The sequence below is a fragment of the Amphibalanus amphitrite genome, unplaced genomic scaffold (genome assembly GCF_019059575.1).
Source record: "Amphibalanus amphitrite isolate SeventyFive unplaced genomic scaffold, NRLGWU_Aamphi_draft 001568F_arrow, whole genome shotgun sequence".
Taxonomy (NCBI): Eukaryota; Metazoa; Arthropoda; class Thecostraca; order Balanomorpha; family Balanidae; genus Amphibalanus; species Amphibalanus amphitrite.
In genome coordinates, this window is record NW_024883061.1 from 1 (window position 1) to 60,464 (window position 60,464).

Here is a 60,464-nt window from a genome sequence, read left to right on the forward strand (position 1 = left end):
GAATTGGCCATTTGGGTCATGACATGACCTAAAAAACAAGGTCATATCTCCGAAACCAAAAATCACAGAAACTTGAAATTTTCAGTGAACATCACGAAAGGATAGACGAGCAGCTATACGAAAAATCAGCCTTCTAGCTCTAAAAATGTTGAGTGCAGAGCAGAAAGACTGCCTGGGGGGGGGGGGTGGCAACCCCCCCCCCCCATGTGCGGGCGAGGGTTAACACGCGCAGTGGAAGGGTTGCCAGTACTACGCCCAGTGGAAGGGGGGGGGGGATGTCGCCCCCCCCCTAAGATCTCAGCTCCCACTGGAGCTAGAAAGACGAAATTTGGAGGGTAGGTGGGGGCCATGGGGAACTCTGTTGTGTGTGAATTTCATGACCCTAGGTCAATATCTTCAAGGTCAAATGAGGTCAAATGTGGTCAAATCTGCCATATGAGCGACTTTTTTGCGTTTACACGCCGATAACTCAAAAAGTTACCGGCCGATTTTCTTTTTCTTTCACTATACGAAAGACCCAACATTTGTGAGTAAGGTGAATTTCTAGTTAATCAAACAATAAATATGGCAGTTAGAAGCCTGCTAAGGGTAAGATGTCGCCGGCTGAAGCGGCATCGGCCGACGCGGGAAACGCGGCAATCACAATTTTGTGTTTACACACTCATAACTCAAGTTGTTACCGGCCGATTTTCAATATTCTTTGACCATATGATTCCCTGTACATTTCTCAGTCTTCTCACCAAATTTGACGCGAATCTAATATAATCAGCGGTAAGGAGCGCGATGTAAAGACGGAACCGTCCCGCCCCGGCACAGTCTACAATTCAGGCGGCGCTACGGCTAGCGCCGGCCGCCGCGCCGCCGCGGCGGCAGGATGTTTGACTTTACATCGCTCTTACTAGAAAAGTTGTGAACCGATTTTCTTATTTCTTGCACGAGAAGATCTGCAATTCAATTTTGGGCAGGTAGCCGAAACTTCACATTAATATTTTGTTTGTGGCGCGAGTTATTGGCGAAAAATAGGAGGGGTGGGCGAAATCCGCCCCCCCCCCTTCCACTGCGCGTGTTAATTAGAAGCCATAGCTCACGATGAACGTGCCCGCTGCCTGGTCACCCGGTCCTACTCAATTACCGTTTGTCGATAATTACTCCGTTACCATGGAGACGACTTGCGCAATTACTGACTTACAGACATGAGCGAGGTCGTCATGCCTAGAATATGCTGGAGTGCTGTCCTTTCGAAGGTGATGCATCAAGGAAAAGACTAAGACTCATTTTTATCCAAGGTGTAGTTGACTTTCAGAATGACACAGTCTATCTTTGAAATACCTCAGCGTATTAACAATAAGGTACGCGGTGTTCAGAAGGTCATAAAAACGACTGCCGCCAGGGTACCTAAGGGCTAAGGCATACTTTAGGTCATGTCAAAGGCCATGCATGGTCAAAGGCCATGTATGCATGTCACTGCTGGTGACATGCATGTCACCAAAGGTCACCAAAGCTGCACTTTCTTCTGACTTTGACATTCTTAGACAGATTAGCTCGTACCTCATGAACCAATACAGCCATGGAAAATATTCGGCGGCTATTGTGTAGGTCTTTGCTGAAGTGCCCCCAGATTTCACACAATAACAGTAGTTTGTCCAGCGATGAGACCAGACATCAGAATATAAATTTTCGCTCAATAACTTTTTCTTCTGAAACAAACTTCGGCACAGGACTCATAGCATACTTTCAGGTCCATTGAAAATTTTTGATCTAAGGTGACGAAGTAACTGGGCGGTACCATCGTTTGATATGGATGTAACTTGTAAGTCTATTTATATTGTTATCTGAACGCAATAAATGTGTTTGCATTGATCCACCTCGTCTCTTAGAAAAAGTCAATTAAAAGGAAACTTTTGGTGACTTTTCATGACCTAATAAGATCTAAGAGCTATGTGTGGGGTCAGTGTTCATTTAGGTGCTCAGCGAAAACCTATTTATTGTGCTAAAATTTTGTTCAGACTTTAATGCGAAAGATGCGCACTCGCAGTCATTTTCTCCAAGTCACTAATAATGAAGAGGTTGCAAACTCTACCTTTATTAGCGGATAAAAAAAAATCAAGGTTTACGTGGCATGCATCATGTTACACTTATCAATCGCTGAAAGGTTGAAGCCAATTGATCAGTAGGTGGAGCTGGGGTGAATATTTACCGTTTTAAGAGGTGAGGTCATTTGGCTTGACATGATAACCTGACCGGGACTAAAATTGTCATTACATGGGCGAAAGTGTATCATAGGTGAGAGGATCAGTCGTGCTAGGCACCGTTATTTTAATAGATATTTCCGAAATGATTTTGGGGGGGGGGGAGCGCCAAAGCATTGTCGCTCGCTACCACGCTCGTTCGCTTCGGCTATTTTGTGCTCAGCTGCCGCGGAAATCCGGGTGAAGCGTCCGAATTAAATTGGAATTGGCAGCCTAATTAGCCCGGCGAAAACAACGCCCTCACATCGGACCGGTATAAGTTTCCAGTAGGAGCGGCGGTGGCGGCGCTCCTGTAACGGAGCCACAGCGGCGGCGGCGGCCGGGCGGTCGGCGGCGGCGGCGCAGTGTCGGGTACAGAGTCGGGTGCGGGTTGCACGGTGCCAGTGCGGGCAGAGCGCCGGAGCGGCGGGGCAGAGCGCCGGAGCGGCGCCGGCGACTATTGACCGTGGGTACGGCCGGCCTCGGTGCTGAGCCGCCCTAGGATATGACGGTCGCCGGCGCCGCACCCGAGAGACGGGGCGGCGGCGGCGGTCGGGCGGCGCCGGCCTTAGCGGCCCGCCGGGACACCGCGCCGTCCGCGGCTCTCCCCGGACCGACAGGTCACCGTCCTCACCCGCCGCGCGGGCCGTCCTCTGCAGACTGACCGGCCCCCGCACACCGCCCAGCCGTCCCGGAATGCGGGGTAATGGACTGTGAGAGTGGCTACACCGCCACAGCAAGCCTGGATGGGCGCACTTATCAGCGCATAACAGCAGCCTTAGAGATTTTACTCATCGTTGCAGTTTTTTACAGGGACTGTAGATCACTTTCGCCTGAATAGCTGTAATAACGCTAATGGTATCGATTTTGAGTGCGTGACTCAAAAGAAAATAAAAAACAAAATATCACCTAAAAACGGCTGACACACACAAAAAACATTAACCCTCGCCGGCCGAGGGGGGGGCGGGTGCCGCCCCCCCCATAGGGTTTTTTCGCGATAGCTCCGAACACGCTGGCGATAGAGAGCTGAAACTTGGCATACCTGACCTTTGATCCAAGCCGGATCTTTTGACACCAACCGCATTTTTGGGTCAGGTCAGGTCACTGACCTATGACGTCATAAGTGAACCTCTGCACGGTCTTCAGATGTCTCAACTTCGCAACGCCCTCACTGCCAGAGGAGATGTCACAGGGAAATGAAACTTGCAGGATCTAGTATCCATTATGAGTCCCACAACTTGTATATCTCGGATTTTTCCTAAAGGTCATATGAGGTCAGGTCATTTTCGTGACCTCACCATTATAAGTCAATGGGGAAAAATTCAAACTGCTATTCTGGCGCCGGGAACGATCTCCAACTATCTCAAGCACACAGAATCGTGATTTGATGCACTCCTTGCAAGGTTAGATGCGTCACTTTTGCAATGTTGACCTTGCGTGACGTCATTTATGACGTCATCAAGGTCATATTAGTTTTTCGTCAATAACTCTTGATCAAATTGAGCTAGCGAGTCGGGAAAGCCACCAATGGACTCAGGAAGACCTGCCGAATCGAACGATATGCGACATGACCTCTTTCGACCAACTTCGTGACCTGGGGGTGCTGACCTGACCTTGACCTGAGGTCAACACCCCAAGTTGACCTGACCCGGACAAAAAGTATATCATTCGACGCGCCTGAGCGAGACGAACACGATGCTGCCAAAATCGGCGCTCTGCGGCCGTTTTTGCGAAGTTATTCACCAAAAACTGAACCGTACCTTGGGGCACTTGACCTGACCTCAGAGGTCACCGGTTGACCTAGGACCTTAAAATCGGGTACCAATCTCTGCGTCTCGTAACGGCGCACACGCTCGTTTTTTCCGCGACGCGCTAGCTCCACCAGGGGCGAAACGGCGAGGGGGGGGGTCGTACCCGCCCCCCCCTCGGCCGGCGCGTATGTAGAAAACCAATAGGTCCGGCGAGGGTTAAAAAACGCTCGTGTGTCGTGCCGCTGAGTGCGGGCCGAGCACGCCGCTGTCAGCAGAGTTCCTGGCCCAAGCTGACTGAGCAATTCGGTAATGGCGGCCCGCCCCCGCCCCGCCTCGTCCGCCCTCTCCTTCCGCTGTGCCCCCCCCCCCCCCCCCGATGCACATCACGATACGGGTCGGGGCCGGGTGGGGAGGGGGGGGTCGGCAGCACGCGACGGAGGCTCGTGTGTTTACCGCGCTCGTCGTCTGTGACCGTCAGCCTGCTGTGACCAGACAGGTGTGCCCCGAACCGACTGCCGGTCCATGGGGAGGGGAGGGGAGGGGAGACCGGGCGGCACGCGGCGGCCGCCCCGAGTCTAGGTCACATGTTGATGTCATTGTGCATGAACACGAGCTGATTGTGAACCGATGTTTTTATATGAGTAATTACAAATAAACGATTTGCGCAGTTTGTTGAAAGCTATAGAGAGATTCATCCTGTGAAATGGGGAAAGTCCTAAGCTTAAAGGTACAGCTACCTATGTTAGGTTTATTTCATTGTTCACATAGTTCCTGTAAATAGAAAAAAGGAGTAAATAAAAGGTGGAAAATATAAATTCATTAAAAAAAGTGTGTCACTATCGTTGGAGTATGAACCCAAAAGCTTAAATTTAGCTTATCTTTTCTAATAAAGTTGAGGTTTTCTTACATGATTTACTCAATCAAAGTAAACTAGAGAGAAAGGTCATCAATCAGCAACTTGATTTATGTTTCTGGAGCCAGCGCTAGCAACTAATTAAGAGTTCGACACGCGATGAGACTAGATCCCCAATTTCTAGCGGGCCAGGTCGTCACAAGAACCAGGGCTTATTCTCTGAAAGTTGCTGCTTATGTTTTCGAAATCCGTTCCCCAAAATACACTTTCCATTTCTGGAAAAGAATAAATATGTGTAGTTTTTTTTCAATTCTATTTACATATCCACACTGGGGGGTTACTGGGGTCCCTGATGCCCTGCTGAGCAGACATCCAGGGATTGTTGCGGATGACATCAAGGGCCCACCGCCTCTTGCTCAAAGGTTTACGCTCTGTTCGCCAGTGGTCAGTGCTGATTGGAACCGATATTCTAGTTAGCTATGGTAATCCAATTATTTTCCCGATATTTGCAAATTACAGCCAGGCCTCGATGGAATGAAAACGTATGATGCAGCTAATACTAATAATGGAGTTAACAGTTCGAAAGTTGAAAGTCTGAGGAAGGCTGACCAACTTCGCAATTTTTCCTGTCGGCGACGAACGTCCTCTTCGCACCGCACCGCTCCATGCTTCCAGACCTGGAAGGTAGTCTGTGCCGCACAGCGCTCCTGCGCCGCGGCACAGCCTACCTGCCAGTCGCTATTGCGTTCAGCAGGCGTGGGAGCGGTGTATTGGTGCCAATCAGAACTTGGAACTTCGAAATTTCGATTCTGTACAATGTTCAAATCGATATTTGGTTGGACAAAGGCAGCAGGTCATGGACAACATTGGGAAATCACTTGCTACACCTCAGCATTTTTATGAGGTAATCGCATATATGTACTAACATTGATTGGCAAATAGGAAGCTCAGCTCTCGATATGTGAAACACTTTGGGCTGGTAAAAGTACATTAAAAGCAAATTAAAAACCAGTGTTGAGTGTCAATACATTCATAATTTTCGGATATCTTTGGAGGATATCTGGCCGTTTTATTGAAAACTAGTATGCGGACTCAACACATTTATGCCTTAGTAACCACGTCTATACAGGCAAACCATTCTCCTTCGCGGCACTTTACATCCCAACCTAAGAAGCCAGATTTGGCAATCCAAAATGGTTCACGAGGGACAATGTGGCAAAGGAAGTGGGTCCGGATGCTGGCTCTCTGCCTCTCCTTTCGCGAGGCAGCCGCGGACGGCAGACAAAAGAGTCACTTGGCAGCGGGCGGGAGCGGGCGCCGCGGCGCGGCCAGAGCGGCAGGGCGATCGGCGCGGGGGACGGGCGCAGCGTGACGTATGACAGGATATACTGGCAAGGCCATAGATTGCGATAGGGACGGAGTTGGCGGAGACATTGAAGAATGTTGCCTGTTCAGTGGTCTGCCAGGCGGCGATTCTGTTGGTTCTGGAATATCAGCAAATTTATGTATTTGTTCGATCAGCTATGCAATCTGAATGTCTTGAGCTTGATTTGTTTTATGATCTATGCATAGATGACGGCATCGCTGAAGATTTACGTATGGCTGAAATATTTAATTTTTTGAAAATCTTTGTGGCGAATCTCATTCATATCAACACAAGTACTATAGGTACATTTAGATGACGTTTTTTGGTTTGTAACTCTTGTGTATATTTGTATATATTGTTATTCGTAACTCTGAAAAAATGTATCACTGAAGGCATATTTATTTACAATAGTAGAAATGTTATTATATGGTAGTAGAAAAAGGACAAAAGACACCAGTGCCAGTGCTTCACCATCTCAAATGCCGACGAAGCTATCCATAGACCACAACATATGTGTGGCAGGTAGTGGTCTATGCTCTAGCCATCTATCCCTCTGGCCATTAAACGCCAATTGCTTCGGGCGCATTCAAGTCCATCGTATCTCGACCTTCTCCAATAATTTCTGAAAGAATGTGAAACATTCCTACAACAAGAATCGTTAGCTTGTTTCTCTGCCTCTCCAATCAGACAGAGTGCTTTGTTTCCTGGCCTGTACTTGATAACCATCTGGCCAGAGAACACTGGTAACATGGCTGACTGGACGCCGGCCATGGGCCGCATCTCACAAAGCGAGGCCATTCGCCGCGACTTTGACACATAGTTCTGGGGCTGAATATACACAGATCAGGGTCTCATCCAGACCGATTGGGAGCCGAAAATAGCGCGACACGTCAGCAGCTGGCTGGTTTCAAAATGACGGAACACTTGCCAGTCGAAAAGACAGTGGATAGCCTTCTGCTTTACATAGCACTTAAGCCATGGTTGGAGATACTGGAAACAAACCAACAACGAAGATTGGAAAAAACTAGATTCGCTATCATACGGAACAGCGAATGTTTCCTTAACTCTATTATGACCAGTTAAAAATTGGTGAATTTTGTATTGTCTCGCATACGCAATATTGCCGGCCAGGGCACTTCGACATGAATCTGAGAATGGTCATTTCACGATGGAACCGTGCAAATTATATTGGCGGGAAGTTGCGCCATCCCTAGTTACCTCCTACCTCCGCCAGCGCCAGGTCGTGCCTCATCACGGGCAGGCAGTGCCACCTTGGTGCGCCGGGGAGAACTACAGGTCGCATAGTGCCACCAGATGTCGCGCACACACGACAGGCGCAGATATATGGATTTAAAACGTGGGTGATATATTGTAACAGCGTTGATTTCTACCATGAATGTATTTTAGCAACTCACAGCGTGGGCGCAGGCACTGGAACCACAACGGCTACCACAACTGCATGTAAGTGGGTAAGTCCGACATACGACTTATGTTGGACTCGAGGCAACGCTGCCCAAGCGACCTTTTCCGTTAGGACGCCGAGCGACGGAGTGCGCGCAGCGATTTTTTTTTGTCTCCCCCTGTTCTTTCTAGGGCGTCTTTCAGAAGAGCCCAGGAAGGGGTCAGGGGTCGAGGCCAGCCAATGCCAAAACACCGAACGGCGTGGCTAGCTTAGCCCGGACTCACTTAGCAACCTTAACGCTAATGTTTCCGTTGCGGCAGGCAACATCTCCAGGACCACCGTCGACAGCACGACTTTTTTAACGCTATCCTTTAAGCTGCACATTGAGCCGGAGCTGGGCTGAATTAATTCAACATTTTCCACGGAAATGCATGCCTGAGCAGATTTTGGGGAGTTTGTTCGTTTTCACCAGTTTTTAAAGCACCTCTGATCTAGTAAAAACATCGCGCGCCAATTCAATCTTCCGGCGCCCTTCGCAGAAGGAATGGACGGTCATTTTTCTGGGCTTTGTCTATGTTTTGCAGCGGCGTCAGTTGAGACAAACGATGCTGGCGAACTGCACATTCTGCAGAACTGCCGCCGCTCGGTGTGTGCGTGCGGATGGATTGGGCACAGAATCTCGCCATCTCCTCAGCTATGATGGCTTATGCAGGCGAATAAAAGACGAGAACATTGAAAGCGGTTTATGTGATATATGTGTGGCATTCTGCAGTGGCTGGGTCGGCGCCAGCAGCTCCCGGCGCCTCCCGACCCGCCCTGTTTTCTCCCGGTCAGCCGCCGCGCTCTGCTCCCTCCGCTCTGGTCGGCCCGAGACGCCGCCCGGCGGCTGTTTTCGGGTTTCTAGGCCAGCGCCATTCGGGGCGACTGCAGTGCACAATGACGAGCCGTCTCGGCCGGCTGGAGATTTACGGCCGCCGACCGCAGATAACACTGGGATCACGGCCGCCCCATCCAGGCCGGCACGCCAGCAAATTTCCGTCAACAATCACGGCTATCTATCGTGGCAGGAGCACTTTTGCGGGCTAGCACAGGCCACCAGAGGTGAGCGATGGTTCCAGTTAGCCGCCATCTCGAGTCTCAAAGCCGACTTCTATCTGCTGACTCTGCCCTCTATTAGGGCCATCCAGAGATGAGGAATATCCTATTCCAGGGATGATCACAAGCTGATCAAAAGCGAAAGTCACTTACATTTGTTAATTATGCTGATATAATCTATGCTATTTTATTGAAAGTAATAAAAAGAATGTAAAATCGTGATATCGCTTTTTTTCTTAGTGCTATAAATCGACAGTACCTACCATGAACTGACTTATGTGCTCCTCATGAGCTGCTTTTAGTTCCCATGCTTACTGTAAGGACGAATATCACTTGAGCGATTCTGCAACGTATGAGGAACATTCTTTTTGTTTGGACATTAGTGTGCCACAAGGAAAAGCGATCAATGGCCGTGTCCGTGGCCCCATTCGGTGATTCATTGAGAGGAGAGCTATCGGAACGGGACAGTGGGCCACGTCTGAGACATCCAATCCACGCAAACTAGGTCACACCAGATGGATGGTCACCACTGCAGCGTATTCCACCGGCGGCGGGTCCCAAGAACATCGTTATGCCGGGCCTCCCATTGCATTTGAGCGCCACGGACCATTCACAAATCACACTCTTCACCTTCCCATGCCAAACTATTTTTATATTTATTTCATTTTATCATTCGACAACAGATGCTGCTGGAATTGATGGCTTTCATTCGATAGAAAAATGTTTTTTTTTTTTCGGCAGATATATCCCATTCATACCAATGCACCGGATACAAGCGCCGAGCATGAGTGATTGATTGTCAAATTTGCATTGTTTTTCCTGGAAATTGTATTGCATTCTACGAATAAAATTCATTCTTTGGAAAGCTACCTACAGTTAACAATGCCTAGTGTCTGATAACCGACAAACCCCGTTAACGGGAAAATATTCTGCAGCTGTATGCTTCTGAATATGTTGACACGGTTCTTTACCAGTTAATTCTCTTTCAGGCCTCATTTTGCTCCATGGCAATCAAGACGCTGATTTCAGTGTCGACGTTCGTGGTGCTGGGGCTCATCTGCGCCTACCACGCTCTGGAGGTGCAGGTAGGTGCTGGTGTTGGGGCTGCTTTGGTGCTGGTGTTGGTGGTGCTGGTGTTGGTGGTGCTGGGTTAGTGCTGGGGCTCATCTGCGCCTACCACGCTCTGGAGGTGCAGGTAGGTGGCACTGGGGCTGTGTGGTGCTGCTGCTGGTGCTGGGGCTGCGTGGTGGTGCTGGGGCTGCGTGGTGGTGCTGGGGCTGCGTGGTGATGCTGGGCCGTGTGGTGGTGGTGCTGGTCGTGCTAGGCTAGTGCCGGGGCTCTCTGCGCGTACCACGCTCTGGAGGTCCAGGTAGGTGCTAGTGGTGCGGGCGCTGGGAATTGGTGCTGGCGCTGGTTTCGTGGTGCCTGAGCTGTGCAATCGTGACAGAAGGTGATGGTATTAGTGCTTGGACCGAAAACGTGTCTATTGTTTGAGCGCAAGGCCGGCTCCCATAGTCTTCTCAGCTCGTCTTGTATGTATGTATAAGTAAATTGTTCGTGCATTTCTTGCTCACCACTCCAGACTCAACGCATCGAGACTGCTCGCTTACCACAACCAGATCACCATATATTTCAGCCGTACACTTATAGAACAAGCTTTGTACGTTCTAATTCAATGTATCCACCTTCGAAGTTTCCGCGCATCGTTCATTCCAGCATCTCAGGTTTTGATTTTTTAATTGTTTTAGGCATTTATTGTGTGTGTGTCTCATGCACCAAATGTTTTCATAACCCTTTAATTCATTGTCGTACGTTTCGCGTTTTCACAGTCACTTATTCCATGTATCGTAAATACGCTCCCTTTGTCGTACGACCGTGCATTGTGCATTACGTGCATCGCACGGTCGTGTATTGTACATTACGTGCATCGCACGGTCGTGTATTGTACATTACGTGTATGGCCCGGCCGTATATCCAGCGTGAGAGCGGGTTGGCCGCCGGCCGCCGGCCGTGAGCTACCTGTGAGCTCATTGGAGGCCGATCAATACGAGGCAGCGGGCTGACACAGCGGCGGCGCTCCCGGCGGACGGGCAGCGCGGCCCACCTGCTGCACGGCACAGCACAGCACAACGGCCCAACAGCACAGTACAGCACAGCACAGCATAGCACAGCACAGCACAGCGCAACACAGCACGGCACAACATAGCACAGCACAGTATATACAGCACAGCACAGCTCAGCAAAGCGGTCGACGCTCCCGGCGGACGGGCAGGGCGGCACACCTGCCGCACAGCACAGCACAGCACAGCACAGCACAGTACAATAGAGCACAACACAACACAGCGGCCTATACACAGCAGCGCAGTACAGCAAAACACAGCACAACACAGCACAACACAGCACACCACACCACAGCATAGCACAGCACAACACAGCCCGCGACGGCAAATGCTCTATTCCAAGTCAGGGTGTTACCTCTCAAGCAACAACGATGCGGACGACAATGGGTAAATAATTGATTGACAATCAGCAAAGTCAAGAATCTTAGCGAAATGAATATATTCACAATAACTAGACGCAATGACTGGATATTGGATAAGAGCGGCCTGTGTAAGACGGGTTTTGATGCGAGGCAATTAACTGTAAAACTACACAGTGCCATGGTCCAGCCGACTATGTGGCGTGGGCAGATGACACAGTGCTGATGCCAATGAGCATCTGTGATGAGTAGCTAGTCTACATTGGCTGCAAGCAGCATTTAACCAGTAAATCGCTCAAACCAGTTCAAATTCCACCTGTCCGGCAGTTAAATGTGATTTGTTGGAAGGGAGAGCAGAATGGGCAGTTCAACTGGTCGGATTGAGCTATTCAGCGAACAGGTTGCCCAGTGGATGGATCCGGTCCTGCCCATACTCCCATCGATTGGACTGCCAGGAGCGGCCATTTCGTGCGCTAGTTTCAACTGCCGTCACTGACTTTCTGCGCACGCCATCTTGACAGCCGCCCACACCCGCACACAGCTGCTGACTCCATCTTTTCGTCCATCCATATGGGTGTCTCGGCGGCTGTCCCAGCACAGCGCCGCGGCCGGCCGTTTACATGGCTCCCGCGGCTCGGCCCGGTGACATTTCTACATCGATTTCTGGGCCCTGACACGGGCCGGGCAGCTCAAACATCCTTCAATGAGTCCCGAGAACGGCGCTGGTGCGCGTCATAATCGCTCCGACACGACCTCATAGCACGTGGCTCGGGATCACCGGCGACCATCGCAGCCAAATATTGGTCGGCGCGGTGGGCGCGCGGCGGCTGAATCGACCCCGGGCGACAGGCGCCGGACGACCTCCGTGACCTCGGCGGCGGGCCGGCCGGACCGGGCGCGCCGCGCTGAATATGCAGCCGCCAGAGCACCGGATGGCCTCTGTTGTCATGTGCGAGATTAGAGCGCCCGAAAGAAAGGGAGTTGTCCCCGGGGGCCGCCGGCCGTGCCCGGGAACAGGACCAGCGGCCGTGGCGTCACCGGCCGCGGCTGACGTCACGGCGCTGAGCGGTGGCCGATTCCCGGTCAGTGCTGGACTCCCAAGAGCGGCGAGTTGGAGCCACTGAACGGGCGGCGGGGTGGACCACCGGCCACCATCCGTGCTAATGTTTTGGGCGAGGCGAACCTGGATGATACGCTCCCGGGCCTGGGAATCGGAGCGTGTTTTTGTGACACTGTGCGTCGGTGAAATGTCCTGGTGACACGCTTGTGAGTCGTTCCGTTGGCGTGTCCCGTTGACACGTATCGGTGGTGAATCACCTAAAGTGTCACGCGATTGGTCAATCTATCGGTCATTCTCGTCATTAATTAGCTTATCCATCGTCGGTCGTTTTTGCCATTCGGTTGTCAGTGGGCGATGACGTATGCTGGACGCAGATGCTAGAATAACAGCGCATATCCATTGCGCAATGTTGTTATGGGATGAACGCCGCCTCTGGGCAGCAGCTTATCGCTCCGATAAGGACTCCCCCAGGTCACTATCAACGCATTACGCGTGCGTGAGTAGGCCGCAGGCCCGGTTAGCGCCGTTCCTGTATTCATTGTTTTGTGCAGCTGTCGCGCACAGCCTGGTTCGGCGCCACTCGGCCCAACAATAATACTGCGTACGTGTGCGCGCACGTTGATGAGGTGGATGGCGAGGCCGACCGACGGGCCGACGGTGTGTGTATGTGTGTGCGCTCGTTTATAATCGGTGGGCGGTGTGTCGCCAGTGACGCCGTTTGCCCTGGGTACGACTGTTCAATACGAGCGGCAGACAGTCGGCGCCGCGGTGCCGCCGACGGCGTATGGACGGCCCGCAGTCATTTCCCAGCGCTATCGGCTTCTCACGGCAATGGATGTGATCAGAACCACATCGGGTACGGGTCACCGGGTCACCAGGTCACCGGGTCGCCTGGGTCAGATGGGACGGCGGGGTCGGCTCAGAGTCGACCCTTCGACCCAGGGTCGAGAACGGAGCGAGCCGGGAGGGTGGAGGGACGCGGCAGTCTGCCTGTCTGCTGCGGCCGGGATACATCAGCCTGCCTGTCTGCCAAGGCTGCGCAGTCGGAGTTGGAGTCGGAGTCGGAGCCGGAGTTGGTCGGAGTCGACAGTTCTGCCCAGAGTCGGAGTCGAAGTCGGAGTTGGTTTTTTGAAGTCGGATTCGGAGTCGGAGTCGGAGTCGAAGTCGCAGAAAATCCATCGACTCGGCAACCCTGCTGTGTGCTATAACTAGGACACGGCAGTCTGGCTGTCGGCTGAGGCCGGGACACGCAACCTGTCTGCAGCGGGAGTCTGCGGTGGGAGCCGGGTGCGCCAGCCTGGCTGTCTGCAGCAGGAGCCGGGTACGCCAGCCTGCCCGTCTGTGGCGGGAGCACGGCAGCCTGGCTGTCTGCGGCGGGAGCCGGGTGCGCCAGCCTGGCTGTCTGTCTGTGGCAGGAGCCAGGTGCGCCAGCCCGCCTGTCTGCGGCGGGAGCCTGTCTGCGGCGGGAGCCGGGTGCGCCAGCCTGTCTGTCTGCCGCGGGAGCCAGGTGCGCCAGCCTGTCTGTCTGCAGTAGGAGCCGGGTGCGCCAGCCTGTCTGTCTGCAGTAGGAGCCGGGTGCGCCAGCCTGCCTGTCTGTGGCGGGAGCACGGCAGCCTGGCTGTCTGCGGCGGGAGCCGGGTGCGCCAGCCCGCCTGTCTGCGGCAGGATCGGAACGCCAGCCTGCCTGTCTGCGGCAGGAGCCGGGTGCGCCAGCCTGTCTCTGTCTGCGGCGGGACCGGGTGCGCCAGCCCGTCTGTCTGTGGCGGGAGCCCGCCTGTCTGCGGCGGGAGCCGGGTGCGCCAGCCTGTCTCTGTCTGCGGCGGGAGCCGGGTGCGCCAGCCCGTCTGTCTGCGGCGGGAGCCTGCCTGTCTGTGGCGGGAGCCGGGTACGCCAGCCTGCCCGTCTGTGGCGGGAGCCGGGTGCGCCAGCCCGCCTGTCTGCGGCGATAGCCTGGCTGTCTGCGGCGGGAGCCGGGTGCGCCAGCCTGCCTGTCTGCGGCGGGAGCACGGCAGCCTGGCTGTCTGCGGCGGGAGCCCGCCTGTCTGCGGAGGTAGCCCGCCTGTCTGCGGCGGGAGCCGGGCCGGCCACCATCGACCTGCGCCGATCTCGGTTGTTTATGTGACTTTCAGTCGATCAATCCAAGTGAACCGGTGCGCTGCATTATTGAAGCGCGCCGCTCGGGCCGAACCTTGGAAGAATGGTGGAGCGTGGCCGTCAAGGTCGGCCCGCCTACTCTACCCACGCAGCCCAGAGGCGAACGGACCACTTCTGAATCCACAGCACGGGACTCAGGAGGAAACAAAATGTTATTTAGTCACCAATTCCTTTCCAATCTGGAAACGTCTTTTGTTGGCAACGGAAGGCTCACGAAAAATTGTTTTGCTATGTTGTCATGTGTTCGCAAATGCTGTCATTCTTTGTCACGACTTATGCCCCGTTGAGCTCCGATTTATCTTCCATGGACTCCGTTCTGTATACAGGTCTGTCGGGGTGCCTTTTTGTGCCGTCTACGGTCTAATGTGACGGAAGCCACTCGCTCTTTTCTCTCGGCCTAATGTGACGGAAGTGTCGGTTTCTCTCTCGCTGGACGGCTCCCTTACCCGTCAGCGTCACCATTGACCACTGCCTCGCTCTGTGGCTGGACCGGATGTACTCTTCCTCTATATGTCTCTCTAGTCTCTCTCCCTCTCTCCATCTCTCTCTCTCACTCACTCTCTCTCTCTCTCTCTCTCTCTCTCTCTCTCTCTCTCTCTCTCTCTCTCTCTCTCTCTCTCTCTCTCTCTCTCCCTATATCTCTCATTCTCTTTTTTCTATCTCTGGCTCTCCTTCTCTTTCTTTCTTATCTACCAATACATGTATGTCTCTCTTTCCGTCTCTCTCCTCCGTCCATTTCTCATTCTGGCCCCTTCCCCGTGCGCAGCTGTGCAAAAACGACTCCGACTGGGCCGTTGTCTGTGGCGATTCCTACCGGTGATCGTCGACACAAACAACTCGGAGAGCCTTTCTCCTCAGCGGACCGGCGTGGCGCGGTCTGACGTTTCTCTCCCTCCCTCCCTCTCTCTCTCTCTCTCTCTCTCTCTCTCTCTCTCTCTTTCTCTCTCTATCTCTCTCTCCTCTCTCTCTCTCTCTCTCTCTCTCTCTCTCTCTCTCTCTCTCTCTCTCCCTCTCTCTTTCCCTGCTCCGAGTGCACCTCCCGTGATCCGGTGACGCTGTCACCGCCACCATCCCTCTCCCCTCTCCCTTCCTCCCCTCCCAGCCTCCCATCCTCCCCTCCCAGCCTTCCATCCTTCCTCTCTCTCTCTCTCTCTCCCAGCCCTTCCTCCGCCGCCACCGCCGCCGCGCTGGGAGCCAGGGTCGACGCCACGGCCGCTGTCGGCGGCGACGGCGGCTTCTGATGACATTGCTCGATGTGGAGGCAGTCTGTCGCTATCGACGACCTCCCTCGCGGGACCGGGGCGCCGAAATTCGACGACGACGAGTGTTGGAGCAGGCCGTCGACGCCGACTCCTCAGCCTCCCCGGCCGTCGCCGCCGTCACCAATTCCTTGTCTTGACAGTTGTGTGTGTCTTACCCGGTCCAGTTGGAAATAACTCGGTTGAAACGTGACGCAACGAGGAGTTGGTATCGAACTGACGTGACTGGTAGCCACAAGCAATCAGATGATGAGAGCTGTTTTAGTGGACATTGAAGCCGCCCATAAAATAAACGGTCGTGGAGTATGGCCAATGACTGATGAATTCACAGTAATTAACTCGTCACTCGAGTCTAGTTTTTTCGATAAATCCCCGCAACCGAGGAATCCGTTAATAGTGATCCAGGCTCAGCACGTCAGCATTACCAGTGAGCCCACAGGCCCACTCCACAAAGACCGCTGATTTTTCTGACTTTTTCCCAGCACTTTGATCGAGCCGAATAACACCCTTTGTTGAATTTCACATGTGTCTGTTTTGCCCGGGCAGGCTGGGGATTGCCGGCCCTCTGACAGTGGTTATGCCTGGTGGTTATGCCTTTCAACAAATCTTCAACAACCGTGCTTGGAGTTTGGACTGAAATCACTTCTCTGGTGTTATGTTTACAGCATGCGAATTGTGCATTTTGGTGTGTGTAAAACTGAATTTATGAAGTTTCGCATGCATCGAAGCAAGGCCTCAGAAACACAAGATACCAAACTACGTTGAAGTTTGAATGAACGCTGATGCAAGCGCTAGTTAGAGTTCCGCGATGCGAGGCATTCTTGGCACTGGTGAAACTTCTGCACAAAAGCCAACTAATAGTTCGTGTCCATTGTTCAATTTCTTTGTTATAACTTTGGGAAAGTAGTTGATGCATTGTGTTTTTATCCGAAGCGATGCCTCCTTCGAATTCCTATCACAGACCTCCAATGTGTTGCAGCATTCAACCATGTGAAAATGTGATTTATTTTATGACTTTTTGTGTCATCGGCTTCCAATAGACCAGTCCATAGCGTACCTTGTACAATCCCTGCTCCCCAGTGACGTGCGCCACAGTCAGCCGTCGTCATCACCTGCGCCCTGCACCCCACCCCGTGTCCAGAACCGCTGAACCCGTCGGGACACTCACCCGGCGCCTGACACCGTGCCCTCCTTGTCTCCGCAGCTGTTCATGATCGACAACTGCGCCGACGACTGGCGAATCGCCATGACGTGGCAGCGCAACGTTCAGATCTTCATCGAGCTGCTCATATGCGCCATCCACCCGATCCCGGGCGAGTACTACTTCATTTGGACCACCAAGCTGTCCAACAACGGCAACAGCGGCCGCACGCTCAGCCGCAAGGTGCCCGTCGACGTGACGCTCTCGCTGCCCATGTTCCTGAGGCTGTACCTCATCTGCCGCGTGATGCTGCTGCACTCCAAGCTGTTCACGGACGCGTCATCGCGCAGCATCGGCGCGCTGAACCGGATCAACTTCAACACGCGCTTTGTGCTGAAAACTCTGATGACGATATGCCCGGGCACGGTTCTGCTTGTGTTCATGGTGTCGCTGTGGATCATCGCCAGCTGGACGCTGCGCCAGTGCGAACGGTAAGAGGGCCGCCGGGCCCGGCCGGGCGGTCTGCTGCTGGTGGCGAGGGCCTCGTACCGGGAGCGGGAGGGGGCAGAGGTCAGGGAGGGAGAACGGGAATCGGGGAGTGCGGTGAGGGAAAATGGGACTGGAAATCTAACTCGTGGGACTGCTGGGCTGCAATAGAGGGTTCAGAATCAGTCGGGGAATATCAATTTGGGATTTCTCTGTATTGTGCTTAGAAGTCATTTGTTCGGCCGTGCCTGAGACAATGGGTCGGTTATGATGTGAATGTGTTTATTTCTGATGGCCAAATTCAGTTCGATCTCGGTGTGTCCTTTGTTAGAAAATGTCTAGAGTCTGCTTGAGCGATGGTTAGAATAGTGGCTATAATTTTTGCTTGGTGCAGAACTATGTGTCTCATTGCCGTGTTGGGGATGGATCAAAATCCCATCATTGGCCGAGTCATGGTGAGTGAGGGGCGCTTACACACTCTCTCAGTTGTACAATCTGTTGGAGCCCTGCAGTCGGCCGGGCAGCGGCACCTCTGGACACCGTCCCGAGTGCCAGCCGCCGCTCCGCCGGTCCGCCGGCCGCCGCCCCCTAAACCGGCGCCGGCCCGAGCCGCGGCACAGTAAGCGCCCCTCACCGAGAAATGCTCCGGCCCCGGGCCGCTCAGCTCCAGCCATGGTCATGGCACACGGAACCAATACGCCCAATTCGCCGCCCGGTCACCGGCCAAAACCCGACAGACCCCGCCACCTCGCGATCTCTCGGCTTCATGACTCCCGATGATGGCGAATTTTGAGCCAGCCCGCGCGCCCGCATCCTTTATGGCGTCTCACTTATTGCACGCGCTGACATACCCTTTAGCTTGCTTCCGCCCGCGCCTCTTTTTCTTTCTTTCTCTCTATCTAAACGTTGTCACGACAGCCGTCTCGCCACGGCTTAAACCGTTCTCTTTCCTGCCCTCCACACTTTCCGTCTAGATGTACAAAATCTGCTAGCTGGCGCATGTTGGTGTAGTGCAGCTGGACATTTCAAGCGTAATGCTGACAGTCGGTAGCGTAGCTGTCGTTTGACTTCCCTGACTTGGGCGTATTTGTCTCCAGGTACCATGACCATGACCACGTCAACCTACTCAACTCGATGTGGCTGATAGCGGTTACTATTTTGTGTGTGGGCTATGGAGACATAGTACCCAACACCTACTGTGGCCGGAGCATTTCCGTGGTCTGTGGAATGATGGTAAGTTGGTGCGCGGACTGTCGGCTGACCCGATGTGTAAGTGGCTCCGCCTGTGTTCGACAGATACCACGACGATGATCACGCCAATCTCCTGAATGCCATGTGGCTGATCGCCATTACTTTTCTCTCGGTTGGATACGGGGATATTGTGCCTAATACCTACTGTGGACGCGGCATAGCGGTCACGACTGGTATCATGGTGAGTGGAGACGGCCGGGCCGGCCGGGTCGGCGTGTGCGCACCGCAGCTTGCAGCACCGCGCGTCCCCCAGCGTCACTGAAAGGATGGCCGCTGTCCGTGACTCCCAGCGTCACTGCCCGGCCGGGCTGTCTGTGACTCGAGTCTGACAGTCCGTGACTCGGGTCTGAACGGCCCGTGACTCGGTTTTATAATCCCAACCTACCCGTAATCCAGACCTATCGGTGTCATGAGACAGTGCGTATTGACAAAGACCACCGTGGAATTCCCAAACAGAGTGCACGGCCCCCATATATTATATCATACACTATTCAATTATTCACTTCTTCTTTGGATTGACAAGCTTCGGATCGATTCACGCAAATGGCTGGTCAGGCGCCGTCTGACGCTACACGACTCTCTCTCTCTCTCTCTCTCTCTCTCTCTCTCTCTCTCTCTCTCTCTCTCTCTCTCTCTCTCTCTCTCTCTCTCTCTCTCTCTCTCTTCTCTCTCCCTCTCTCTATCTTCCCATTTCTGTGGCCTGTTTGGATCTCCGGCAAGCCTGCAGCAGCTCATCCGTCCGCTTAACTGGTAGCAAGCTTTTCTGTTCTGAGCTTTTTGCCAGCGCCTCTAACCCATTCGTTTCATCTCTTCCGCCCTTTTTCTATTTTGAAGTTTGTGGTGCGTGCAATCTAATCCCACTCAAAGTGGCTCGTTTAAAATTCTGCCTCGGTGGTTCTGATGACAGCGGTTGACGTGTAATTTGGCAGACGATTTTGCCCGTTTCGGGCTGTCCGGTATGTCCTGAATAAGCTAAATAGGCCTTCAAAGTAAAATCAACAGGCTGGCGACGACGGCCGTGCGTTAGGCATGTAAATCCCTGGATGGAGGAAAAGTGGTAGCAGACTGGCGCCAATCATTTGCAAAGTTTGGCTTAGAAGCTAAAAACAGGTATAAATGAGCTTGTAATTAAAAGAGACAATCAGTATGTACAAATATACATACAAATTCATTAGTGAGCGTTCAAAGTTAAAAGAAAACAATGGTGAATCAACATATTATTTTGCACAACATTAGGTAAAGATAAGGCAGCAAAGTTTATATTTATGCTAATTGTTATTACCAACCGGTTCAGAAATGTGTAAGTGCTGACCATACGTGCTGACAAACAAGCGTTGTTAAGCTGAACCCAGGGATTGTCGCTTGACGTGTCAGAGGCAGGTATTCAAGTAATAAATGGTACAGGCATCGACAGATAGTACCTAAATAAGGAGAGTGCATTGCAAACGCACCTATCGACCGACGACAGTGTCACAAAAACTGCCGGAAAAACATTTATGGACATTTTCAAGTTGGCTAAATGGCTAGGTCTGAAATATTCAGGTCTACATCGAAAAGGCCACATACGAGTACGTACTGTACAGGGTGTTCACTAAAAATTGAGACAAAGTTTAGCAGGCTGTATCTTCGGTAAAAATGTACCGATTTAAACAAACGAGGCATTGTTGTAATGCACATTGCATCTGCTGCAAACCGTAGAGCGTCAACAGATTTGCCTGATTCCCGTAGGTCATTTTTCGGACATTTTCTTGTAAGTGTTTTCACAAGGTCTGGCACCAGTGGACCGTGAATTTGGCCAATTCGTGGCGGTAATGAGCAGCCAGTTGATATTTTGTATCAAATTTAAAGACACCAATATACGTAATAGCCTTCGGCAAATCACATTAGATACTCATTTGTTAATTTCAGTCGTGGCAAATGGCTTATCGGGCCTTGTTTCAATCATGCAATTTTTACATCGGCCGAAGCCCCCAAGGCGCCCCTTGATTAGTGTGCTGGCGCGAGGTCGGACCAGAAGATCACCTTCTGGTTACCTATGTTGTTCTGCATGAACCTCTAGTGCTAAATAATACACTTGACTCAGAAAGTATCATATTGTAAAGGACCGGCCTGGAAGAATAAAGTCGAACTGATGATATGCTCTGAAATAACACACGTACCACGGCATCCAGCGTTAGCTTGGATGCTAAATGGACGTTAGCTCTTGTATCATTGATAACATCACTACAGAACACTCCATTGTCTAGTTAATTGTCGCCCTTTGACAAAAACATGATTTTTCTTCCTTAAATAGATCGGTCTTTTTCTGCAATTTGTGGCCCTTGCTTGACCATTGTTTATTTACTTCTCTTGCCTTATGTATTGTATTGTATTTGTATTTACATTTAAGAGCGATCCACATACAAAGTGCGTGGCGATTACTGCTCAGAATCCGTATCCGCGGTTGCTAATCTAATCATTCAAAACAGTTGCACATTCACTCACGTCAAAACTAGGACAAAACACTCTCAGGACAGCCTCATCGCTTTTACCCACCCCTATCCTATTGGTCAGCGACGATGTGCTGATTCATCGTCCACGATTGCGGCTTTAACAGCGCGGGCGAAGCGGGCGGGAGGCAGCTGCGACAGGTGAGGTGGCAGGCTGTTCAGCAGAGCTGCAGCTCGATAGCCAAACCGCCGCTTGCCCGTTTCCAGCCGTGGACGGGGAAGATGGAAGAAGTGATCTTGTCTGGATGGTCTCTCGCGGATAGCGCTATTAGCGACGAACAGGGCTGCTAGTTGCTCAGGTTCACGGCGCTGTATGACCTTGTGTGCGATGACAAGGGTGTGGAAATCGGACATACCGCGCGGGGACAACCACCCGAGTTTTGTTCGCAGGTCGGAGACATGGTCAAATTTACGGCGGCCGAAAATAACTCTAGCGGCGAAGTTAAGAATTTTTTGGAGTCGATCGAAATTTTTTTGGGACCCATTACCATAAACTGAAAGGCAGTACTGGATACGCGATACAACGAGTGCCGTCACGAGCGTTCGAATGATGCCATCTGGGAGACAGTGGCGCGCATGTGAAAGACCAATCAACAGTCCCGTACACCGGCGGCAGAGTTCAGAGACGTGTGCGTCCCATGACATAGTGCTGTCAAAAGTGACGCCAAGGTTCCCGACTTGTGCGCACGGTTGCAACGCTGCGTTGCGGAATGGTACTCTAAAGTCTGGTAATTTACGAAGATTTTGACGAGTGCCAAATACAATAAGCTGTGTTTTACTTGCGTTCACTTTGAGGGCGTTAGCGCAAAACCAGTCGTTGAGAGACGCGAGCGAGTCCTCCATGCGCGAGATGAGAACTTCGAGGTCCCGAGCTGGACCGCTAACCAATACTTGAGTGTCATCGGCATACTGAAACACTTTTGCGTCGCCTGCGTATAGCGATAAGTTGTTAGAGAAAATGGTGAAAAGAAGCGGCCCTAACGCAGAGCCCTGGAAGACACCCATGGCATTAGAAAGAGGCCTAGACAGCACTCTACGTCCGGATACATCTTTCAAAGACACGCTCTGAGTGTGTCCATGTAGATAGGCGGCGAACCAGGAAATTTCAATGCCGTGTAACATCAGTTTTTGCATCAGAAGATCGTGGTCAATCACGTCGAAACATTTACTGAGATCGAGAAGGCATAGCATTGACAAATCCCCCCTATCAGTGGCGGCCAGGATGTGTTCAGTGACAGACAGCAACGCGGTTTCCGTGGAGTGCCGGGGGCGGAAGCCGTGCTGGGAGGATGCCAGAAGGTGATTATGGGAGAGGTAGGCGTAGAGCTGCTGATGGACAATGCGTTCAACTACTTTCATGATTACAGGAACTAGGGAAATGGGTCGGAAGTTTGCGGGGTCTGAAGGGTTACCAGACTTGAACAGAGGGTGAACTGTGGAATGTTTCCATGAATCGGGGATGTCAGATTGGATTAAGCAGGTATTGATAATATGCAGGATGACAGCACCAATAGCGGGGAATCCGAATTTCAGCATGCGGACACACACGTTATCGGAGCCGCAGGCACTCGAGTTACGCATGCTGAAAATAATCTGCTCGAGCTCCCCCAGTGTTATCTCACGAAGTTGAAAACTGCATGCGCCGACACGGGTGAGACGCACATCCAAATCGGTGGGAGTGTTTTGGGCTCGGATCTCGTCAGCGACACGAGGACCGACAGATACAAAAAATGAATTTAAATCATCGGCAGATAGATCGGGCTGGATGTCTGGGCCGTCCTTCTTCGCGGCTACCACTGACCTGATGCACTGCCAAACTTTGTTGGGGCCCCGCTCCCCAATTTCCCTCCGTATCTCTATTCGCCTGTCTCGACGCACTGCCGCCCGGACTGAGCGGTTTAGGTCTCTGTATTCGCTCGAGTTGCGGCCTAGATGGCGAAGCGCAGCGCGACGTTGAGACATGAGGTTACGGGTGGCGGCGGAGACGGGAGGAGCGGTCGGGTTACGGATAGACACACGCTTGATTGGGGCATGGGCATCAAAAACAGGTACGAAGAACGACAAGAAAGCATGCCACTTGTCACTGACAGTTTCGGCAGAGAAGACATAATCCCAGTCGACATCGAGTAAGTCGTGATACAGTGCAGGGTGATCTAGGCGCTTAAAAGAGCGAGATGAGATAACGGCGGGCTTTTGACGCACTTTCGGCACATTGACAATCACGTCGATGATTTTATGGGGACTGAAGTGACAATAATTAACGCTGGTGTCACACACAAGTTCGCGTTTGTTAACAATACATACATCCAATAGAGAGCCGGAGGTAAAAGTTGGATTTGTTACTAGTTGATCTAAAGAATAATTCGATAAGAAGCTGATCAGATGTTGAGACGCGCGGAAATTCGGCCCCTTCAATAGGTCACAGTTGAGGTCCCCGCAGAGAACGAACGGAACTCTGGGGTAATCGATGAGGACCCGCTGCAGCTGGGCCTCGAGGTCCGTGAAGTCGGCGAGCAGGGCAGCCTCAGAGTGTCGGGGTGGCCGATAAAGGGAGCAGATGATTATCTGTTGGCCCTTGTCCAGCTTCAGCAGCGCCCACTGCGACTCCAGCTTGCTTTCGGAGCTCCCGCTGCCGGGGATCTTCAGTGTCATTGACGTCAAACTGTTTTTAGTGATGATGGCTACGCCGCCATAACCGCTGCCATCTGGGCGGTCCACACGACTGAGCGAGTAGCCCGGAATGACCAGGAGGCGTTTCGGGGTAGACGGACGTAGCCAGGTCTCGGAAAGCACCATTACGTCGTAGTTGCGGCGAGCGAGTTCGCAGGTCAGCTCTTGAAGTTTGGGTTTGATACTTTGTTCCCAGTCGCTTCGAGAAATCATTTACGCCGGTTGTAACTCATCCTAGCCTCAGGTGTGATATATGTTCTTCGCTTAGGCACAGTTAATACCTTACTGATCGGCAGCATTGCATCGTGAGGTGCCAAAAAGCCCCTCCACGTGCATTTTCGGGGCCCCGACCTTTCCTTTGGTCAGTATCTTCACATTTGCACCACTTCAGATTTCCTGACTCTCACGCCCACTAGAAATTTCGTCCCACCATACGGTATGTAACTAATTTCGACATTTTAAGCTTTCATTAGGTATTTGTACGTGCCAGACTCTCCCATTGACGTACTATTTTGGGAAAGCGTGCCAATTGGCTTTCGGTGGTCCTTATTTAAAACGACCTCCAACGCAACTGTTTTCATTACACCCATGAAATTTTATGCTCGGTATGATACAAAAATGTCCCTTTTATCTCCATGCTAAGTTGCATCGTAATAGCTTGCTTCACTTTTGATGTGCAGTCATTCAAAGTTTGTGTCAATTTTTAGTGAACACCCTATATTTGGTGCTTTAGTACGGTTCACACCGACCGCTCAGCCGCCTAGTCCAATGTCCGGCCAGTGCAGTGGACAGACAGTCCGGCGAGGCCGAACCGTGTTGAGGAGCCCCGGACAGCGGCCGGACAGCGGTCGTACAGCGGTCGGACAGCGCCGGACAGCGCCGGACAGAGGCCGGACAGCGGCCGGTCAGCGGCCGGACAGAGGCCGGACAGCGCTGGACAGCGGTCGGACAGCGCCGGACAGCGGCCAGACTGCAGCAGCCCGCTGACGCCGTGTTGAGGAGCCCCGGACAGCTGCCGGACAGCTGCCGGACAGCGGTCGGACTGCAGCGGGCGCGGACGCCGTGTTGAGGAGCGGTGGACAGCGCAGCGGCCAGCGGACGTTTGCCGAAGGCTTCTCTGACCGCAAAAACTGGCCTCCGCTGACGGCAACCGGAGCACGGCGATCGATTGCCCTCGTCCGCGGGGCAAAGGCCGAACTGACGCCGATAAAGAGTGTTCCGATCGTTTGAGCAATGCCAGTCAAATTGTCCAAGTGACTGGCGACGAAATCGACCGTCGCCGGCTCATCGGGGACATCTATTATGAACCGGGCCGCCGGCGACTGAGCGGTGGTCTCCGATCGCGGCCTTTGTGGCCGACGCTGTTCACCCATTCACTGCGAGCTCTCGTATATTCGGCGGCCGGGCGCGTCACGTCCCCTGGCCGCGTTATTTCTGCAGGGGCTCAGAGAGGCGCGTGCCGCCGCCGCCCCTCCGGCACTCACGGGATCCATCAGCTGCGCCCAGCCGGCCGGCGCGCCCGCCCGGCTCCGACGAATAAAATCACTGGCCACTTTTCCAGCGCCGCGCGCGCCTCCTTGAGATGCAGAGAGAAGAAAATGGCGCTGCCAGTCTGGGTTTTGTCGCCCGGGACTGTGTCGGCCCATTGTTTTACAGCGCCAAGTTGGGCCGTTGGCGCGATTTCGGTGAATGGGCGCGCGCGGCTGCAGTTTTACCGTCCGGGTGACGGCCGTCGTCGGGGCTGTCGCCGCCGGTCCCAGGAAGCCGGTCAGCGGCGGCCGACTGGCAGGGCCGGCCCCCGACAGCGCTGACGCCGAGACCGAGCGCTGACGCTGAGCGCTGAGCGCATTGCTGCGGTCCTCTGTCAGCTCAACTCACTCAGCTCTCTCTGAAGGAGTGAGTCCTGTGGCACCGGGTGCCGCCCGAAAGCTGCTCAAAACTCAGCCTGAATAACTGCGGTGGTTAGTTCAAAAAGGGCACTCTTTTGAGTATATAAGACGAGTTATGGAAAATGCGCTTACAAGTAATTCTTTTTCAAAAGTGGTTTGGCTTCAAGTTTATTGTCTAAGCTTCATGTGAATTCCGACAACTTTTGAAGCTGGACCAAGCATAAATCGTATCGTAATAATTAATTCAAGCACGATCAACTTACAACATATAAGTTTATGCAGCGTTGCTTCAAACAAAATTAAACTGTAAAATGTAAAAAATAAAATTCAACTCTTTTACTATTATATCTATGATTTTACTCCATCCACACAAAACCTATCACTTATATCGTTCAGTGCACAAAAGGATTAGAACTTCGTTAATATGCGTCATTCTGGCAATACTGTGGTAGTGAAGAGCCTGTTTCGACTTTTTCTCATGACATGATCATAATCATCATCATACATTCGTATGGCGTCCACAAATAGGTACACAACATTCAGCTCAAGAGTCATTTCATGAACTCTTTGTCCTTTCAGGTTAAAAAGAATGCAAAAAATGTTTTGCAATGCACAGGCGTAACCAGTAAAAATAAAACCCAAACAACACAAAAACTTGCCTTAAAAAGAGGCAAACCTTCTGGCACAGTTCATCGCAACTAATTATGGCCAGCTACAGAAGATAAGGTTTGTTTTTGCAGGTATTCAAAAAATCCTTCAAGTTTCAACACATTTTCATATCCCTAATTATTTTAGGTCTCTAAGCTGGCTTATAGTGATGACGATGCCTAGGCCTCAAATATTTTAATCAACGCATACTGCTACAACCAGCGTCAAGCTATCTTATATAAGAGATACTGTGTCTTCTTGATAACCCTCAAAAACTGTTGTTTCTTAACCCTCGCCGGCCGAGGGGGGGGCGGGTGCCGCCCCCCCCCCATAGGGTTTTTTCGCGATAGCTCCGAACACGCTGGCGATAGAGAGCTGAAACTTGGCACACCTGACCTTTGATCCAAGCCGCATCTTTTGACACCAACCGCATTTTTGGGTCAGGTCAGGTCACTGACCTATGACGTCATAAGTGAACCTCTGCACGGTCTTCAGATGTCGCAACTTCGCAACGCCCTCACTGCCAGAGGAGATGTCACAGGGAAATGAAACTTGCAGGATCTAGTATCCATTATGAGTCCCACAACTTGTATATCTCGGATTTTTCCTAAAGGTCATATGAGGTCAGGTCATTTTCGTGACCTCACCATTATAAGTCAATGGGGAAAAATGAAAACTGCTATTCTGGCGCCGGGAACGATCTCCAACTATCTCAAGCACACAGAATCGTGATTTTATGCACTCCTTGCAAGGTTAGATGCGTCACTTTTGCAATGTTGACCTTGCGTGACGTCATTTATGACGTCATCAAGGTCATATTAGTTTTTCGTCAATAACTCTTGATCAAATTGAGCTAGCGAGTCGGGAAAGCCACCAATGGACTCAGGAAGACCTGCCGAATCGAATGATATGCGACATGACCTCTTTCGACCAACTTCGTGGCCTGGGGGTGCTGACCTGACCTTGACCTGAGGTCAACACCCCAAGTTGACCTGACCCGGACAAAAAGTATATCATTCGACGCGCCTGAGCGAGACGAACACGATGCTGCCAAAATCGGCGCTCTGCGGCCGTTTTTTTGCGAAGTTATTCACCAAAAACTGAACCGTACCTTGGGGCACTTGACCTGACCTCAGAGGTCACCGGTTGACCTAGGACCTTAAAATCGGGTACCAATCTCTGCGTCTCGTAACGGCGCACACGCTCGTTTTTTCCGCGACGCGCTAGCTCCACCAGGGGCGAAACGGCGAGGGGGGGGTCGTACCCGCCCCCCCCCCTCGGCCGGCGCGTATGTAGAAAACCAATAGGTCCGGCGAGGGTTAATCCTTGGACCTTGCGCACCATTTGCATCGTTCGTTTTGGCTGCATATAGCTCAAATATTTTAATTACGTAGCACTGCTTTTTGGAGAGCGAGGAAATTAAGCTGATGTACGAAATGTTATATGCACCGTAACTTACTGACGCAGCCTAAAATAACCAGCAAACGCAGATAGTCGGCTTTTCTTGGCACGTACGTATTAAACGGCCTAATCCGTCGGCGGTGGGGTCCTAAAATCTAATTAGGCTCTGCTGGCCGCGGAGAAGAAATGAGCCTGTTATCGTCCAAATGAATTTAATGCTGAATGCATATGCAAAGCTATATAAATATCGGATCGCTTATGTAGGAAACGCAGAAAATTTGAAATATTCTTTCCCTTTTGCCGCGAAATGAGTCGCTTTGATATTTCTATATTGACCTAGGTACAACTGGTAAGTCTCGTGACTGACCCACGTGTGGAAAGTTCTTATAGTTCAAGAAAAAGACGATGAAGATTGGTTGAAGGTCATCGTAAATTTCCGACCACTGCTGTTGTTTTATTTCAAGGAAACAATTCAGCCATACTTCATATTTGCACTTCATAGGTTTATACATTCATTGATAGTGTGAGCCGTATGGTATGGCCACGGTATGGCTATGAGGGCTGTCATCTCTACCCCTATTTCAGCAGAGACATATGGCAGAACGTGCGGCTGTCGGTACCCATTGCAATTCAACGATCGATGGCAATCGGGCCCAATGTAAAACACGAGCCATTGGCGATCTGTTTGCCGGCCAGTTCGACGACCGCCTGGCACCGTGACGTCACGCGTGGCTCCAGCCAATCAGCGTCCGTTGCCGGGAGGCCCCGTCGGGAACGGTGTGAGATACGCCCGGGTGATATTGGAACATGACACTTCAATGTGATTTTTCAGTCACTTGAAATTTAGGTTTTGATTCAAGTTAGCAGCTAGGACATGTTTGTATCTATGAAAGCAATTTATCATATCTATATTTCAAAATAAAATGGCACACATCGGCATCGCCGTAGAAAATCAATCCAATAATTTGACTTTTTGTTTTATGTCGCCATAATGTACCTATCATCTTTCTTTATAGCGCCTGCCTATGTGTTTATGCCATTGAAAAAAGAAAGGGTGCTATTTGCATCAACAATTTATAACTACCGTCAGCTCGAATGCATCTAACTATACAGACAGTTTGCAATTTCGCCTGTCGACGCGGCATGACAGGCTGAGCCCTATGACGTCATAGGCCTAACATATGTCAGAGTTGCCAGATTAATCTCAGTTCTCAGTCCCATCATCTTTACCAGGTGATCTTCGCCGGAAGGTTCAGGGTGTGCTTTCTCATGCATAAATTATTTTGCTGTTACATGCCTACTCTGGATAATAGAAACAGATCGATTTGTGTATAACAGAAGCCCTCACAAGACTAGAAATGAAAAGCATCGGAGTACTGCAAAGCGAAGTACGGCGATCACCATCGAATGTTCCGTCGCGTTTCTATTCATTGCTGCTCCTCCCCAGCACCGATCATCATAATTTTGATGAGTTCATTCCTGCTACTATTGGCTGGTCATTAGCGAAAGGTCAAGTCGGTCCGAGGGTGGCGGTGGTGGCGACTGCAGCGAGGTGGCGGCGGAGGCCGCGGCCAAACACTCGCTCTCTGAGGAGCCGCAAATGGCGTCCGCGCTGAATAGGAAATGCTAATGCCAAAACTGGGGCCGTTTCGGTGCGCGTCAACGCACAGGCAAATTAGGTCAGCAATAATGCATCAGCGCACGGTGAAGTCGGCCTGCTCCGATCAATACGAGACGCTGCAGTGGCGAAATTCGGCGTGAATGGGGCACTAATTCCCCGTTTGCAGTTTCTCTTTCCATTCAGCACCAATGTGACGACATGACCAGCGCCTACGACGAATACCGTGTGAGGAAGCGCAAAGTGCGCAGCAAAAATGCCGCCTTGCCTGTCTTTCCTCCACAGCAAAAAGGAGTCCCCATTTCGCTACTCTGCCTCCCATGTGGGAAAAGCTTCTTATCCAGCGTGGTCAGTGCTGCTCAGCTGGTCAGCACCCGACACCGCACAGCTCTGCGGCGTCCACTGTCCAGTGCCGCTGTGCCAGCAGTGTGTCCAGCGCTGGCCCTCCGGCTGGCCCTCCGGCTCTGCCCTCGCCGACACCTGAGCCCCGCTGCCCGCTCCCCGCTGGGCGCCGCTGGGCGCTCATCACGGATGGGGTGTCGGTGTGCGCCGCCATTGCTCATGATGCGCCATCGTTGGGCGCCGACCGTCGCCGGCACCGATTAATCACCGGACCAGGGCTGGCCGGACCGCTCTGGCCAGCCCGCCTCCGCGGGAGGTGACCGCGGCACCCCCCCCCCCCCCCCTAGCCACCCTGGGAGATGACCGAGGCCGGGTCAGTCTCCCCGGGAGGCGACCAAAGCTGAGTCAGACTCCCCGGGAGCTGACCGAGAGTGACTGAGTCAGAATCCCCGGGAGGCGATCGAGACTGAGACAGGCTCCACGGGAGGTGGCCGAGACTGAGACAGCCTCCCCGGGTCCGCCGGCCAGTCGGCCTCCCGAGACGTTCGCTGCCGACCCAGCCTCCCCATGTTCGTCGCACCGGCCAGCGTCCGCGGGAGGCGCCTGCGGACTGAGCCGGCCTCCCATAGAGGCGCCCGCCGTCGTTGGACCAAGCCTGACGAATGATGCGGCGGGGCGGGGCCGCATGGAGATAGCAGAGACGGATACTAAAGCGGCGCAGACAGCGGGAAAGTGGCACAGAGACAGCAGACAATAGGGAGAAAAGGCGGCACTGAGGCGGAGACTCAAGCGGTGCATGGGCGGCTGAGACGGATACTTTAAGCGGCGCAGAGACGGCTGAGACGGAGCCATGGCTATTTGGCAGCAAACACAAGGCAGCGACAGTAAAGACAAATATTCATGGAAAGAGATAGAAAGAGAAAAGAGGCACGGGTTGAAACGGTGCTATTAAAATATAGGAGCTGAATCGCAGGAGCTCATGGTCATGACTGGCGAGAAACGCAGCCGTGGCCCAGGGATGTTTTTCTTTCCGATTTAGATTTTGAGTATTCATTCCTCACTCAAGCGTGGACACTTTTCTTTAGTCTAGAACTTTAGTACGAAGGTGAAGATTTCAACGTGTTTTGAGGTGTTCTATGGCTGCTATTGTACTGTAATAAAGCATTAGCATACCGCCTTCTTACTGGTGGACTCTGTTCGGCCGATGTGAAACTTGGCAACCAGAGCTGCGAGCTGCCAAGGCCCTATATACCCGAGCTGCGTCAACTGGCCAAACTCACTCAAAAGGTCAAAGACAGCGGCATTAGCCATGCAGGGGCATCGGACGGGGGGCGGCGCCTCGCGCGGCCCGGGACGGGTGGACGGAGAGATTCGCCGAACCGGAATTCAGCCAGTCCCGGCAGTCGTGAATGAAATGACAGCGAGCTATGAGCGTTTCCGACAAGGCACTTCCTCGTCGGGTGAGAACGCTGTCGACGTCCGGCTGCATGTGACCTCGAGACCGTGCACTATTCGACACCGCGCCGTGGAAACCAAACAAGTCAGGGTGTTTGATTGAAGATGGTTCGGTTTTTGGCCGATTGAACTACTTATTTCTCTAAGTGACTTGACAACATTATCAAATGTTGAAGGAAACATTACGGATAACATCCTATTCGAGTGCTGTTAGCTCTGGTTTCATTTATCGTAAAGAAACTTTCCTCGAATTTGTTAGTTTTTCATTTTCTTGTCCAATATATCTGAGTGTATCATGTTGAGTCTCTGGAAGGCTGAACATACCATTTAGTGTACTCTGGCATGCAGAGCAGACACGCTCGCGTTATTTAATGGCGCGCAAGTATGGCCGTTATTCTCGGCGGGGCGCGGGGTGTCTGACCTCCAGGCGGAACCGGCGGCGGAAGCGGCCGCGCTGGAACACCGCCACCAGTTCGGCGACGGATTGTTACCGAGACGGCGGCGGTTCCGGAGCGAACGGTTCCGAGTACGGCGACCGCGCCGCGCCGCGCTAAAGGTCCCTAATCACACCGGCCTGCCAACGCGCGCCGCGCCGGCAGCCGCGCCTCTTCCGCTCGCCGGCCGGACGGATACAGCCGCCGTGTCGTGCATTTTTCATGAGTTTGTAACCGGCCGTTCCCGGTATTAATGAGATTTTAGGAAAATGCCGGCGAAATCCACAGGGCATTCGTGTACATATTTGTGAATGTGACATCCAAGTCATGGCATAACGGGTAGATGTTTAATTATTTATGCGTGTTACCGCGGACTGCGCCCCGGACGCAATGGCTCGTCTTTTTATCATGTGCGGAATTGTCTGAGGATTGATCGTCGCGGCCTGATGGACGGCTCTCGTTATAGGCAAAGTCTTCACGCCCTTGGCGAGGTCCATTTGACTGCAGGCAAATGATGTAGACTAGTTTGCCAATTACCCTTCATTCTATCCGCCATTTCTGGACGAGTTAAATGTTCATTCTGATAAGCAGTGCATTAGAAGTATAAGTTCATGCATTACATTATGATTTCATCTACTATGGACGTCAAACCCCTTGAGACCCCACTTTTTTGCGATAATTTTTAAATGCGTCAACTCTCATTGACAATATTCTGGCAATGTGTGTTTTAGAACCTGCCGAAACTTTTATTACTAAGGTATTTTGACGGCAAACGATTATGAAAGGTACTTCTCATTCACTCGTAATGTTAAATTTCACGGAACGAATCTGCTCTTTGGGTAGAGGCTACGCGCTCATGGGGCGGAGCCACGCAATGACGTCAGCGCTAAGCTCCGCCCTACCCCTCCGGCGCTCCTTGCCCGGCGACCGGTCACTCGCGTCTCTCGCTCCATTCAGGCTTGATGGTGGGCGGTAGCTGATAGCGGTAGCGGGCGCTGGTAGATGGCATTTAGAGCAGATGGCGCTGGTGGCGGGGCTCGAGTGTGGCCGAGCGCAAGCCTCTGCCCGGGCCTGAATTGACCTTAGCATTACGAGTGAATGAGAAGTACCTTCCATAATCGTTTGGCGTCAAAATACCTTAGTAATAAAAGTTTCGGCATGTTCTGAAACATACATTGCCAGAATATTGTCAACGAAAGTTGACGCATTTAAAAATTATCGCAAAAAAGTGGGGTCTCAAGGGGTTTGACGTTCATAGTAGGTATGTATTTATGCGCTATCAGTCTATCTGAATAGACAGTTACTTTTTCTCAAAGTCAATGATATTTCACACAGGTATAGCATAATGCTGCCTCGAGATCATAGGTGGAACTTCGTGCCGAGCTGGGAGGGCCCGAGCTCTCCAAATTCGACGCCGGCTTGGCTTTGGAGCCGCAACAGACCGCGGAGGTCAAGGTCACCGCTAGGGCAGCGGCCGATTTGCTGCGCCCGGGCCCTCCCAGCTCCGCATAAAGCTCCGCCCGGCTCGAGATTTACACTAAAAACGTACCTGCCTGTTTTTTTTTTGGGGGGGGCGCCATATGTAGGTACCTACCTACAGGATAGACCAAACCAATTTTATTGCGGAAGCTTTCGCTGTCAAGTGTAAATATACTGATCAGCCTCCCAGAAATAGCGCTATATCCTCATCAGACACTAAATTATTACCAATGTCCTGATACCACTGGTCCCAATAAAACGATCCGAAGCAAATATTTTATCATCAAGTTTTGACCTTATAAAGCACAGCCACAGACAAGTGCCATTTTGGTTTCGTGATGTGATTTAGATCGTCTGGCTTTTGTATGATACTGTGCGAAAAAAGGCAGTTTGTTGCTGTTATATTATGATCCTGCAGATGTCTGCAGCATTGCCACATAGCAAGCAGTGGTTCCACACAGTTACACCTTCTGTAACTCTCAGATCGTCCTCCGGCGCACCGTGTATTGAACGCCAGAGCGACTCGAAGCCGGTCTGTGAACCCGGCAGTACGACTGATTTCGCCAAATGGACTCCAATTTCTCACAGAACAAATGAAACTCCTTTTCGTTTGACAAAACTTTGGCCACACGTTGGATAGTTGTACCATATTTTTCAGACGCTGACAAACGGCAGGTTGTGCGCTGAGTTTAACAATTTCAGGGAAACACTTCTCATTGTCTCGAGAATGGCCCTTGACGTCTCGAATAAAGGCACTTTGGCGCAATGATTTTGACTGAAACGGCCCAATAAGTGCCGACTGACGCCGTGCTATGGAGCTCCGGTCCGGCCGGCGCGCCTATGATCCAGTGACGTCAGCTAGGGCTCCCCGTGGTCCAGTGACGTCAGGCTGTGCTGCCCGGTGGTCTGCAGTGACGTTAGACCGGACTGTTCCGTTGCCCTGCGGTGTCACTCCGGTCCCGGTGTCGCCGGAGACGGACGGTGCGGACAGTTCCATCCATCTCGTCCCGTCTCGGTGGACGGTGACACCGCGCCGGACCCGCCTCTGACCGCCGACAGCCGGAGCGGCGCGACCCGCACAGATCCGGAATCCGTCACTGTCCGCCCAGAGAGCCGCCCATAGATCCGCCCGGAGATCCACCCATAGATCCGCCCGGAGATCCGCCCACACGGCGCGCGGCGGTCCGGCACAGATGCGCCTCCCCCTCCCCCTCAGTCCGGGACTGTCTCAAAGGTCCGCGGCTCGAAACTTTCCAATTTGGCGCTGCCGGTGTGGGCCCAACTGTCCCTGGCGGCGGGCTGCCAGCTGGAGCCAGCCGTTTGTATCAGATGCTGCAGACCCGTGGCGGGCAACTTATCTGCGCGCCAGCCTCTCATAATGCTGCTAGAAAATATATCTAGAATTTCTAAATGTCCCATTGGGGAATTTTCATGGCCATATTGAAATGTGATTGCCTCTTTTCTATAGCAATCGTTTGGCGCTCAATTAATAACAGTTTGCCATCAAAGAGTTTGCTGTGGAATAAAAAAGCAAGGCCATATATAAGAAAACATTCATAACAACGGTTTATCAGAGTAGTTTGTGATGCTAATATTGAAAGTCCTGTCCTTCTGGAGATGTGTTAGATATTGACTATAAAAAAGATATCTTCCTATTGACTTATAGGAAGATATCGCCTTAAAAGAAAGTTTTCGTCCCTACCTGGTTGATGAGTTGACCAGATGACTAAATAAACACTCATGCCTCAAACTCAGAAAATTCGCACTTTTATGCTAGGCATTCTCGCTTATACTTATTTGGCTTTGACTAACCAGTAAGCGGGTGAAACAGCGCTGAGTTGATCCGTGCATTAGTATTCCTGTAACCTGGTCTATAAGCACACACATGGGTGGATGAATCAATCAAGACGCTCGATTCCATCCCAGTAATTGGGGCAGGCATTAGAGGATTGAGCTGTAGCGCGGTGCACCTCGCCACGACCGCGTGTTCGGCCCCAGAACCGGGCCGTTGCCGTAATCCAATCACCATAGGGCGGCCACCCACCCCATCCAAAATTCAGCTCTTCATCAACGCCGAGCATGCCGCTCAGCATGAAAGCCACACGAAATGAGCACGGAGTCTGTGTCTCAATGTGGGCCTCAAGATCAAAGGCGAAACAACGGCACTCATCGGTCGAATACAGGGTAATTCGCCCCAGTTTGGGGGATGAACTTTTATGGGACTGTCTCTGTAAATTTTTTGAATAAAATGTACGGACGATATAAATAAAGATGCTTCCTATGCTTTATAGGATGCTTTATATCATGATAAAGATGCTTCCTATGACAGATCTTTCTCCACTGCTATGCAAAAGCTTGTGAAATGATGTGAGTGACCGCAAACCATTCATGCATTAAACATGATTTTTGTGCACGTTTTCCAACCATCACCTACATATTCACTGAAGCGCCCACCAATTTTGCTGGATTACCGTGGCTGAATGTCTTTATCAACCACATGTATTTTATCACGGATATGCATAAAATGCAAAACGCATTTACAGTCACCTGCTGGTTTGCCTGTGCCATTGTCGTGCTCTCGCACAATCGCCAACGTTGTTGGTCGGAAACTGCGTGAACCGTGATTGTTTTGTAAAACATTACTCGTTCTCACCCTTAAACGTTCTCTGATTGATAAGTCATCTTGAACTCAGGTGCTTCATATTCAATTGTGTTGATACGGGCGTTTTTTTCACAATTTAAGTCCCAACCTTCGGATCCGCAGTGCTGTTCTATTCGATTGTGTTGCTAATGTGTGCCTTCCTTGCATTGTGTCGTTGCCCTGATTCGTGTTGTGCTAGCCGTGTCCTGGGGTCCGTGTGCCAGCGGATCCGGTCTGTGACCATGCTCGGGTGCGTTTTCAGGGCGCCGGTTGTACCGCTCTCCTAGTGGCCGTCGTCTCCAGAAAGCTGGAGCTCACGCGCGCAGAGAAACACGTCCATAACTTCATGATGGACACGCAGCTCACAAAAAGGGTGAGTCCGTAAAGTTCTGTTAGAATCTAGCACTGCCCATTTAGTAAATTTTGAACGTATAGTAGCGCGTCGGAATGTAGTGCAGTGATATTTTATCATTATGGCCTCATATCAAATGTGAGTTACCGCAGCACTCTTTGATAAGAGAAAGGTTACGCCCCGATATCGGAAGGCTTGCAAGATCAGTGTGTAGTGTTCCAATGAAATGCAGCGTCATCTTTCGTTTTGTCTTTTCCACTGGAGGCGAACATCGGAAAGATTCCTTAAAGGGACCCTCCCACCTTCAAAAAAGTTAATGAATTGGCATAAAAGTGATGTAGCGTGAATCACAAAGAGCGAAAATGAACATCTACCAAATTTTACCGGAAAATATTCACCCGTTTTCGAGATATAAGACTTTTATTTTTGTTTACTTTTTGGGAACTCCGCTGTTTCTATGACGTCACATAAAGGTTTTCTTTACGTCGGCATTTGGAAGCAATAATTTGGTATCAAAGTGCGACAAATATTGCGCGAATGATGCGTTTATCTTATCAAGGTCAATATATGATGGCCAATGAAGGATTCCAGGACAATTCTTCCTATGGCATTTCTTCGTATCGCAATTCTTCGTCTGCAAATCTTCGTCAGGGCATTTATTCGTATCGCATTACTTTGTCTCGCATCAGGGTATATGAAAATCGGCTCGCATTTCTTCTTCAACGCAAATATATGCAAGAGTAAGCATTGAGGGACAAATAAATGCACCGACGAAGATTTGTAGACGAAGAAATGCGGACGAAAAATTGTGCTACGAAGAAATGTCATGCGAGGATTTGTTCGGGTACCATGACATTTATGTGATTTCAAAGTCAAGGTTCACAGCTGATTTGCTAAATCAAGCCAAGAATCCAAACTATCAAAAAACTATAAATATTTGTTTGTCACAGAGGTCTCAAGCAATATAAGGTTTACATATGTTGAATCAAAAATCTACTGCCACAACTCACATCTCCTGCCTTAGTTTATCATTGTTGTTTTAACTTGCTTTCAAGAGAAACGGAAGCCAGTATCTGATATCACTTCAGATGATTGTTTCAAGATCTGAGTTCAAATGGAAATAAAAGCAAGATCAAGATGAAACAGGGATTATTGCTGTTAAAGTAGTTTGGCCATGATACAACAAGCACATAAATCATTAGCCAAATCAAATACTGGTTGGTTTGTCAAGATGTTTGTTGTCTGTCGTCTGTCGAGCTGCTATGAACACTGAACGCTCTCACTCTTACTTTGAAGAGAGTAGTTTAAGTTGAATGGTAGTGAGCTGTAATTAGACAAAGCAGCTATTCAGTGCTCACATCAAGCCAGGCTAGGAAATGGCATCAACTGTGGTGGGAGGAAGCAGGTTCGGCAGCCCTATATGTTGTAAACTTCTGTTGTGTCTTGTGTTTGATCAACTGATGTTTTCTGCTGTTTTGTGCAGTGATAGTAGCAGGTAACTGCATGCTTGTCAAATTATGTGAATAAACGAATTCATAACATTGCATTTTTCTCTCCATGCAAGGAACAAGTAAGATGTTGTAGAAAATGTAATAGAGGGCTGCATTGCTGATTTTGCACTTTATCAGAGCTTTATTTAGAATTGCTTTCCTGAAAGCTACACACAGGCCACAGTACTGAAATTCACAATGTCATAGCTTTTGGCAGAAAAAAGAAAAGACTTACCTAGGTAAAATTGGCTGAAAGTATGGCAGAGCAGGTCTTGATGCGTATGCCCATCCGTGTGCTTGCCGAAGCCGAACTGACTGCAACACATTAACTCTGACCCACCATGGTGGCTGGCATATCCTGAACTTTCACCACTCTAAACAAGACAACTTTCAGCCCTCAGCATTGTATTAAAACACTGTACATGACACTCAAAATTTGTTTCAGTGCCATCCACGGACATCAGTCGCCATTCATCAGGCCAGTAAAAACAGAATAGATAATAGCTTCAAACCCATGTAGTCAGAGTTACTAGGTCTCCACCTCAAAACAAAATCCAGGTGACATTCACCACGCCAGTAAAAAACAGGTACTTAGGTAACGTAACAGCTTCAAATCTGGTAACATGTTGGTCGGACTTTACACTACCATATTTACATGGAATAATATGATACCAAACAATAGTGCAACCATTCTGGATAACAAAAGTGTATGATAAAATTAATTTAGAAAACTTTGGCAGCATGATTTACGAGCACAGGCAGGTGTTACCTACCAGCCTTCTCAATGCTCGTAAAACCAACATTGTGGTTTTGATTTTACCTTACATGATAACACACTTGGCTGCAATGGCACATTTAATTTTATACTGTGAAAAGACCAGTTATAACCACTTCACAAGCACAATTGCACCTCATGCCGACATCTTTTACCAAAGACAGTCAGCAGCGTCTTTCGTCAAAACTGGATGATTAATCCCCTTTCAACTGTTAACATCAAAAATATTTCTTCATTGTGTGATCTCCATATGGAAACCTTGCAGGAAAAGAATTAATGTCAATTGTCAGCTCTTCAAAATTTCTTTGGACTTTAACTTGGAGTACCATATCCAGTTTGCTTTGATATTTTGTTTTTTATTCCATGTTGAAGTTGAACACCAAGCTCCAGATATAGCAGGCAGCTTGATCATCTTCGGCCTTGGTATAATATCAGTCCAAGTTCCAGTGGTGGGTATCTTCTAATATTCAAATTAAAATGAAAAGCAATAGTGATAGGCTTTCTCAGCGCCGACGACGGATTTCACGTTGATAACAAAGGGAGCTCAAGGTCAGCAAAACTCGGGTTCAAGGAATGGCGGGCGTTGAAATGACTGCTGACGTCATCAAGAAACCGCTAATGGTTAAGAGATAGGGACTAAGCTGCAGAGCTGGGCAAGTGCGTTCCTTTAGTGCGTTCCTGCGTTCTTCCGTACGTACGCACCGCCCTTTTTAGGAACGCAAGAACGCAGGAACGGAAAGTTTTTCAAAGGAACGCAAGTAAGAGGAACGCACCACCCGAAATTTTGAAGCGTTCCTGCGTTCTTGCGGAACCACCCGAAAAATTATACTCGTATTGCTGCCAATGACCTCTGTGTCAAATGTTTGAATCTCGAGTACGTGTGTTTGCCGGTAGAGGCGCCACTTGTGGGTCGAATCGAGGAAGGCTTGCTTAGATTTAGTGCTGATGTTTACTATTCGATTAGGTTTCAGGCATTAAATCATAAATGTGTAAATATTTTTAGAGGTGATGTTTACTATTCGATTCAGTTTCAGGCATTAAATGTGTAAAGTAAATATGATAACTTTTACTAAGATACATCTTTTAACTTAACTATTGTTTTTAAGCAGGTCGTATTTTTGTTGAAAACCCTACGGATGATATTGGTAAAACGTATTTCAGATATTCGATTCGGAAAAGAGCTGTCGAGCTGCTTTTCGGCCCCACGTCGCCATTCTGGGTATTCTGTGATCGATTCGCCCCGTGTTTGGTTGGGCCCGCGCCGCGTGGTTCGGCGGTATTTTTGAGGGAGGAACGCAGGAACGCAGGAACGCTAACGCACCGAGCGAAAAAAAAAATGAGGAACGCTATTCCAGGAACGCACTAACCGCGGCCGGAGGAACGCAGGAACGCTAACGCACTACCGAAAATCGAGGAACGCGCCCAGCTCTGCTAAGCTGGTCCCACCCTGCAAGTAAAGGGAAGAAATTTCTTGAACACCATAAAGCTGCGGGGGTTGCGACCAGGATAAATGGTGGTTTCTGAGCCTGGCCGCAAACTTGGCTATCTCAACTCAAAACTAATGTTAAGGTGGGATGGTCCCTTTAATTCTTTGTGTTATAGAAAGAATACGGCTCGTAGATCAGTTCGTAGGTCGAAGTCGAAACGTCGAAACGTCGAACTTCGTCGATAACATCCAAAACACTTACCAATTAACGTGTAAACCACGTGTCGATTATGCGTAAGCAACGTGCCGATTGCGTGCAAACCATCCCGATGATTACGTGCAAACCACGTACCGATTACGGTCAAACCACGTACCGATTACGGTCAAACCACGTGTTGATTACCTGCAAAATACCTGCCGATTTCGTGCAAACCACGTGTCGAAAGCTTTAGAGAACGTGCGGCGCTTATGCGTACAAAGCACGTCATGTGTTGCGTAAAACAGGTTGCACTCAGTTGTCGGCCAATCTGATGGTATCGTCATGAGGCGCCGTCAGGCGTAGGTACTGGGAGGGGTCACGTGACTTCACCGTCTGTCCTTGGCCACGGTCAGGGGTGGTCTCCTGACTCATCACGTGACCACACCGTCCGTGCCGCTCCATCTCGCCGCGCTGACCTGCTGAGCTGTCCCAGTCGGCGACACTACTAGACACTGACTGCCGCGGTCCGCAGAAAAAAACTCAGCAGCGTCGCGCGCCGGCCATTGGCATTCCGCCCTCGGACGGAGAGGCTATAGCAATTGGCGAGAACGGCCGGCCCGCTCTGCGGCGCTTTGTAGCGAGCCCACCGATTGACCGCAGCGGCCGGCCGCAATCAATCCGCGACCGCCGCGCGCCGCCGGCCCCCACAAATGAATGGCCCACCGGCCACCGCCAAATGAAACATTTGTTTCGCAAAACTTGTACCGCTGTAATGGCTCTCCTGGGGCTAGGAACATAATTGAAAATCGTTAGACGTTGGCGTTAAAATGTTTTACGACTTCCTACGCTTACCAATAAGGCCCGTCGCATTTTGTATGGCTGTTGAGCAAAGGTCGCTTTTTATTGCTGCTCCAATAAGGAGCGGAAAGTCAATAGCATGTTTCTTTCTTACAGTTATGTGAGTTTCTGCTTACTCGGGAAATTTAAGGATAGATTGGACCAACAGCTGCTACCAGCCTGGTGCATTTCCACACCAGTTAACTGCGTTAGTTACAATTTGATGCCGCCTATGCGTGCCAAATAAAGCGTCTACTTGTCGTTGTTGGGCCCCTCTGGTCCTGTTGAGCCTTAGGACACGACACTCATAAGCTCTGCCGAGCATCTGGCTGGATCTCACCTTGAGCGAAATTTGCATCACCAGCTAGGACCTGCCGCGCAGCGCCAATAGACTCCGCCGCGTCGGCCTGCGGCTCGGGACGAACAAACGACCTACCCCTAATGAGCTGCGCCGGTAGTCAAAGCAAACGGGCGCTGTCGGGCCGCCTCCGTGACCGGCCGACTCGACCGCCGCGTGACGCGCCCGCTCGTTCATAGGGCCAATTACGCTAATTGGCCGCGGCAGCGCACGAGATGGGGCCAGTCAACAGGCGCCGGTCGCGGCCGGCGCGGCGGTCCGAGCGGCGGTCCGAGCGGGGCGGCGGGCGGCGCCGGGCTTCGTTTAGTTCGGGCCGCTCTGTCAATATTGAGTCGGCGGCTGTTTGTGTATCCCGATGGCGCCGTCAGTCAGCGGAATTGGCCGGTGAGCTGCTCTAACACCGCGGCAGAGCGGCTGGCCGTGGGAGATCTCCCGGCCCGGCCTTTGTGCCCAGTGCGTGGACGGTACACGTGCGCCCGGACAGGGGCGGATCGATAGGACGGCCTGGGAGCTGTGGGCGGCTGATAGCACCGAGCCAGCTTCTCAGAGGGACGCGGAGGGACTCCTCAGAGGGACGCGGAGGTACTCCTCAGAGGGACGCGGAGGTACTCCTCAGAGGGACTCCTCACGTGCACAGAGGGACTCCTCAGAGGGACGCGTCTCCTCATAGGGACGCAGAGGATGGTTCAACACTGCCGAAACGCACTGGAGGCGTAACGATGCTGAGACGATAAGTACGAGTGTATAAAAGGATACACAAGAATAATTAGCTGCTCGCGTGCACTAAGCCCCATGTTTCTGATACACTAAATTAATTTGCAGGGAGCGTTGTGTCAGATGAATATCAGATAACTCAGTGTGTCCAGTGAGGGAGTTTCTCCAGCGAAATTGAGTTTGATAAGCATGAGATATGTGAGGCATACTGTTGCCAGCTATTAAGTCTGAAGGCAGCTCGGTTTCTGGTCTCATGGCGGCTCAGATAATTATGAAATGAGATAGCTAACTATCTTAGTATATGGAGGACGGGGGCATGTTGCCCGCTGCTGCGGCGAAATGTGGAGTTCTTATTAATGAACTATTATAAAACAATTCAAACCTTTCAAACGCTGGGCCAGGCCAGAAAGCGTTGGAGACCGCTCATTTGCTGCTATAGTCAGCAGTCCGCGGAGTTTCGTCGCCACACGGCCTTCGCTTTTTGCCTCTTTGAGGCTTTTTCTCTGAGGTGAGCGTGTTTTTCGTGAAGTTCGACTCCGACGGAGGACACTGTTTCAGCTCGCAATCGGGAATCTCCCAGGGTTTTCGGCATCAAAAGAAAGGTCATAGGGTTGTTTTGGAAAGACGATGTGGCTCTAGTCTGATCGAAGCCCTGTCGGACCGGCTTTCGCTGAGACGGTGCGAATGGTGACGGAAGGCTTCTGCCACGGACGGTGCCTCCATTTTGCCCCCGTTTTTGTGGTGCCGGCTCCTGCTACCCGTTCCCTTCGCCTCCGTTGGCGCCGTGCTAGGTGGACGGTGACACAGAATGAGCATTAGGCGCGGCCATCAATTCGGATAGAGCTTCATTAGGCTTACAGAGCATTCCGGCAGGCCGTTGTGGCCCGGTGTGTTAATTGACGGCAGCGTCGGGCCGCCGCGCCGTGCCACCAATGCCGGCTGTGGCCGCCGCTCCGCCATTGTGTAGGACTTCATGTGACTCTGTGGAGTGTGCAGAGCATTGTTAAAGGCGGCCGACGAGGCCCTTCGTTAAAGTTCATTCAGTACCTTTATTCTTCTGCGTCAATGTAGCGCTGTTCATCATTTCGCCGCACACAATGATGACGGTGCTGCGACTGGGAATGGCTGCCGTTTGGAGACTGTCGCAGACCGCTGACTGACTCTGACGTTCGTTCCAGTTGAAAAACTCAGCAGCCAACGTGCTCAGGGAGACGTGGCTCATCTACAAGTACACCAAACTGGTGAAACGGGTCAACCCGGGAAGAGTGAGGACGCACCAGCGCAAGTTTCTTCTCGCCATATACTCGTGAGTTTCTGGAAAACGTAGCAGTCCCAGCTGTGCATTCCTTGGCTTCCTTGTACCTGCTGTGCAGCCATACAAGCGTCTTTAAGAAAACGCGCATCGAACAAAGAAAGAATGTCAATTAAGTTGCAAGAGTACTTATCTTTTGATATTTGAATTAGCATCAAATGCTCGATACCGCTAGAAATCATACCCTTAAGTTAGAAATAGCATACTTTGGAGAAATGAATGATGCTGCATCTATTGATTATCCTATTTCTAATTAGCATTGCGCTAGCTATAAGCCATTGTTTAACAATCACATGACTTAATTGGCTGTTGCATTTAGTTCAGGCTGAACAAACGTCAGATTTTGTAGTCTGTAACTTATTTTGTAATCTGACCGTTCAAGCTTTCCTAAGTTACGCTTCTGTGATGTTTTATAATGCATTGTTTCGATTTGCTGTTTTCAGATTACGAAAAGTGAAAATGGATCAGCGCAAACTTATGGACAATGCGAGTACGATCACAGACATGGCAAAGGTAGGTTACCTGTGTGTTGGAGCTGTGCACGCGGCTGAGACAACATACGTAACAAGTGCTGTCAATCAAGTGGCCTGGGTGATGGGTATTAACTTTGAGGAGTTGAAAACAATGCGTTTTCTCTAAGCATAAAATAATATCGGGTGGTATCTGAATACCAGTATAACGCCTTTTGGGGCGACTAACGGAGCGAGCGAGGGGGTGAGTCTTGCACGTGCGAAATTTCGAGGGGGTACCTCCAACTGACTTGTGCACGGCACCCTAGGTACTGACCGGTTTCTAGCGATGTGCCAAATTTGAGCACAATCGGCCCAGCCGTTCTCGAGATCTGAGAGCGGCACCCTGCACGTGCGCACGTGCAAAATGGGTCCCAACTGACTTGTGCACGGCACCCTACTAACTGGTCCCTAACCGTGTACCAAATTTGAGCGCCATCGGTCCAGCCGTTCTCGAGATCTGGAAACGACCCCTGCACGTGCGCACGTGCAGCAGCACCCCAACTCTGGCACATGGATATGCAGTGCCTAGTGGGTGCCTACCTACATGCGCAATCGGCCAAGTAGTTACCGAGATATTGCAACAATTACAAAAGTGACACCTCTTCGTTTTGCACGTGGCACGTGCATAAGGGGTCACCCACATGCATCGGGAATAGTCCAATACTTAGGTAGAAGGAATGAAGCTACCCTACAAAAATTACCGCGTGTAAATCGGTCAAGTGGTTGCTGAGATATAAGCCTCGCAAAAGCGTCCGCACGGCCGGCCGGCCGGCCGCTCATACTCAGAAATTTCCGTTAATCTAAGAAAAGACTACGCTCGCTTCGCTCGCTCCGTAATAAGTGATAAACTTAACCAGTAAAACGCCTTTTGGGCGACCAACGGAGCGAGCGAGAGGATGGGCCTTGCACGTGCGAAATTGCGAGGGGGTACCTCCAACTAACTTGTGCACTGCACCCTACTAACCGGTCTTTAGCGATGTGCCAAATTTCAGTGCAATCGGCCTAGCCGTTCTCGAGATCTGGAAGCGGCACACTGCACGTGCGCACGTGCAAGCGGGGTCCAAACTGACTTTTGCACGGCACCCTACTAACTGGTCCCCAACCGTGTACCAAATTTGAGCGCAATCGGCCCAGCCGTTCTCCAGATCTGGGAGCGCCCCCTGCACGTGCGCACGTGCTGTAGCACCCCAACCTTAACACATGCAGATGAATTATCTGATGGAGACCTAACTGTGTACCGAGTTTCAATTCAATCGGCCCAACCGTTGTGCCGTTATTAAGGTTGCAATTTTGGGGGTTCTTAAAAAATGTCCAACTTTACCACGCGCCACGTGCGGTGTTTGGCAAGAACGCATGGTGGCCATCACACCACAGAACTTTTACGTCCAAGTGACATTCAGTAAAGAAGACCGCTTGTCAATCGGATGTCCCGTTCCTAAGATATTAGCTTTTGAAGAGCGTCCCCACGGCCGGCCGGCCGGCCGGCCGCTCATACTCAGAATTTTCCCTTAATTCAGTATGAGACTCCGCTCGCTTCGCTCGCTCCGTAATAAGGATTGCTCTTTGTGACTTTGGCAAAACAAAGTCAAGTAATTGCCATTCCAACTCATTAGGCCTTTCATTCGAATTGACAGCTTTTATTCATGGATCAATCAAAAAACAAAATAGGGTCGACCTTTTAGACGGTTTTAACTTTAAGGCGGCTGCACTTGTAAACAAAATTGAGGTACATTTTTTGTCACGCTTTCTCTCGAAAATTAACAAAAGCAACTAAAGTGATACTTTTTAATTTGATTGAACGTCATTTTGGGAATCGAATAAACTTGTTTCAAAATGATCTTAAAAATAAGATGAACGTACAAAATAGCTTCTGGCTTACGCTTATTTTCGTATTAATTTTTTGCCAGCGTGCAAAGAAAACTGACAAATAACAACGCAGCACAATTTCCTTCTTCACTCTATTGGGAGCGAGGAGCCGTGGATGAATGGCTGAGTGGGTCTGACGAGGCAGAGTTAGCAGTGAACCAGCTCTGAAAGCAGCTTAGAAGGGCCCTTGTTATTCGATTGGTCGTCAATAAGATTACAGCGGGCCGACTAGCTTAGTTAGAATCAGTTCTCGACAGCCGGCCTCGCCAAGCCTGATGAAGACAGATGCAGCGCGAATTCCATTATATGGAACGCTGCTATTGAAAGCATATCGACAGGATCAAACTGCTGCATAGTTGAGCTGTCAAGCGTGAAAGTAACTCGACTACATAGATTAATTAGCTTGCCAAGTAGGGAGCAGGATATGCTTCTGAATCTCATACACTTCAGCATTATTGCTAAAAAAAAATATGCTGGGAAATGCCACCGAATTTACTACCAAGATCGTTGTAAAATGCATTTTTCATGACATTGCAGTAGGTACTGCAATGCCAATGCAAAACGAAATATTTTCTCATCTTGGATACGACAACCTCAAAGACAGGACCAGAGAACAACAAGCTTGTTTACGCTGTAACGCAACGCACGATGACACTACGAATGACACTGACGCTACTTTGGAATGAGTTTCAGTCATTTAACCCGCGCGGGGCTGGGGGGGTAAATTTTACCCCCCCCCCTCGCGAATTTTTGCGATATCTTAAAAACGGCGGCGCGCAGCGCCGCCAAACTTTCAGTACCTTTTCTTACATCAATTTGACACGTTCCCTGAAAATTTGAGCGAAATCCGTCGGAAAATTTTTGAAAAATTGACGTTTTAGTGACGTCATGTTCGCCATTTTCGCCTAAAAAACGGCAAAAGTTCAAACGCCGCTAACATCTTCATTTTTAAAGGAATCAAGACGTAACAAAAAAGGTTATGCGTAATTTTACTTTGTCTATCAAATGGCTATCTCGGTTTTTTGAAAATTTTGGATTTTGGCCTAAATTTTTTCAAAAAACTGACTTTTTTGGGAAAATCATTATAAAATCCAAAATTTTGAGTCTATCGAAAAAAACGGAATATATGTCAGAGAAGTGGTCTATGTGCACCTATATACCAAATTTTAGAAGAATCGGTTCAAAAATGTGGGAGTTATTCAAAATTTTATGACGTCACGACACACAAAATTTTTGAAAAATGACTTTTTTGGAAGTTCTAGACCTCGTACGGAAACAAAAATAGCACCATTCGATTCGCCGTGAAAAACTGCATCAGATAGACACCTTTTTAGGCCTTAACAACCAACTTCAAAATTTGACCTCACTTGACCTGACCTTGACCTGACCTCGACCTGAAATTCATCCAGAGGTGGTCCATATCACTTATTGAGTGTGCCTATTGAATTCTATGAGTAAAATGACCCATAAAACATGTGTCGCACATGCCCTTTTCTATATTTTGTTTTTTGGTGACCTGACCTGACCTGACCTGACCTTGACCTTGACCTCTGAATGATATTGTATGCAACGAATATTGTCTTGGTAGCCTAAGAACACGTTTTGGGCGATCAGTCTCAGTCCATGACTCCATTCTTCGGCAACTACGGCGCAAGGCCGATACTGTAGAAACTTGCAATTTGTACCCTTGACCTGACCTTGACCTTGACCTCAAACTTTAAATTAAGTACATGTTTTTAGTAGTTCGTGATGAGAGCTTTCGATTGGCGTTTGAATTTTCCAAATCGGACCATTAGTTCGGGAGATAACAGGGGGGTAAAATTTACCCCCCCCCCCCAGCCCCGCGCGTTCGGCTGGAGACCCCAGCCCCGCGCGGGTTAAGATCGCAAGTTTTGCTAGCTGTGTGACTGGATTCCGGGGCCAATGTGTTTACCGCAACTGCAGCCGTCCGGTCTGCTGAGTTAATGTGATAAGTTGCCGCAATCAGAGTCGTAATCAGATGCAGTTAGTCACTTGCCACAGTTGTTAGTTTTGTGTGACAAGTGTAAGACCAGCGTTAAAGCTGCAAACGATCGTGATGGATAATGCAGTCTCGGCAGAACGTCTCAACCAACGAATTTAGTCGTACAGCGTAATTCGTAACGCATTTTTAAACCTTTTCATTAGCACGACTTTTGAACGGTGCTTGACCCTGCGCCGCCATTGTCAGTTACCCCTAGCTCATAGCTTCCCTTTCTCCCTTGTAATGAGGCTGCAAAAAGCATTGTGATTCGTAAAATCGTAGATTGACAGACTATGGTATGCTGCTTTGATACCGTTTAAAGATGTCTCTCATCACTACCACTAAAGGCTGAAACAGACTCTTTCCGCGTTCAGGAAATCGCATGCGAGAGCCTATTCAAATACATTGTAATTCTTCTCGCATCAATCGCTTGCGGGAGGTGCGTGCGATTAATGCGAGCGTGCTTCCATGTATTTGAATAGGCTCTCGCATGCGATTTCCTGACTGCGGAAAGAGTCTGTTTCAGGCATTAAAGTCGTTTTAATCGTAATGAAGAAAAGTCCGCCGCTGAAGGCCGTTTTAATCATGAAGGGGAGAAGTCCTCCGTTCGAAGTCCGTCGACCGCCAAACGTCCTCGCACTTCACTGAAGATCTCTGCCTGTCCGGTGTCCGCCGGTCCGCCGGTCTACTGATGGTCTCCGCCTATCCCTTCTGGTCCGCACGGTCCGCTGATGGCCTCTGCTGGTCCGGCAGTCCGCTCTGTCCACCGATCAGGGTCCGCTGGTCCCTGCTGGTCCGCCCGGTCCGCCGGAGACGACTCGGGATCGATCCGCCGCCAGTCGCCGAGTTTGCATTGGCTTGAATGCTGGCCGCGCTGTCAGAGTCCGTGATCGCTATTGATTGTGACCCGCCCCTCTCCGTGGGACTAGCACATTCCCCCTGACTGCTCTCCCTCGTCTGCGCGCACTGGGATGGCTTAGCTGTCCTCAAAGTGCGCCGTGCAGCCAGCGACGCGGTGCTGGTCGGCGCAGCTTACAGTTTCGACGCTAGATGGCACTGGTGGTTAGCGCCTGGGATGTATGCTGTACCGCATAGCTTGGTGGCCGTATTTGGCGATGACTGGAGTTTCGGGCAAATTAGGGGATCAGCTGTTGCAAGCTGGATATTTTAATGAACGTGAGCTGCCTTTGTGACATTTTTTGTTGTGTAGCCACGTTGACAGCTTGTGTAAGAAAATACGATCACAATTGGAAGGGCTCCATTACCTTCATAGTTCACAGCTAGTTGGGTTTCCTGGACATACAAGATGAATGTTTTCATCATAATTAATTGGTTTCTCCCTTTAATGGCAAAATGGTGTAATGCTTGTTTCCAGATGTCGGCATGTTAGCTGCTCCCTGTAAGCGATAAAGTCTGTTAGCGTCTTGCTTGGTAAAGTTTCAGCATATATCAATTTAGTTATTAGTCAGCTCTGGTCTCGAGGCACAGAACAGCAGCGCTATCTGCGGCAGACGCCATTTGACTTCCTTATTGACATGATAGGCACTCTAAAATACAACATATCCATTTGAGTATTTGGCCATTTTACCAGAGTCGGCGGTCAGTCTGATGGGTTGTGCCCTCATGTGTCTCCACAAGTAGTTAAGCCCGTAGGCTGATGTATTCGGCTCTCAGAATGTTGCCACTGCTCGTTACTCAACAGGCTGGCTGTTCTCAAATTGACCACGTGACTGCGTGCCTCTGCAGACGAATAATTGAGCCGGAAATATGCACACTATTATCCGATGCACGCCAGAGCACACGCTGTGCATCAATTAGCCTAATTGGGGCTCTGCAGAGCGGTTCGAGGCGCCCGCAGTGGGGGCGATCTGCGGCCGGATGCGGCGCACAGGCGCGCTGTCTGGTGTTCATTACACGGAGTTCCGGGACAGTCACACCGGCACCCACGGCCGGCGGACGAGTGCCGCGGCGGCGGGTCGGACTGTCGCGGGAGCGAGCCAGGGCGGTCGGAGGCACGCCGCCACACCACCGCGCCGGCTCGCTTTAATCCCCAACCCTGCAGCCGTGGGCAACGACTCGGCACCGCTCAATGCCGCAGGGTCACGGTAAGCCGGCAGAGAGCGCGGACTCATCTCTTCAATTGCCTGTCTTTGTGCGGCGGATCTGGTCGGCCCACTCCTGCCATCGTCGGTGCGTCGCCCCCAGCCTGCTCCGGGCGCATTGTCCTCTCCGGGCCGGCCGCTAATACGTCTCTTCAGCGCAGCTCTCCATCGGGCCACCCAATGGCTCTCTAATCACACCGCCGGTACCGCACTGCGGGAGGCGTGCGTCGTTAGTCACCGCGCTGCTATTGATGCGCGCCGGCCGGCGCCCACGCACTGGGGGCCGCGCGGCGATCCGGGACGGCCGCCGCGGGACCTCCCGGCCCGGAGACCCCGCCGAGCAGTCGACACCGGAGCCCCGCTGAAAGACGGGGTCACGGACGCGGCGTGAACAAAGAGCCGGCCAAGCGGGGAGGAGGAGTCGGGCAGACCTTCCATCCGCGACAGCGCCAGAGCCGATGTGACTTCAGATCGCTGGGTGGAATGTGAAATGAGGTCGAAGATAAAGTCGGCATACCATAAGATAAACCGGGCTGGATGGAAATGAAGCTAGCGAAGCCAGTGAAGCGAACTCAACTGATACGATACACAGCATTTGCTTAACTTGAGGTGAACAAGTATGCATAATACTTAAAGGAATTCAGTTTAAAACTTTGTTCCTGCCTTTTTCGATCCAGTAAATGATACTGCTAAGGGGAGCGAGTCGAATGAGAAACATTGTAATGAATAGAAAAAGACCTTTTGCTTTTGTTATCAAAAGTGCATAGCTAATATGTAATAAGCCAAACTAAAATCATCGGATATGTGTAAGCAAAGTGCAGCGCTCGTCTGATACCTTGAAACATTTACTTTATTTTGTAAGCACGTCATAAAAGTCGAAACATTACTGGAGTCGGCGGCGCTTTGTCTTTATTACGGTACTTCGGAGCAGCGTTTTTGCTTTCCAGACTAAGCGCTGAACCAAATAGCCATTCTCAGCTTCATCAACATCGTTTCTGGAACGGGGCCCGGCTACATAATGGGAGACGGTATCCGGCCTAACTGAATTATACGGCGCTTCGCGTGTTGCCAGGGCCGACCGAGCGTGAAAGGAGGCGCGCATCCTGCCTTTTCCGGCTCCGGCTCCGGCTCCATATATGCAGGCGGCTGCGAATCGACGCGTGTGACAGAGCGAGAGAGCGGCCGGCCGCGTGACGCCGGCTCTGCCAACATTTGGCTTGATTAAAGAAACCGGCGATCGCTGGCAGCGGGCATTGATTCGGGCTATATCGGGTGACTGCCGCCGTCGGCCGCCGAGTCGCCGCTACCGGGGCCCGTGGGAGGCGCTCGGGCGCAGCCGACACGTGGCCCGCCCAGGCGCACATCATTACCGCCATGGATATTGAGCCACGGCGACAAAAAATTGCCGCGCATCTATCTCACATGCGATTATGTGGCGCAAATGTTTCCCAGAATTACAATAAGCCGAATGACGCACTCGGCTTAATAACTGTTTGGTGAGGCTAAATGATTGTCTTGCTTTGTAGGAAAACCAATTACTGCTTTACGGCGACTCGTCTTGTTAAATGAGTGACGATCGTTACCGCTGACACAGTGTTTGTTCTTGTGGTGCACAGGTGCAGAATTCCGTGTACGAACTGGTGGTCGACATGAACACACGCCAGGAGCTGGCCGACGAGCGTGTCTCGGGCCTGGAGGAGCGGCTGGCCGCCATGCAGGAGCAGCTGGAGCAGCTGCCGGACGTGCTGACGCGCTGTCTGGCGGCGCACCAGGAGCAGCTGGAGCAGCGCCGCCAGCCGCACACGCTGCACCCGGAGATGGCGCTGCAGCGCTCTCCGCCGCGCCACCCGCCCATCACGCGCTCCACCAACGTCACCTCGCTGCCGGCGGCGCCTCCGGTGTCGCGCGCCAACACGGTCAACACGCCGCCGACGGCGCCGCCGCCGCCGCGCCGGACGCTGCCCCCCAGCCAGCGGGGCGGCGGGGCCGAGGCGTGACCGGCGCCGCGCGCCGCGCCGCCGCCAAGTGCCTTGCCCAGAGGAATGAGCTCGTGAGATGAGAGGGATACTTCTGTGATCTAGCGGGCGCCGGACGGAGCGCGCCGCCCGCTGCGTTGCAGCAGCCAACGGACCGCCCCGTTACCATTTCATTCCTAGGCGGGGCGCGCCGCTGCCTGACCGGTGAGGTTGTGATGCGTCGTAGAGCAGTAGCCGCCTGCGCACGCGCGCCGCTTCATTTTAGCGTGAGACAAGTAGCGTCTAGTTTGTTTTACACCTTTAGCGCCGGACGGCCTTACCATGTCCCGTTTTTTGCGCGGGCTTGGCGTCTGCCGGGGCGCTGCGCTGCGGCCGTTTTCAGAGCTGTCCGCAGCGTCTAGCGGCTCTGTTGTTGGTGCTGTTATGAGTGAGATGTGTGCCGACAGTGGGCGAGTGAGGGCCATATGGTGTGATCGACGCGTCCGGTGTGCGCCCGGCCGTCCGGGCTGTACATAGGGGGCAGCCGGCCGGCGGCACGGCCGGCCGGTCGGCTTCTCCGACCTGCAGCAGCTCCCTCTATATGTTGTCGTACTGTTTCGTGTTCCGGTTTAGTTGTAAGTGAGTCTCTCAATGTCACGCCTGGTTCCGTTGCGGCCGGGCGGGTCTCGTGGCGCGCTGCTGGTCCGCCGGCGTTCGCCCGTCGTCCGCTGCCGCTCTGTCCGCTGTCCGCTGTCCGCTGCCGCTCTGGTGTAGCCGCTGTGGCCTGTCCTCTGCCGCTCCGCTCCTCTATACTGCTGCTGCCTACCCCTCTGCACCCGCCGCGACCGTCGGGCACCTCGCCGATACTAGGGACGACGCCTCACGCCGCCGATTTCCGCTCGAAATCAAACGCCTCCTTCACAGCCCTTTCGTGGGCCCTCTCCCCGGAGTTTTGCGAGGCACGGTCACAGCTCTTGCTGTTATCGCCGAATCTCATCTCTCGCGAACGTTACACCATAATGGCACCACACTTCACCTGAGCCTCTCGGATGTTACTGAGATTCGGGACATTTTTAAATGACAGCCAGTCTTACCATATAATAACTTGAAGGACCTCATTTTGTATTCAATCACAAAGCAGTCACAAGCTCAATACCATCTTCCTTTCCACCCAAACATTTCAGTATGAAATCAGCCCGGCCTCGCTTTTGTCGCTAATCAGCTGGCATCGCCCAAAGAGCCTCCTTGTTTCTTCGAGATATCTGCTCCTCCCACCAGTCACAAGAAATACATTATAACACCAGATCGTGCTGTTTATGCAGACGTGCGTGACCGTGTGTAATTTCGCTGTTCCCTCGACCATTGGGGAGGGAAAGTGGCTGACGATCACACTTTCACACTCTGTCTAGCCCGTGACGGCAGCACGTCAGACCGGAGCCGAGTGAAGCGGGCCGGACGCCAACTGACCGGAGCGCGCCGCCACTCGGCCGCGCGGCGACGCCAGCGGCCGCACCAACTGTGACCTGATCTGCATGACTGGCCGCTTTCAGTGGCGCGCGCCGCGGCCCGGCGCCGCCGAAAAAAAAGTCGTTCACACCGCCGGACCGAGAAGAAAAGAACGGGCGGGCGGCGCGGCCGATACGGTCGGTCGTTTCCGGGCGCCATTGGTGGCGCGGCCGCGGCCAAAGCGGCGCACCGTGCCAGATTGGCTGGCCCAGCGCCAGGGAGGCGGCCACTCGCAGAAACGGGCGCAGAAATGAAAAGGCTCAGGTCGTCTTAAGGCATTTGAGATGATGCCAACCTGGGTGCGGTAGAAATGTGTCAAACCTGCATCAAAGTTTGGGTTTGTTTATACGAGCTCTGCAACAGAGGTCAGGTAACGCAATGCGGCAATGAACGATAGCTTTTGAGCTAGTTAGCGGTATGAACGATGAAAATATGTTCCGACGAATATGTTTAGTTCACTGATAGCACGTCAAATGTTCGGCCGTTGTTGACCGGCATATTGGAGGGGTCTTTAGTCTTTACCGTCAACAAAGTTAAAGGAATCGACACACAACCGACTTCCTGGTCTAAGATCCATAAATTCGCTTGGCTACGCAACATATCGGTAAATAGGGCCCTCGTTCAGTAGGTAGGATGACAGCAGAACGACACAATCGGCGTTTTATGATGGCCATGGTAGTCATTTCACAATTCACAACCATAATCGTTATTCCACCGAGCACACACACTACCTAAATACACACACGATGCAAATTGCAGAAGCAATAATCAAAACCTTCATGTAAGACGTGTAGCGTAATTCTTTTGACAGTTTGACACAAAATTAAAGTTGAACTAAAAACGACAGTAATAACTAATATCTGCGAGAAACCGACTGGGAGGCAGAACTACCTCCGCTTTCTAAGACGAACGAGCCGACCGCCTGCGACGGACGAGCCGGCTATGCCGCGCGGAACACATTGCAGCCGCGCGGCAGTCTACGAACGAACCGGCTGCCTGGGTGGTATACTGCACCGCACGGCACGCAGGTCCTGCGGCGCAGTCTACCAGCGCAGGCCACATAGGAACATTGCTCCTCGCCCCCACTCAGGCGCTCTGGCACGATTCAACGATTGGGGGCATAGGCGTCGCCAGAGATTGTCGGTTGGGGGGGCAAAATCAACTTTTGTGTCAAAACTTGCCTTTCCCCAGTCTTTACTCACTCGTTTTACATATCATTCGACGCGCAATGGTGCGAGGAATCCGATGGTGACAAAGGTTTCCTTCTAGCTATGATATGTATTTTTTTACAGAAAAATTCGAAATTTTGAAATTTCATAACAAAACGACTGGTAGAATTATAGTGGCTGCGATTGCCGACGCACTGCAGAGGGCCCCTGTGCAGACGCTCGACGCTCATGATCATTACCCATTAAGAGGTGAAAAACGCTCCATTTAATCGGATCACCCTGCTAGAACCTCCATTCACGCATGCATGCAGAGGTTTTACGTGAAATGCATAGAACTTATCCCAGCCGCCGATCGTAGCTAAGTTGGGCATTTGGCGGAGAGTGAATGTCGGAAGTGTGAATCGGAATTCGGAAGTAATTCATCTTTGCTTCAGTGAGATGAAGTGTTTTGTTCACTCGAGTGTGAACAAAAGTTTCTCGTTTTTCGTGTGAAGGGAAGCGCTGCAAACGCGAACAAAAACTGTTAAACGGAACCAAAAGTAACGCACGGCATAGCGGCAAGGGATCCCGTAGAGATAGGTTTGTGACTTCCAGGCCATTTCAGGCCACTCAGGGTCACTGGCGGATCCTGGGGGGGGTCCACGGGGTCATGACCCCCCCCAAAAGGTCTGAGAGGGTCATTTGACCCCCCCCAAAAGCCGAAGACCTAAATGCGCTATAGACGCCGTCTTGCATGCTCAAAATCACCTGTCAAACACTTCTGAGCTAATACCTTTGTTTTTCTGGATCGTGTTGCGTGAAAAGACGTATTGAAGACCAGAATCTTACTCGTTTTTGTCTCAACCGTGCGAGCACCAGGGGATGATCCAGGAAAACTCCAAGGGGATGGTCATGAATTTAATTCGTGGTGCCCCTACCTATACGCAAAATTAAAAACTCAACGGATTTCGGTCACTTAATTTTGGTGATGTCCTATTTTCATTTTTTATTTTGTTTGTTTTATTTTTAGTGCCCCTGGGCCCTGGCAGGTCAAAATCACGTCTGAGGCGAAAGAAATTCACGGGAATCCCAAAAATCACGTCAGGACATTCAGGGCCCTCTGACCAGCCTGACAGCTAGGGCCCTTCTTACTTCCTGGGGCCTCCAGTGAATAACCGCTAGTGTCTGTGTCTGACCGCTAGGGCCCCTCTGACTCCTCAGTAGGTAGGAGGCCCTCTGTAGAGGAGGTCCTCTGTAGAAAGGAGGCCCTCAGTAGAGAGGAGGCCCCCTGTAGAGAGGAGACCCCTTTAAAGAGGAGGCCCTCTGTAGAGAGGAGACCTGCTGTAGAGAGAAGGCTCTATGTAGAGAGGAGGCCCTGTGTAGAGAGGAGGCCCTCTGTGGAAAGGAGACCGCCTGAATGCAGAAGGCCCTCTGAAGAGTGGAGACCCGCTGTAGAGAAGAGGCCCTCTGAAGAAAGGAGGCCCTCTGTAGAGAAGAGGCCCTCTGAAGAGAGGAGGCCCTTTGCAGAGATGAGGTCCTCTGGCTCTTTGAAGAGAGGAGGCCCTCTGTAAAGGAGGCCCTCTTAAAGGGAGAGACCCTCAGTAGAGAGGAAGCCCTCTGTAGAGAGGAGGCCCTGTAGCTTCTGTAGTTAAGAGGCCCTGTGAAAAGAGGAGGCCCGCAGTAGAGATCGGTGGTCCTCTGTAGAGAGGAGGCCCCCTCTGTGTTTTGACAAATGTTTTTGCAAATTTTTCGCGGCGCTTCGCGCCGCCGATTTATGTACATACGTACAGGTCAATACGAAATCTTGACTGTAATTACATAAACCAACCGTGTCAAATTGAATCAGAATTCATATGTGTGCTGTAAAGGAACTCCGGCTTGTACTGCAATGCTAAAAGGGTGGTAAAATTTGTGTTTTGGAGCTGTGTTTCGACACATTCTTTTGCAAATTTTCTCGGCGCTTCGCGCCGCCGATTTATACACCAATCAATAAGAGAGAAATAACAGTGACTGTAATAACACCAACCGTGTCAAATTGAATCGGAATTCATATGTGTACTGTGAAGGAACTCCGGCTTGTACTAGCATGCTAAAAAGGTTGTAATATTTGTGTTTTAGAGCTGTGTTTTGACAACTTTTTTTTGCAAATTTTTGCGGCGCTTCGCGCCGCCGATTCATACACAGGTCAATAAGAGAGATCGTGACTGTATGCTACTATTTACTAATGCATTAGGCTAAAAGTGAGGTAACTATATCTACTTCTGGGTTTTTAAGTCGGTCGACCCGCCTCCCCCCCCCCCCCAGTAAAAAATCCGTGGCGACGCTCCTATATAGGTGGGTTTCACTAACTAAAACTACTGAGCCGAGTGACTTACGATAAAACTTCATCTTATAAACGACGAAGATCAAATGTCATTTTTTGATCTCGACATACTCGCTCCCTACCCCCCCCCCCCCCGGTCGTCAGAATTCATTCACCAGACCTGGTATGTCGGCCGACTGGTGACCCCCCCCAAAACGACCCCCTAGATCCGCCCTTGCTCAGGGTCAGTGCTGACTCTCAGAAGCCTGCTTAGGATCCCGGAGATCGACGTGGGTCACCTCAAATATTTACGTGTACGTGGTGCTTTAGGGCTTTCCGAGCCCAAGGTGGGGCCCTCAGAAGCAGTGTGGGCGGCGGGCGCTAAAGAGACTAGGCCCAGGGTGAGCCTGGAGCCCTCGGATAGCAGTGTGATTCCTCGGGGTCTGTGTCGAATCCCTAAGGACCCTACGTAGGGACATAATAAACATGTGTTGCGGACCTCAGAGGGACACGTGGGCTGTGACCCCTCAGATGCCGGCTTGGGGTTGGCAAAGTCTGTCGCCTCAAAAATTTGGCTGAACTATCAGAGACCAGTTAAGGTTCTCAGAAATGTTCGAAGGCTCAAAGATCCCTGTATGGGCCCTCAGAGAACATGAACACCAGTGGGACTTTCAGAGGCCGGTTTGGGCCCTCTGAAAGCTTCTTTAGGGCTCACTGGAGCTCCTTAGGAGCCTTTGTTTAAAGCAAGCTCATGAGCCCTGCGACACTTGTACGGTAGGTACTTGAGCCTGTCGCAGACATTTGACGAGTTGAGAAAGGCCCCGAAGATTTCGTTTCACGCTTTGAACGAAAATTGTGTCAGCACTCCAAAACTTATGAAAATCAGCTGTAAAATGTAATAAAGAACGAACTAGGAACATGTAATGAATCACAGCATTGACATTTCCGAGTCTGGACTCGGAGTCTTGAAGATTTTGGCGACTGCGAGTCAGACTCTGGTTTGAACTGCACGCTCAAACCGAGTCTGACCTCACAGGCATTCTCAGAAAGGTACCCCCATTTTTTCCCGACTCCAAAATCTCATCGGATCTGTATCGTTCTCAGGGGGTGCCCGGTCCGAGGTTGGGGGGGCAAGCTGCCCCGCTTGCCCCCCCGTGGCGACGCTAATGATTGGGGGTCCGACCAAAAAATGCAATGCAATACGGAAGTGAAACTAATGGGGGGGTTCGGACCCGCGCGAGCCCTTCCCTCCCCGGTGGCGGAGCCCCTGTCCTCTCTGGTCCAATCAGTATACGAAGTGAAAGGCATTGCCGTTTATTGGTTTTCCAACATTGAATCTTAATAATTTGTATGGATAACATGTTAAAGTGAGCTGTACGGAGTAGGGACTGGGGTAAGGTCTAAGGACTAAGGACTGTTTGTCTTTAGGTTGTCTTGTCAGGCAAAAAAAAACTCGCAGCGCTCAGAATTTATATACGGCTTACGGCATAGAAAATGAAGCTGTAACTCGTAACATGAAATCATTAGCCTCACCAGATCATTTATCATATGAAATCATGCCGGAAGTGGTAAAGTGGTAAAGTGCAAGCAGCGTGTTTGACAAGACCGCAGCACGAGTGCAGCACTCGTGCTGTGTACAGCCCCCGGATTTCCTGTAGGTAACTCTGCCACAAACATTTGTTTATTTTCTCTTTTATGAATGGTATCCGAAATCGCAAATAATTTCGGATGTCGATGCGACTAAGACTTAAAGGGACCCTCCCACCTTAACATTAGTTTTGAGTTGAGATAGCCAAGTTTGCGGCCAGGCTCAGAAACCACCATTTATCCTGGTCGCAACCCCCGCAGCTTTATGGTGTTCAAGAAATTTCTTCCCTTTACTTGCAGGGTGGGACCAGCGTGGGACAATATTTCTTATTTGGCTGCATTACAAAGGCTCAGGGAGAGTGGGACAAAAAGGTCGCCCACCGACATACATGACGTAGGGGCGCGGGCTACGCAATTATGCCCACAGTTAAAATGTAACCGTCTGTCACTATTCCGCTTGGTTCCAATGTGTGGCTGCTGCATTCAGTGTAAGCATTCGCAATCGATCCCCTTGGAGCCTTCCCCATGGCCGCGATCTTCCAGGTACGCCGGCACGTCTGTCAAGTTCCCAGACCCCAATAGGTTGGAGTAGCATCGTGAAATCGAATAGTAGCGAGAGCGTCGGGCACCAAAACTACAGCGTAGATAGGCATAAAATACGGTCGGTTACCATCACACATTAGTCGGGCGGCTGATAATAGATGGGTATGACGGTAACTTTAACAAATGCTGCTATGCTTATGCGAACCGTCCAGATTGGCAAACAAATCGTTCTTTCTAGCATGACTTTCCAAGTCGGAAGTCGCATTCCAGTGGCATTCGATGTCAGCGTAAATAAAGTACCTACTGTCTTTACTCTCGCACATCACCTCATATTTGTGGTTCTTTAGCAAATCCCACCAGCTGCGCCTTCCTCATGAGTCATTACCCATAGTAGGTATTATCGACAGTCGACACAACCTGCTGACCCAACACTCCTCGCAGCTGAAGAGGACGGATCAGTCTGCACCGAACCATAGGCGGCGGAACGGGGGGAGGGCACCCTGCCCCCCTTTGATTTTGGCATTTTAACATTAGCCCTATGGGCGTTGCATGGAAAGAATGGGACCAAAAGTCGGCAGTGCCCCCCCCCCCCTTAACCCACGAGCCGCTGGGGGGGGCATAAAGTTGCCCCCCCCCTTTACGTTTGGTGTAATATCTCCGAAACCGGATAAAATACGAAGCTGAAACTTGGCATAGCTTCAAATGAATACCTAGCGCATATTTGAGGAAAGTATGGTGGTAGTAGCTCTTAAGATGACGTCACAGTGACGTCATAAAGTTTTGTCGTTTTCCAATACGGAGCGTTTCCGATGTCGCTGAGCATGAAACGCGGCGGTAAATGAAGCAAACAGCACCTGCTGTCATTCTGACACGTCTAAGTACACTGTTAACTATATCCTGACCAGTTATCGGTCCTATATTCTAGGCCTCATATGTCGGATATATCGTGAGGAAACTAAGGGACGCCAATCTACGATTGGGCTTCTGACGTCACTGTGACGTCATTTCAAATGGGATCGACACCAAATTCGGACACAACCTCGGCTAGGTATTCAGGAATACGTGTGCAAAGTTTCGTTTCTCTATCTCTTCGCGTTGCGACGATATCGTCGGAAAAGTAAAGGGGGGCAACTATATGCCCCCCCCCCCAGCGGCTGGCGGGTGGCGCGGAGGCCCAGCGGCCGCCGGGTTAATTGAAGGTGTTCCGCCGCTACTGCACCGAACCCCCTCCCCCCCCCCCCAACCGGCAGAAAACATTCACCTGAGTCCTGACGGCTTAACACAGTCCGCACCGGCCCAACCCTCAACCGGCAGAAACCATCCACCAGACGCCGATCGTTTCCGCGTGGTGAGCGGCGGTCCGGGACCAGTCAGCTGTCCCAGGACGCCGGACGGTCCTCAGACCATGGCCAGCTGTGGCCACCTAGACCACAGCCAAGTCAAACTGAGTTGTCACCTAGACCGAGGCCAACAGTCCCCGCATCACGGCCAAACTCGAAGGCTAGTGTCCAACTCCAACGATATGAAATGGGTTCGAAGGATGTCTAGGATCGCCAAAATGGAAGGTGACTGGTGACCCTGAATGTACCTATCCCATGGGCCATGGTCCATTTCTCGGGTGCCCGGAGTGCCTATTTGGTGGACATTTTCAAACGTCCCTGAAGGAACAGTCTACTTTAGGAAAACACAACCTTGCAACAACAACCCGAGAGCGATTCAATAAGCCATCGCCTTGACGGTGGTACAATCATAAAACATCAAGGATTGTTAAATTGATTACCTATGTAACTGTACCTAACTGTCGTTCAGGAGTCCGAAACCGAGTTAGAGAGGTGCAATAACATCTCCCTGCCAGGGCGTGGGTCAAGCAAGCCACGGCGAGGCCGA

At 51.2% G+C, this 60,464-nt stretch overlaps 1 protein-coding gene across 1 annotated transcript; it reads left to right on the plus strand.

Moving 5' to 3' along the window:
- The first annotated feature begins 9,855 nt into the window (after positions 1 to 9,855).
- Positions 9,856 to 52,796, plus strand: LOC122373896 (small conductance calcium-activated potassium channel protein-like). The gene is made up of 7 exons (XM_043352341.1): positions 9,856 to 9,890; positions 16,852 to 17,279; positions 18,571 to 18,706; positions 35,854 to 35,964; positions 42,921 to 43,048; positions 43,498 to 43,567; positions 51,153 to 52,796. The coding sequence occupies exons 2-7, from the start codon at positions 16,858 to 16,860 to the stop codon at positions 51,531 to 51,533; spliced, it is 1,248 nt and encodes a 415-aa protein (XP_043208276.1). The 5' UTR covers positions 9,856 to 9,890; positions 16,852 to 16,857; the 3' UTR covers positions 51,534 to 52,796.
- The last annotated feature ends 7,668 nt before the right edge of the window (positions 52,797 to 60,464 follow it).

Bases quoted from the DNA above. Each gene is read 5' to 3' on its own strand.
- LOC122373896 (XM_043352341.1), top strand. From the start codon at position 16,858: ATGATCGACAACTGCGCCGACGACTGGCGAATCGCCATGACGTGGCAG. The intron at 35,965-42,920 runs GTGAGTCCGTAA...CGTTCGTTCCAG, and splicing joins ACACGCAGCTCACAAAAAGG to TTGAAAAACTCAGCAGCCAA. The intron at 43,568-51,152 runs GTAGGTTACCTG...TGTGGTGCACAG, and splicing joins CGATCACAGACATGGCAAAG to GTGCAGAATTCCGTGTACGA.